The sequence below is a fragment of the Dasypus novemcinctus genome, chromosome 4 (genome assembly GCF_030445035.2).
Source record: "Dasypus novemcinctus isolate mDasNov1 chromosome 4, mDasNov1.1.hap2, whole genome shotgun sequence".
NCBI lineage: Eukaryota > Metazoa > Chordata > Mammalia > Cingulata > Dasypodidae > Dasypus > Dasypus novemcinctus.
Window position 1 is genome coordinate 43,800,758 of NC_080676.1, and position 72,089 is coordinate 43,872,846.

At 38.6% G+C, this 72,089-nt stretch overlaps 1 protein-coding gene, 1 long non-coding RNA gene and 1 other non-coding gene across 4 annotated transcripts; all 3 read right to left on the reverse strand.

The window, feature by feature from the left end:
- Positions 1 to 15,367: 15,367 nt before the first annotated feature.
- Positions 15,368 to 45,883, reverse strand: LOC101443104 (solute carrier family 2, facilitated glucose transporter member 2-like). Of its 2 annotated transcripts, XM_058295276.2 has the most exons (11): positions 45,566 to 45,883; positions 39,200 to 39,292; positions 35,405 to 35,664; positions 30,534 to 30,658; positions 28,157 to 28,272; positions 27,095 to 27,257; positions 26,187 to 26,374; positions 23,240 to 23,344; positions 19,384 to 19,485; positions 17,899 to 18,096; positions 15,368 to 17,810 (listed from the first exon to the last, which is right to left on the reverse strand). In XM_058295276.2, the coding sequence occupies exons 1-11, from the start codon at positions 45,578 to 45,580 to the stop codon at positions 17,631 to 17,633; spliced, it is 1,545 nt and encodes a 514-aa protein (XP_058151259.1). In that variant the 5' UTR covers positions 45,581 to 45,883; the 3' UTR covers positions 15,368 to 17,630. The 2 variants fall into 2 exon arrangements, with proteins under 2 accessions (XP_058151259.1, XP_058151260.1); XM_058295277.2 differs by lacking the exons at positions 39,200 to 39,292; positions 45,566 to 45,883 and adding an exon at positions 39,095 to 39,192.
- Positions 20,587 to 23,218, reverse strand: LOC139438871 (uncharacterized). The gene is made up of 2 exons (XR_011648612.1): positions 22,392 to 23,218; positions 20,587 to 22,298 (listed from the first exon to the last, which is right to left on the reverse strand). It is a non-coding gene; the product is annotated as an uncharacterized lncRNA (long non-coding RNA).
- Positions 20,762 to 20,893, reverse strand: LOC111765607 (small nucleolar RNA SNORA38). Its single transcript, XR_002797900.1, has one exon. It is a non-coding gene; the product is annotated as a small nucleolar RNA SNORA38 (small nucleolar RNA).
- Positions 45,884 to 72,089: the final 26,206 nt, after the last annotated feature.

A 72,089-nucleotide genomic window follows, 5' to 3' on the forward strand; every position in this document is an offset into this window, starting at 1 on the left:
TGGTTGCCGGCGAAAGGTCAGTGGGCGGGGGAGGGGTGGTGGTTAGGGATTGGCTGTCGCTGTTGCTGGGGGAAGGGGCAGGGTTTCGGGATTGGTGGCTGCTGTTGCTGGGGTGGAGGGCAGACTTGAGTTTCCCGCCCACGCCTGGCTGTTGCTGCTGTCGGGGGAAGGGAAAAGGGCGGGCTGGATTTTTCCGCCCACACCTGGCTGTTGCTGCTGTCGGGGGAGGGGAAAAGGGCAGACTGGAATTTTCTGCCCTGCGCCTGCACAGGGAGAAGGAAGAAGAAGGGTGCCGCCCCACAAGGCATCGGGTGGCGCCATCTGGGAGGAGGGGCGGCCGCGGAAGCATGGCTGCCGAGAAGGGGAGACCCGAGGGCACTCTGCGCCCATGCCGAGCTTCCTTCAGGGGTGGCGGTGGGCCCGACCAACCACCCAATTATGGGGGCAGCGGAATTAGGCCTACCGCGGCCGCTCCCCTGCCAGGCCAGCAAACCACACTTCAGCCGGAGGGGTGACCGCACCCCGGCACTAATGCTTTCCTTTAAAGTGAACTTAGCCAACAACAAGAAATTAGAATAAGAAGAACAAAGTGACAAAGAGAAGATATAACACTTACGCAAAAACAACAGCTAATTAATCTCCAAGAGTAGACAAAGAAGCTAAGGAACTGATTAAATCAATCAAGATTAAATAATGACCAGAAAACAACAAAAATCTACAAACCAAACCAGTAATCAGGAAAACATGGCTGAATCCAATCAACAAACCAAAAATCAGGAAGGGGAACAGAACTTTGCATAAGCAATGAAAGATCTCAGAACATTTGTCACCGACAAATTTGATGAAGTAATGAAAGAGGTTAACAACATGAAGACATCACTTGGAAGGGAAATTGCAGACATACACAAAAAGTTAACAGATATGATGGGAATGAACACCACAGTTCAAGAAATCAAAAACACACTTGCAGCAAATATCAGCAGACTAGAAGAGGCAGAGCAGAGAATTAGTGATGTGGAAGACAGTACATCAGAAATCAAACAGATAGTAGAAGGGGTCGATAAAAAGACAGAAAAAATCCAGCTAGGATGACAATGCAAAACACTCAAACATACGTATTATAGGCAATCCAGAAGGAGAAGAGAAGGGAAAGGGGCCAGAAGGAGTGTTGCAGGAAATAATGGCTGAAAACTTCCCAAATCTACTGAAAGAGACAGATGTACATATCCAAGAAGCACAGCGCACTCCACTGGTCATAAACCCCAACAAGCCCACCCCAAGACATATACTTGTCAAATTATCCAATGCTCAAGACAAAGAGAAAATTCTAAAAGCAGCAAGAGAAAAGAAAACCATCACATACAAGGGAAGCTCCATTAGATTAAGTGCTGATTTCTCATCTGAAACCATGGAGGCAAGAAGGCAGTGGTATGATACAGTCAAGGTACTAAAGGAAAAAAATTTCCAACCAAGAATACTCTATCCAGCTAAAGTAGCATTCAAACATGATGGAGAGTTCAAAATATTCGCAGACAAACAGAAACTGAAAGATTATACCAACAAGAAACCTCCCCTTCAAGAAATTCTAAAGGGAGTTCTGCAGGAAGAAAGGAAAAAACAGGACAGGCAAAGTTGGAGGAGAGTATAACAGCAACAAGAACAACAACAACAAAAAGACAAAAAGAGAAGGGAAAAAAAATACAAACAAAATATGACAGACACAAATCCAATAAAAATATGGCTAACACAAATAATTCCTTGAAAGTAATAACACTGAATGTCAACGGATTAAACTCACCTATCAAAAAGATTCAGACTGGGACATTGGATAAGGAAATATGACCCATCTGTATGCTGTCTACAAGAGACACATCTTAGACCCAGAGACGCATGGAGATTGAAAGTGAATGGCTGGAAAACAATCATACAAGCAAACAATAACCAAAAAAAGGCAGGAGTAGCTATATTAATATCAAACAAAATAGACTTTTAATATGAAACAATTGTGAGAGACAAAGAAGGATACTACATTTTAGTGAAAGGGAAAATCTGTCAAGAAGATCGAACAATCATAAATATTTATGCTCCTAACAAGGGCGCCTCTAAATATGTGAGGCAAATGCTGGAAAAACTAAGTGAAACAAAAGATGCATCTACAATTATAGTGGGGGATTTTAATACACCACTATCAACTCTGGACAGAACATCTCAAAAGAGAATCGCTAAAGAAACAAAACATTTGAACAGTATATTAGGGGAGCTGGATCTAATAGACATATATAGATCACAGCAGGATATACATTTTTCTCAAGCGCACATGGATCATTCTCCAAGATAGACCATATGCTAGGCCACAAAGAAAGGCTGAATGAATTCAGAAAGATTGAAATCATACAAAACAATATCTGTGACCACAGTGGAGTCAAGCTGGAAATTTGCAAGGGACAGAAGCCCAGGTTTCACACCACGATTTGGAAATTAAACAGCACACTCTTAGAAAAACAGTGGGTCAAAGAGGAAATCTCAAAAGAAATCAATGACTACCTTGAAACAAATGATAATGAGAACACAAAATACCAAAATTTATGGGATGCAGGAAAAGCAGTACTGAGAGGGAAATTTATAGCCATAAACTCATATATCAAAAAAGAAGAAAGAGCAAAAATTGAAGAGCTAACTGCACATTTGAAGGAATTAGAAAAACAACAACAAAGTAACACAACAGGAAGAAGAAGGAAGGAAATAACAAAGATAAGAGCAGAACTAAATGAAATAGAAAATAAGAAAGCACTTGAAAAGATAAACAAGACCAAGAGCTTGTTTTTTGAGAAGATCAACAAAATTGACAAACCATTAGCAAGACTAACAAAGAAAAAAAGAGAGAAGATACAAATACACAAAATAAGAAATGAGAAAGGCAATATCACCACTGACCCCACAGAAATAAAGACTATCCTAAGAGGATACTTTGAAAAACTATATTCCAACAAAAATGACAATCTAGAGGAAATGGACAAATTCCTAGAGACACATAAGCAGCCCATATTGACAAAAGAAGAAATTGATGATCTTAACAAACCAATCACAAGCAGAGAGATAGAATCAGTTATTAAAAATCTCCCAACTAAGAAGAGCCCAGGGCCAGATGGCTTCACAGGTGAATTTTACAAAACATTCCGGAAAGAAATAACACCAATCCGGCTGAAACTATTCCAAAAAATGGAAACAGAAAGAACATTGCCGAACTCCTTCTATGATGCCAACATTACCCTAGTACCAAAGCCAAACAAAGACACCACAAGAAAGGAAAATTACAGACCAATTTCTCTAATGAACCTAGACGCAAAAATACTTAACAAAATACTTGCTAATCGTATTCAACAACACATTAAATGAATTATACACCACGACCAAGTGGGATTCATCCCAGGTATGCAAGGATGGTTCAACATAAGAAAATCAATCAATGTAATACACAATATAAACAGATTGAAGGAAAAAAATCACATGATTATATCTATAGATGCAGAAAAAGCATTTGACAAAATACAGCACCCTTTCTTGATAAAAACACTCCAAAAGATTGGAATACAAGGAAATTTTTTGAACATGATAAAGAGGATATACGAAAAACCTAAAGCCAATATTGTTTACAATGGGAAAATCCTAGAATCCTTCCCTCTAAACTCAGGAACAAGACAAGGATGCCCATTGTCTTCTCTCCTATTTAACACTGTCTTAGAAGTACTTGCTTGAGCACTGAGGCTAGAACCAGATATAAAAGGTATTCAAATTGGAAAGGAAGAAGTCAAAATTTCATTATTTGCAGATGACATGATCCTATACATAGAAAACCCTGAGAGATCTACAACAAAGCTTCTAGAACTCATAAATGAGTTTAGTAAAGTCACAGGTTATAAGATCAATGCGCAAAAATCAGTAGCATTTCTGTACACCAATAATGAGCAAGATCAGGAGGAAATCAAGAAATAAATACCATTTTCAATAGTAAATAAAAAAATCAAATACTTAGGAATAAATTTAACTAAAGAGGTAAAAAACGTATACACCGAGAACTATACAAGACTCTTCAAGGGAATCAAAGAAGACCTAAATAAATGGAAGAATATTCCGTGTTCATGGATAGGAAGACTGAATATTATTAAGATGTCTATCCTACCAAAACTGATCTACACATTCAATGCAATCCCAATAAAAATCAACACAGCCTTCTTTAAGGAACTAGTAAAACTAACTATGAAATTTATTTGGAAAGGAAAGAAACCCCGAATAGCCAAAGACATACTGAAAAAGAAAAACGAAATTGGAGGAATCACACTACCTGACTTCAAAACATACTACAAAGCTACGGTGGTGAAAACAGCATGGTATTGGCATAAGGAGAGACACACATACCAATGGAATCGAATTGAAAGCTCTGATATAGAACCTCACATATATAGCCACGTAATATTCGATAAAGCCACCAAACCCTCTCAACTGGGAGAGAGTGGCCTATTCAACAAATGGTGCCTGGAGAACTGGATAGCCATATGTAGAAGAATGAAAGAGGATTACCATCTCACACCTTATACAAAGATCAACTCAAGATGGACCTAAATATAAGAGCCAAGACCATAAAAACCTTAGAAAGCAGTGTAGGGAAACATCTACAGGACCTTGTAATAGGAAATGGATTTATGAATATCTCACCAAAAGCACGAGCAGCAAAAGAACAAATAGATAAATGGGACTTCCTCAAAATTAAAGCCTTCTGCACCTCAAAGGAGTTTGTCAAGAAAGTAAAAAGGGAGCCCACACAGTGGGAGAAAATATTTGGCAACCATATATCTCATAAGAAACTTATAACTTGCATATATAAAGAACTCCTATATCTTGAAAATAAAAAGATAAACAACCCATTTAAAAAATGGGAAAAAGACTTAAACAGACACTTTTCTGAAGGAGAAATACAAATGGCAAAAAAGCACATGAAAAAATGTTCCAAATCTCTAGCTATCAGGGAAATGCAAATCAAAACCACAATGAGATACCATCTTACACCCATAAGATTGGCAGGTATGAAAAAAACAGAAGATTACAAGTGCTGGAGAGGATGTGAAGAAAGGGGAACACTCATCCACTGCTGGTGGGAATGCAGAAGGATCCAACCATTCTGGAGGACAGTATGGCGGTTTCTCAAAAAACTAGCCATAGATTTGCCATATGACCCAGCAATACCACTGCTGGGTATATACCCAGCATAACTGAAAACAAGGACACAAACCGATATATGTACACCAATGTTCATAGCAACATTGTTCACTATTTATTGCCAAAAGTTGGAATCAACCCAAATGCCCATCAACAGATGAGTGGATCAGTAAAATGTGGTATATACACACAATGGAATACTACTGGGCTGTAAGAACATATACACTACAAATACACGTGATAACATGGATGAATCTTGAGAACCTTATGTTGAGTGAAGCAACCCAGGCATTGAAGGACAAATACTACATGACCTCAATGATATGAAATAAGCAAGCTGCCTCAGAGAGCAAGAGACTGAACGATAGGCTTACAGGAAATCGGGGGGTGGAGGAAGAATGTGAGCCGATGTCTGCAGGGGTGGAATTTATGATGAGCTGGTGGTAAGTATGAACACAAAGAAGAGATAAAATGGGGGCAAGGGGTTGCCTTTGGGAGGGGCTTTGCGGGTTTGAGCGTGGCTGGGGATGGGCGGATGGGTAATATTGCCCAAAAGTGGGGGGAGGAAGGGGTAGCACCCAAACATAGGAGAGTGTCAGGTGTTGGTGGAGAGTAAAATGCCGAGAAAATCATATCAAAATATAATTAAGAGGGTTACCTGTTTAGAATGCTCGGAGGGGATGGTCCGATGCGGGACGGGATCCTGAGGAATGTCTGAATGCTCATTTTGCCAGAGTGGGTGGCACCATTGGGTAGAGACCCAAGTAGTGAGAGTGGGGGTGGACCCACATCCTGGGGAGGACTAATGCCATCAAATAGAGGGAACTGTATCTCTCGAGAGAAAGGGTGGCTCCCAGGGCATTGGGGCAGTTGAGCAAGTCAGGCCCTGAACACTATTTCAACTATCTCTGGACGTGGCTCCTCGGGAAACGGAGGTTGGCTGTCACTGTGGGCACCAAGGTGGATGGGAAAATGGATGTTAAATGTGTGGAACCAAGGTAAATGGGGGGTAAGAGAGGAGTTTCGTGAGAGTACACAAGGATGGATATAAAACATGTAATATTACACCATAACATATAGGAGACGACAGACTGATAATGTAAACCATAACGTAAAACATAGGATAACTAAAAAATTAGAAAACTGTGTATCCTAAAGTAAGCACCACAATGTAAGCACAGATGTCACCTTGTTTGAAAGTTATTGTCTCAGACTCTGTACATCACTTTAAGTAAATATGATGTGAATAGGGTGTAAGAGTATCACTGTGGAAGGGAAAAGGTTTTGTGGTGGATGTGTGGGAGTGCTGTATATTATATATATGAATTGCTGTGGTCTAGGGCTCTTGTTAAGAGAAGTTCTATAATTAGGGGAAAAAAAGAAAAAGAAAAAGATAGGATGTAGATTTTTTTCCAAGTCAACACGTATTCTATATCTAACCTTTAAACCCATCGCTATATGCCATTTTGCTAGTAAGGGATCCTGACATTATATTGGGCTTCAATTTTCAGGAAATTCTGGATCACAGAGTGGTTCAACAATGGCAATGGAGGAATACTGGTATAGGATACTATTGACAGGTGATATATGGCTGACAGGGAGCTATACAGGACATATGTCCAGGGTGCATGGTAATGTTTGGATATACTCATAGTGGCAACAATTAAAAACTACAGCTGGGGGGGTACTGGGTTCCTGGCCGGTGGTGCTCTGTCGTGGTCCCTAGGGGAGCAGCGACAGTCTCCCAGGTGCAGCAGCAAGGACCGGGAAGGAATGAGGGTCCAACAGTGAGCCCCTGACGCTAATGACTATGCTTGTGAGCTGATATGCCTGAAATAAGAACAAGGCCTAGAGCAGCATTGTGCCTGGGAATTTCCTCCTGACAGCCTTCATGTTACTCAAATGTGGCCAGTCTCGAAGCCAAACTCAGCATGTAAATGCAATGCCTTCCCCCCAGCATGGGACATGACACTCGGGGATGAACCTCCCTGGCACCGAGGGATCACTATCAACTACCAACTGATGATGCAACTGGAGAATGACCTTGAATGGAAGGTTCAATGCAGATCAGCAGAATATCCCTGTCTACATAAAATAACATGACTTTAAAATGCTGTTTGACCTAATCTAAGGGGGAAATGGAAAGGAGAAATGAGTTTATATGGCTACGAGTCTCTAAAAAGAGTCTGGAGGCTGTCAGAAGGATTGCCCTTATGCACAATTGAGCAGAGTCTAAGAGACAGATAAAGTAGATACAACCCCCAGGTATTGGTTCCTTTGAGGGCTAAAGAGGCCCATGGATGCTATGGTCATGGCAGATGGGGTTAACTGCCATGTCAGATGGCCCTTCTTTGGAGCTGGTGTTTATGCGTGATGAATCTGGACTCAGATGGGATTTCTCTTCTTAAGACTTTCATGCTACTGTGCTGGAGTTGTAGTTGGTGTCGGGGTTTAAGATATATTTAGGGGATCTGAATCTCTGGACTGACAATGTGTAGTTGGTGTCGGGGTTTAAGATATATTTAGGGGATCTGAATCTCTGGACTGACAATGTGATAGCCAGGCCCTGAGCCTCAACAGACTCCAGCACCTACAATCTGATTTATTGGACTCACCTCACTCAGCTAAGATGGAGTTGAAGAAGGACAACCACCACACCATGGAGCCTAGAGTGCCTACAACTGAAAGCGAGAGGATTGCATCCAGTATCCATGAGGAGTCTGAGCCTCCTCTTGACATAGAGGTGCAATGGACACAACCAATCCAATGTCCGCAGAGAAAAGGTGGCATTGGAGTGGGAAAAGTGGACATGGTGGCTAATGGGTATGGGGAATGGCAGGAAGAGACGAGATGTGGAGGCGTCTTAGGGACTTGGAGCTGCCCTGGATGGTGCTTCAGGGGCAATCACCGGAATTGTAAATCCTCACAGGGCCCACTGGATGGAATGGGGGAGAGTATGGGCCATGATGTGGACCATTGACCATGAGGTGCAGAGGTGCCCAGAGACGTACTTACCGAATGCAATGGATGTGTCATGATGATGGGAATGAGTGATGCTGGGGTGGGAGTGGTGGGGTGGGGGTGGTGGGGTTGAAGGAGTCCTCATATATTTTTTTTAATGTAATATTTTTACAAAATCAATTAAAAAAATAATAATAGGGAAGTATGGAAAAGTATACCAAATTATGGTATACACCATAGTTAGTATTAATTGTCTGATATTATGTCATAATCTGTAACAAATGTTCTAAAACACTCTAATTTATTGGTATAAGGATGTTGTTGAGAATTTCACACATGTACATAATTGTTTTGTAAATTCACAACTTCTCCAATGAAAATATATATTTAAAAAAGACCTAAATAAAGCATTCCGTGCTCATGGATTGGAAGACTAAATATTGTTAACATGTCAATTCTACCCAAATTGATATACAGATTCAATGCAATCCCAATAAAAATTCCACTAACATTTTTTAAAGAAATGGAAAACACAATTTTCAGGGGCTCACTGTTGGACCCTCATTCCTTCCCGGTCCTTGCTGCTGCACCTGGGAGACTGTCGCTGCTCCCCTAGGGATCCCCAAGATACTCGATTGAACATAAACAGTTAGCAGCTGTTTCACCCTATCTATGTTCAGTAAATTTGCACAGTATTAGGCTGCTTACTTCAGTGTATGGCAAAGACAGGGCTACGATGAAATTGCAGGACAAGTTGCTGAATGCAGCTATTGCTAAAGCAGCAGGGCGTGGTCCTTGACTGAAAATCTCAGCCACCATGAACCAGGGGATGGGTCCTGGACAATTTCAAAGAAACTGACAAAGACGGAGATGGCTGTTATAGTCACATAGCAAACTTATCCAGAGGAAAAAAAAATGAAAGTTGGAACTGGGATATTTGGCTGGGTCTTCCTTTAGCTAACTAGCCTCCCACTGAGTTTTGAGATGACACGGCTCTCTTCCACATGTTTATGTTCAATCGAGTATAGTTATTCTAGTCAGAGTCATGCTTACATCTTTTGAGCACCATTAGGACAAATCCTCTGGATGGAGTCTTTATATGATGCTTGCCCATTTTCCTATGAAAAAGGTGAGGCAAGAGTCCACTGGCCTTTGCCCTTCTCTGTACCAGGTTTCAAGACTGGATGCATGACCATCCTGTGAAATAGTAGAGGAAGGCGCTGGGCTCAGGAGAGGTTCAGGTGCTTGCCCAAGGTAAAGCAGGCAGCCACGTGGCAGAGCTGGGATAAAAACACACTTGGGGCTGACCCCAGAGCTGGGCCCTAACCGTGCTGTACACTGCCTCTCTGGGCAACAAGCACAATTTACATGCTGATATCCAGTTTTCAAACCTAAGAAACTAATTGTCCCCCTTTTCTTTACATATCTCCTTTGTGTGGTATGCCAGTTCCCTGGCTCATTTCCTAAGTCAATTTCAAATGCTTTTGACATACAGAGTGCTTTAACCTTGAACACAGAGGTGCTAGCACATGGTCACCAAAAATCTCAGTGTGGATACCAAATTTACCACTAGCCCAAAAGATGTGATCACCTAAAGCTATGCAGAGAAAGCATTTGGCAAAATTCAGCATCTTTTCTTCATAAAAATACTTTGAAAGATAGGAATAGAAGGACAATTGCTCAATATGATAAAAGACATATATGAAATTCCTGCAGCCAACATCATACTCAAGGGGAAAGGTTCAAAGTTTTCTCTCTAAGATTGGAAACAAGATAAGGATGCCCACTTTCACCATTGGTATTTCTCATTCTACTAGAATTCTAGCCAAGTAATTATGTGTGAAAAGACTTAAAGGCATCCAAATAGGAAAAGAGGAAGTAAAACTCTCACTAATTTGCAGATAATATGATCTGATATTTAGAAAATTCTGAACATCTACAACAAATTTCCTTTAGCTATTAAATGAATTCAGCAATGTGAGAGAATACAAGCTTAACATGCAAAAATCAGTAATGTTTTGTAAACTAGTATTGAACAATTTGAGGAGAAGATTGGGAGGAAATTTCATTTACAGTAGCAACAAAAAGACTCAAATACCTGGAACTCAATTTAAACTAAGAACTGCAGGACCTATATGCAGAAAACTATAAAACAATGCTAAAATAAATCAGTCAAGACCTAAACAAATGGAAAGACAATTCATGTTCATGGATTGGAAGACTAAATATCATGAAGATGTTAACCAATGCAAAGTGATCTATAAATGCAATGCAATGCCAATCAAAATTCCAACAGCCTACTTTATAAAAATAGAAAAGGCAATTACCAAATTCTTTGGGAAGGAAAAGTGCAACTGAATAGCTAATAGCATTCTAAAACAGAAGAGCAACATGGGAGGAATTTCACTTCTTGACCTTGAAATATATTACAAAACTACAGTAGTCAAAACAGCATGGTACTGGCATAAAGATAGAAGCATCAATCAGTGGAATAGAATTGGGGGTCCAGAAATAAACCCTTATCTCTACAGCCATCTGATTTTAGACAAACCTACCAAGTCCATGTTAATGGAACAAAACAGTTTCTTCAACAAAGGGCCCTGGGAGAACTGGATATCCATAACCAAAAGAATGAAAGAAGACCCTTATCTCACTCCCTGTACAAGATTCAACTCAAAATGGAACAAAGACTTCAAAACAAAAGTTAGGACCATAAAACAACCAGAAGAAAATGTAGGAAACCATCTTCAAGACCATGTGGTAGGTGGTGGTTTCTTAGACTTTGTATCCACAGCATGTGGAACAAGAGGAAAAATAGATAAATGGGATCTCCTCAAAATTTTTCAACATTTTTCCACCTCAAAGTCTTTGTCAAAATGATGAAAAGGCAGCCCACTCAATGGCAGAGATATTTGGAAATCATGTCTATTAGGGGTTTAATATCCATCATATATAAAGAGATGTTACAACTCAACAGTAAAAGAACAAATGGCCTGATTAAATAATGGGTAAAGGCTTCAATAGACATTTGTATAGAGAAGAAATACAAATGGCAAAACAACACATGAAAAAAAGTTCAATATCCCTAATGATTAGGGAAATGGAAATCAAAGCTACATTGAGATATCATTTCATACTTATCAGAATGGCCACCATTAAAAAGACAAAGAGGTGGCAGACTTGGCCCAATGGTTAGGGCATCTGTCTACCCCATGGGAGGTCCGTGGTTCAAACCCCAGGCCTCCTTGACCCATGTGAAACTGGCCCATGTACAGTGCTGATGTGTGCAAGGAGAGCCCTGCCACGCAAGGGTGTCCCCCACATAGGGGAGCCCCACGTGCAAGGAGTGCACCCCACGTGCAGGGAGTGTGCCCCATAAGGAGAGCCACCTAGCACGAAAGAAAGTGCAGCCTACCCAGGAATGGAGCCGCACACACTGGAGAGCTGACACAACAAGATGACGCAGCAAAAAGAAACACAGATTCCTGTGCCGCTGACAACAACAGAAGTTGACAAAAGACGACGCAGCAAACAGACAGAACAGACAATCAGGGTTGGGGGGGAAGGGGAGAGAAATAAATAAATAAATCTTTTTTAAAAAAAAGACAAAGAATTACAAGTGTTGGAGAGGATGTGGAGAGGTAGGAACACTCATTCACTGCTGGTGTGGATGTAGAATGGTACAGCCACTGTAGAGAACTGTTTGGCAGTTCCTAAAGAAGTTGAATATCGATTTGCCATGTGTCCCTGCAATACCACTGTTGGGTATATACCTAGAAGATGTGAGAGCTGTGACACAAACAGACATCTGCACACTGATGTTCACACTGATGGCATTATTCATGATGGCCAAAAGTTGGAAACAACCCAGGGGCCATCAACCAAAGAATGGATAACCACCTGTGGTGTATTCAAAAGATGGAATATTATGGAGCTGTTTCAGAAATGAAGTTGTAAATCATATGACAACTTGAATGAACCTGGAGGACATTTTGATGAGCGAGGCAAGCCAGACACAGAACAACAAATACTGTATAATTGTACGAGTGTGTACTAAATATATTGTGTAAAATATTGTATGATTCTATTTATATAAAATGTAAATATAAATAAATTGAAAAGATGCAATTAGATTAGTAGCTATGTAGGGCTGGGAAAGCATGCTAAGAGTGTGGAGTTTTATTTTTAGAGTAATGAAATAGTTCTAAAATGCATAATATTGTGATTATACAAAATGCCATATATTATACACTTTGGATATATTGTATGGTATGTGAATACATCTCAATAAAGCTGTTTAATAAATAATAAATGATTGTGCAAGAAAATAGCAGCTATGTATAGCAGGGGAAACAGAGAGATTGAAGGGTGAAGAATTCTTTTTTTCTTTTATTATTATTGAAATAATGAAAACGCTGTAGTAATGATGGAAGTGATGAATGCACATATAACTGATTAACCAGATATCATTAATTGTACACTTTGGATGAATTGCTTGCTGTATTAATATGTACCAATAAAATTGATTTATTTTAAAAAAAAGAAGCTAAGAACTCGGCGATGCTAGAAAAAGAGTGATAACCACAAAGAGCCCTTCATGCAGCAGAAAGGGCTTTTTGAACCAGCTCCTCTGGAGCATATGGAGTTAGATTTATAGAGGAGCAGCAGTAAGGAATTATTGGGAGTGATAAAACTGTTCTTTATCTTGATAGTGGGAAGAGGTCTCTTGACTAACCATTGTCTAAACTCATAGAACTGTACAACAAAAAGTGAAATTGAATATGTAAATATTAAAAAGTAAATTCAAAAGCTTTTATGAATTCAGATGAAATAAAAGGCGATGAACTTCCTCTCGTTCAGATCAGTTGAGGAGAGATTTTTTCCCTCATGTTTTGTGTCTATGGTTGGTCATCAATTCCAAAATGATCTAATAGACATTATTAGAACAGTCTATCCCACAAAAAAAGAATCCATGTTCTTTCCAAGTGCACATGTCATATTCACCAAGATAAACCCTATTTTGGGTCATAAGACATACCTTAACAAATTTCAGAGAAATGGAATCGTATGAAATATGTTCTCTGAGCATAATGACATTAAGCTAGAAATCAATCACAATCTGACAATACCAAGTGCTGGTGAAGAATATGCAGAACAACTGGAACACTCAATTAATGCTAGTGGGAATGCAGAATGGTAGAGCCACTTTGGAATTTGTTCCGGTTTTATATATCGTTACTGTTTTGTTTTGTTTCTTAATCTACTTCTAATAAATTTCAAGTGAGGAATGTTTACGTCTTCAATTATGGTTATGGATGTATTTTTTCCCTTTCATTTGCCTTAGTTTTTCTTCGTGTGTTTTGAAATCCTGTTATTAAGTGCCCACATATTTAAGAATGTTATTTCTTCCTGATGAATCATCCCTTTTATCATTATATAATGACTCCTTATTTTTCATATTTCTTGTACTGAAGTCTAATTTTCTAATATTAATATAGCCACTCCAGCTTTATTTTCTTCTCTCTTTCACTCTTCTTTAGTGTTTGCATGGTATGTTTTTTTTTTCTTCCATTTTTTCCACAATTTTATTATATTTATTTATTTATTTAGAGATACTGGGGACAAGGGGTTGAACCCAGGACCTCGTATGTGAGAAGCCGGCATTCAACCACTGAGCCACATCAGCTACCCTAAGTTGTTTTTTCATTTGTTTTACTTGTTTGTTTTTGTCTTTTTAGTTGAAATCAGCAACCTGGGATCTCCTGTGTGGGAAGCAGGAGCTCAGACCACTCGAGCCACATCTGCTCCCACCACAGTTTTACCTTTAACTTATTTTTTTATCTTTGCTTTGTAGCAGTTTAATTATTATATGACCATGTAAGGTTTTCCATGAGTTTATTCTATTTTGAGTATTGGCAAATTTATTTTTTTACTAAATTTGGGACAATTTTAGTCCTTTTTACTTCAAATATTTCTCTCAACAATCTTTTCCTCCTTGCCTCCTGCTATTCCTGGGACATGACTCTTAACCATGTATTGGTTCATTGTTTTTCTGTCTTTTTTTCTTTCTGTTCTTTCTTTCTGTTCTTCTAATTTCTATTGCTCTACATTCAATTTCACTGACTCTTTACTCTGTCATGTCCATTTGTGATTGAGTCCATTAGTGTTTTTTTTTAAAATTTCAGATATTGTATTTTCCAGTTGTAAAAATTTCTTTATGAAATATATGAAAATTTTAGTTTCTGTATGTCTTCTGAGAACTTTCAATTTCCATTTCTTTTATGTGGGTTTACCTTTATTTTATGGAGCACTATTATAATAGCTGCTTTAAAATCATCTTATAAGTCCAACTTTTGAGTCCTTTTGCAGTTGACATCTGTTGATTGTCCTTTCTCTTGGGAATTGACCACATTTTCCTGCTTCCTTAAATGTAGAGTAATTTTAGATCTTAGACCGTATGTGTAGAATAGTATATTTTATCAATTCTGGGTTCTGTTAAAATCTTCTGCTGAATGCTGATTTTTGTGCTACTGTAGCAGGCAATTAACCCTTTTAGGTTCATACTGTAAGTTCTGTCTTACCTTATGTGGATAGTGGTTCTAGTATCACTATAGTTTTAAACCTTTGCCATGGTACTTTGTGTGTCTCCCACACATGCTCACTGAGGGATGAGCTTCTGGCCCGTATGGTTTTATACACAGAATTAAGGAATCCTCTTCTCTACCTCTATCCTTTCCATGATTTTCTCCTACAGGGCCCCTTTCCTCAGCCCTTGACTAGAAAGATACGGCAAAGTTGGGAGAGAAAGAGGAAGCAAACAATACACATGGACTTCTTTTTAAACTCTTCAGACCCCAAAGGTTCATTTCCCAGTTATCCTGGTCAGAGATGAGGTTTCTAATTGGAATTTTTGCCTCTCAGTTTGCTGCTTTGATCTTATATGACATGGGCCTGCTAAAATCAAATGCATGAGACCAGACAAGGAAAAAAAGGAATTCATTCCTGTAGGGGTCAGTTGTGCAAGTTTTGGTCTCCCCTCCTCAATCTACCTGATTTGTTTACATTTCAGAGACCTCAGGTGATTATTTTAAAAATGTATTCCGAGTCTTTAGTAGGTATATAGGTATATGTAGTTCATTTACCTCATCTTGATCTGAACTGGAAATCACTTCAAAACTTTAAAAAATGACTTTTAAAATGTACTATGCTTAACCAATTTATTTCACAAATTGTAAGAAATGCATAGATGCATAAAGAAGTATACAAACCATGATCTTATCACTCAGAGATAATCAATCATATTAACATTTAGGTGAATTTTCTTTCAGACATTTTGGTATAAAGAGAAATTTTATGTTTGTTTTGTTTTACAAGAATTTGGATCATACTGAACAAGGTGTTTGGCAAACTGCTTTTTCACTTAATACATCACGAGTACTTTCCAAAGTCAGCTAACATTCTCCCAAATTATGATTCTGCAGTATTTTAATATTTCATCATATTTTTTTCAGTCTTTTTTATATATACAGTGAGTTCCTTTTTATTGCTCCTATCAGCAGTGTATGAATACCCTGTTTCCTCAGCATCTTTCTCAACCATGCCTGTACTTGTAATAGCTTTAGTAATTTGACAGGAAAATAATATAGCATCTCATTTTTAGACATAAAGATAATTTTGCACTATATCATATATGTTGCAATTTTTCCCACTTTATTTACTTTTTAATTAAAAAATATAGAGAAGTTTATGATGTTTAGATAGTAAAACTATCAGATTTTTTCCTTTGCTGTGTTTTCCTTTGGTCTTATTTAGAAAGATATTTCACTCTCCAAGGTTAGAAAAATATTCATCTAAATTTTCTTTTGGCTCGTCACGTTTAGTTTATAGTTTTTTGTTTTTAATTTGGCCTTTCTCTCCATATGCAGATATTTTGTTGGCTAATGTGAGATAGGTATTCAACTTTATTTTTTCCAACTAGCAAATAGATGTTTAGTAGGATTTATTAAGCTATATGGTTTCCCCTTTTTTGAAATGCCTTCTTTATCAAGTTTTGATTACTTTTCCATAGTTGTGAATAGACAATGTATAAACTGTTTAGGTCTTTAATTGTATTATATCAATTTATCAATATTGCATCATGCCACCCTTTTTAAATTATAGTTTTACTAAGTTTTCCATATTTAGCAAATGAAAACACAAAATGCCCAATTAAATTTGAATTTCATAATCTCATGAGATATTTGGAAGAGACTTTCACTAAAAGTTATTGGATGTTCATCTGAAATTCAAATTTAATTGAATACCTGTATTTTATCTATTCTACAATCTGGCCATAAAATTTGCCTTAAATCTTCTTTTTCATTTGAAAAGTTCTAACTGACTGCCACAGTAAATATTGCCTCAAATAGCAGGGCTCCTGAGGGATCTGGAAACATCCAGACACTATAGGCAAGGCTGACAGTTCAGGAGTTTGGTCCCCTGCAAGTGGGCCCTACTTTGGAAGTTATGCTTCCCAGTGTGACAGAGGTGGACTCAGCTGTGTTTTCCCTACACATGGCTATTCTACCTCTTCTATTTGAATCTATAGATAGTACTAGTGTTGATAGGTGTATGGCCAAGAGACTTAAATCTTTGGGCTGTCCATGTGCCAGCTGAGCCCTGAATCTCAACAGAATTGCAACACCTCTTCTCCAGGTCACTGGACTCACCCAGGACAAGTAAGAAGAGATGATGGTGGACAACGACCATCCCAAGAAACAGAGAGAGTGTGCAACTGCAAGCAAGATTGTTCCATCCATCTGTCTCATGGAATATAAGCCTCCTCTCAGTATGAGGCAGAGTGGGCAACACTGTCCCAGGATCATCAGGACTGGGGAATGAACAATGGACTAGAGTAGACTTACTGTTATTCTATTATAGACTTATTGTGATTCTAATAATGGAAGAACTTATATCATTGATGTGGAGGCAGTGACCACTGGAGGTTTTGAGGACAGAGAGAGGGAAAAATAGGTGTAATACAGGGGCATTTTGGGGACTTGGGAATTGTCCTGAATGGCATTGCAATGAGAGATATAGGCCATTATATATTTTGTCATAACTTAGAAAATTGTGTGGGAGAGAGTGTAAACTATAATGTAAACTATAATCCATGCTTAGTGGCAATACTCTAAAATGTGTTCATCAATTGTAACAAATGTACCACACTATGAAGAAGGTGGTTATTGAGGGAAAATGTGAGAGGGGCGGGGAATGGGCCATATGGGAATCTCCTATATTTTTCATGTGACATTTATGTAACCTAAGTATCTTTAAAAAATAAAAAGGAACAAAAAAGAAAGAATATGTTAAAAAATAAAAAGGTAAAATAATAATTGAAGATGTATATAGAAATAAAATTCTCAAGGAATCCTTATTTTGAAAACCTCTCAAAAAGCAGGTTGTCTTTACACATTCTATGTAGCTCCAAGGGATTCCGTTTCTCCTCCAGCTTTTGACCCTTGAGATGAGCCACCATTGTTTTGGAATTCTGCTGCAATTTCTTTGAAGGACATTCCTTGGGTTTCTGGAAATTCCATGAAATAATAAAGCATGTAAAGCAACGGGAACAAAAACACAACAAGTCCATTGAAGTCCTGCACAGAAAAGAAACACAGAGTTCAAATTAGCAGCTGTTTGACCCTATTTTTATACAATAAATTCGCACAGTATAAGGCTGCTTACCCCAATGTATGGGAAAATTAGGGCTATGATGAAATTGCAGGTCCAGTTGCTGAATGCAGCTATTGCTAAAGCAGCAGGGCGTGGTCCTTGAGTGAAAAACTCAGCCACCATGAACCAGGGGATGGGGCCTGGCCCAATTCCAAAGAAACCGACGAAGAAGAAGATGGCCACCATGCTCACATAACTCATCCAAGCACTCTGAAACCCAGGGAACATAAAAGAAAGTTGCTTAAAAAAAAAAAAGAAAGTTGGGACTTGGATATTTGGGTGGGTGGTCCTCTACCTAAGTAGCTTCCCACTGAGTTTAGAGGTGACACAGCTCTCTTACTGATGTGCTTATGTAAAATTGATTACCGTTATCCTAGACTGAGAATTAATCTTTTGAGCATCATTAGGGCAAATCTTCAGGATGGAGAATTTATATGATGCTTAACCATTTTCCTGTGAAAAAGATGAGGCAAGAGTCCACTGACCTTTGCTCTTGCCCATACAAGATTTCTGGACTGGATGTATGACCATCCTGTGAAATAGGAGAGGAAGGCGCTGGGCTCAGGTTAGTTTCAGGTACTTGCTTGAAGTGAAGCAGGCAGCCACATGGCAGAGCTGGGATTAGGACATGCTTGGAGCTAAACCCGGGGCTGTGCTCTAATCATGTTGTACACAGCCTTTCAGGTAACAAGCACATTTACATGCCGATGTCCAGTTGAAGCAGACCCGATAGGGAATCAATAGACAGATCTAGAACCTGGTGGACAAACTGCCACCATTGAACACACATCCTCCAATACCCCCACAATGGTTGCTGGAAGACATTCAGAACTCCCATTCAGAACGAGATATCTTCAGGAAGCCAGGAGAAGCCCCGGATGTCCTCCAGGGGCCTTATCATTGGCCCTCCTGGGGGACTGATGAGTGGGGTAATCAATCAAAAAAGCAAACAGCTGGGATTCCTCCCATGCCATTAGCAAAGGGGTGGAAATAATTAATGGTTTAAAAAGTAAGCACAAAAGCTGAACAGGCCCTCTCTTGTCTTTTACCCCTATTCTGGCCTTCTTCACCCCGGCATAGATCAAAATGCAAGTAAAACCTGGGCATTTATACTCTATAATGGGCAATTGTAGTCTGTAAATCGGCCCTTTTCATCACTCTTTAGCCCCTTCTTCTTTACCTGGGACCCATGATCTGTTATGTTCACCCATTTCGCTTCCCACCCTACCTTAGGAAATTGCTGGCCTAATCTACATGGCGTGCTTTTGGAATTCATTTTTTGCAGTTTAGCCAAGGACCTAGAAAAAATCCAGCTACACAGTCTATAAGAACCTAATTGTCCCCTTTTCTTTATATAGCTCCTTAGTGTGATATGCCAGCCCTCTGTCATTTCACAAGTCAATTTCAAATGCTTCTGACATACAAAGTACTTTAACGTTGAACAAAGAATTGCTATCATATGGTTGCCAAAAAGCTAAGTGTGGATACGAAACTTACTTTTTGACAAAATCCCACTGATATCAAGACGGCAAACCAAAACATCCCACGCATTCCAATAAAAAACAGAGAGTGTCTCCCTCTCTTCTCCACAAGGAATACCTAGGGAAGTTAAAAATATATTTTTTAGTTTTATAGGTCACCAAATACTGACTTTAGATGTAAATAGTTCTTTTCTTCCAAAAGTACCTGGAAGGTAGCAGTTCTATTATTCCATTTTACAGGTAGTGATCTAGGAGGGTCAGCTCTGCCCAGAGCTGGTCTCAGTAAACAGAGGTAATCAACAAACACCTGCTTAACTGGCCTTTCTAGAGGTAGAATCATAGCTGTACTGCTACTCTAGGATTATCACTTTGACTACAAAGTTCAGATGGTATACATTCTGGATCACTCCCAATAGATTTCTTGCATATTTAAATGTGAAGGTTCAGCATAAAAATGTCATAAATTTCTCTTCTAATAATTGTCCTGTTATAGTTAACTATAGAATCCTGAAACAAATTAGTTATTAATTATTTCCATCCAATATTCTGACTGCTAATAAAGTGAACTCATGATCATTCACCTGATATGATGCTCAATTTAATCATTTTACCATAATCCTCAGGTCTGTGCTTTTCTGGTGTGGCTAAATGTATCTGGTGCTAGATGCAAAGTAATTCATTTGAAAAGATTGCCTTTGGCAAAGGTTAAAGTCTTTCTTATTCTATTTCAGCAGCTTTGTCATTGATTTCTTTGGGTCTGTTGACCTTTACATTAATGGGTAAGATTTACGATGAGCTCAGATAGAATTTGCTGATAGACCTTTACCTACTCAAGGCTGGTGACTCACAAAAAGGACTACCTGTGACAATTTCTCACCTTGCTGAGTAAATTGACTAGGCACATCAGTCTTTTGGTGTGTCAATAGCAATGACACCCTTAGTATATTGAGCTTTGGCTCTGAAAATATCTGGGAAATATTTATTTTCACCTACAGAGAAAGCCCCGTTCATCTCAGAGGTACATTCATACTTCAGATAGAATGAGAAAGAAGTGGGAAAAAGAAACTATAGATTAAAATTTCTCTGAAAATTGTAACTTTAAGTGTTGAATTGATGACTCTGTTTCAAGCTACCAAGAAAAGAGAAGCATTTTCAGGATCAAGGGCTTTTACTATGTGTTTCTTCAGTTTCTGAAAAATTCTCTCCTTTATTGGGAAGATTTTTATTTTCCTAATAAACTCTAAAACTGCACACCTTGAAAATTGAGTTGGGCTGTCTCTTTGAAGCAGGCTAGATGAGCACTATAGAGTGGAGGTGAGATTTCTTGCTTGTCAGTGTTCTGTTAGAAGTGTTTGCCCAACTATAACCCTAATTTTTTTTTTTTTTTTTTTTTTCTGTGTGGGAAAGGATGATCTTGAGCCTGCAGGGAGCAAGCAGGCTCCAGACTTCTCCAAGTTCACATCTTTTTGCCTCCAATTCTTATGTGTCCAAGGACAGGAAACCACCGATACACCTTTGTAGGAGGGTTATAACCCTAATTTTGTTGTGTTTCACCAACATCCTGGGTGACAAGCTGGAGTTTGCTAGTAAGTGCTTCTCCTCTAGGTCCATGTTGCATTCAGTTTTCTCCATATTTCTTTCCATGTTTTCTCTCTGCTATTACAGGAACTCTTCTATAGACCCATTAAATGGAAGTTCATAAGGAATGGAGACCATAATTCAGAATGGAGTTAGGAAAGTCTCTCTATTTTCCTGCATACTCATTTAGTTTGTTCCTTCCAATTAGTGAAGTGAACATTATCAGCATTTATTTCCATTGGAATATATTCATTTGTAAGGATACACAGAATTACTTAACATTGGTTATGTCTGGAGAAGGGGACTGAATGACTGATGTACTGTTCTTGTAAGTTTTGAACATTAAAGCAACTTTTAAAAAACAAATAATTACCTGGATTGCCAGGTCACATGGTAATTCTATGTTTGACTTTCTGAGGAACCACCAAACTGTTTCCCACGTGGCTATACTATTTTACAGTGCCATGAATATGTATGAGGGTTTCTAATTGTCTGCATCCTCCACATTTTTTTTTCCATTTTTTAAAAAAAACATCCTAGTTGGTGTGAATTGCTATCTCACTGTAGTTTCAATTTGCATTTCTTTAATGGCTGATAATCTTGAGCCTAGTTTCATATATTTATTGGCCATTTGAACATCTTTGGAGAAATGTCTAGGCAAACCTCTGGCCCTGTTAAAATTAGGTTGTTTGTCTTTTTGTTGCTGAGTTGTTGTAGGCTTTCTTTATATATTCTGGATATTAAACCCTTATCAGATATATGGTTTCAAATATTTTCTCCCATTCTGTAGGTTGTTGTTTACTTTCTTGGTAATGTCCTTGATGCTGAAAAGTCTTTAATTTTGAAGAAGTCCATTTTATCTAAATATTTTTGTTCCTTATGCTTTTTGTATAAAATTGAAATGTCTGTTACCTACTATAAGACTTTTTCCCGATGTTTTCTTGTGCTGATTTTGTAGTATTTGCACTTATATTTAAGTTGTTGATCCATTTATAATTAGTTTTTGTACATGTTGAGTGGTATGGGTCCACATTCATTTATTTGTCTGTAGATTTCCAGTTGTTCTAACACTATTTATTGAACAGACTATTCTTTTGCCCATTGAATTGACTTGGCACCCTTGTTGACAGTCAAGTGGCCATAGATGTACGGATTTATCTCTGGAATCTCACTTGTATTCCATCAGTCTAAATGTCTATTTTATGACAGAACCATACTGTTTTACTTACTGTAGATTTTCATTAAGTTTTGAAAACAGGAAATCCTCCAACTTTGTTTTTCTTTTTTAAGATTCTTTTGTTATTCAGGGCACTTTGCAATTTCATGTGATTTTGCGGGCTAGCTTTTCCATTTCTGCAAAAAAAAAAGGCTGCTGGAATTTTAATAGGGATTGCACTGAATTTGTAGATCACTTTAGGTAGTATTGACATCTTAACAATAGTATACCTTCTAATCCGTGATCATGGGATGTCTTTCCATTTATTTAGATCTTCTTTCATTTCTTTCAACAATGTTTTATAGTTGTCAGTGTACAAGTCATTTACCTCTTTGGTTAAATTTATTCCTAGATATTTGATTATATTATATGCTATTGTAATTGAATTTTTAAAATTTCCTTTTTGGATTGTTCATTATTAGTGTTTAGAAATTTAACTGACTTTCGTGTGTCTTCCTTGTATCTTGCAAATGAGCTGAAATAATTTATTAGTTCTAGTAGCTTTCATATGGATTCTTCAGGATTTACAATATATACAATCATGTCATCTGTGAATAAGGATAATTTAATTTTTTAGAAAGGACCATGTTTATTTTCCTCTAGTTATTTAGTTAAAACCCGAATAAATTTGAAAAATATTTTCCCCAAGAACCATCATGATAAAAAATCATGGGAATCATGGAAGGAGAGGAACCTAGGTTGAAGAGCCAATACTGATAGAAATGACAAGACATGGGTTGATTCCCAGGGGCATAAGTACACTGAAGGAGAAGAAACCCAGGGCTTTATACAGGGAAAGGTCCTTTGTGCCCCCAAGTGAGTTCTTAATTCACAAGCCAGTGACTAAATTGCATCCCAAGAGACAGGCAAAAACAGTGTCCACCTTCTCAGTTATACCTAATCATAACAGGACTTACCATAGGTGTGGCAGGGTTATCACAATTAGGATTTCTTCCTATAACCTCTTGTTGTACACACCCAGGGCACATGGAGAAAAACCATTGAGCCCTCTTGCTATTACAAGTTTTCCCCCTTTTCTGGACAGGGGACAATTGAAGTATCTATGTAGACTACTTACAGAGACAGCAGTGAAAACTACATTGACAATACCAACTCCAATCATTGCGTAATCAGGATGGCTGATTCCAGTTATCTCAAAAATGTGGGTTGAGTAGGAAAGAATCTGAAAAGTAAAAAACAGTTTAGCCTTAATCAAGGAACCTACTACATATGGCCTTAAAGCAGGAAATATTTTAGGTACCTAGAACTTCAGAGAATTTGTCCACCCTCTCCTTCCCAGAAAGGAGAATCCACAGTCTTTCTTCAATGTTCAACACCTTCTGATAGCCTAAAAGTCTTTTCTTTTTTGGGAAACAGATGTGGCTCAACCAATTGGACTTCCTTCTACCATATAGGATGTCCAGGGGTCGATGCCCAGGGCCTCCTGGTGAGTGCAAGCTGGCCTATGCAGCGATCTGGCCCACATGGAGCGCCCGCCCATGTGGGAATGTGGCTCCACACAGGAGTGCCTCCCTGTGTGGGAATGCTGCCTCGCATGGGAAAGCTGCCCTGCACAGACATGCCAGCTGGAGCAGCAAGCTGGAGCAGCAAGATGATGCAACAAGAGACACAAAGGAGAAAAAGTAAGAAGATGAAGCAGAACAGGGGAGCTGAAGTGGCTCAAAGGAGTAATTGCCTCTCTCCCACTCCAGAAGGTCCCAGGATCAGTTCCCAGAGCCACCTAATGAGAATACAAGCAGACACAGAAGAACACACAGCAAACGGACACAGAGAGCAGATAATGGGGGGAAAAGGGGTGGGGTGGGGAGAAATAAATAAATCTTTTAAAAAAAAGTCTCTTATTTACCAGAAAACTCTGCTACTGCATTTTCTTTCTCTTATAATTTTCAATTGTTTAAACTTTTTGTTCAAGTCTAAAATACATGTAAAAAGTGCACATATGAGAAGTGTAAATCTCAATTTTCACAAACTGTACACACCCATGTAATCAGCACACAGATGAAGAAAAAAATTTACAACCCTCCAGAACCCATATATATCCTTCAACCCATTGTGTGTAGCACACTACAATCGCACTTTTAACACCATAGTTAAATTTTGCTTAGTCTTGTACTTTATACATGTTTTATTTTGTGTCTTCTCTTGAACATTACTTTTGTAAAAATCATCCAGATCATTGCATGGACTAGTAAACTTTTCATTATCATTGGTATATAGTCTTGTATGGTATTGACATACCACAATTTATTTACCAATTCTACTATTTATGCACATTTGGGTAGCTGCCAGTGTGAGAGATTAAGAATAAAGTTGTTATGGACATTTAGTACAGTTCTTTTGGTTAAGTAAAAACATATTTGTATCTAGGAATAGAATTACTGGGCCACAGCGTATGTATGCGTTCATCTTTGGTAGATACTGTCAAACAGTTTTCCCAAGAAGTGTCAATTTTATGTTCTCACCAACATGTGCAAGAGTTCTGGATGCTATCACATTTAATCCAATGTTTTCCATTAGAACCAGGAGAAAGAGAAACCTGGTTCACATCCTCCCTAATAGACTTTTATTATTTCATTATGTTTATAATAGTCATTTAAGTCATTTGGTCTACCTGTCTTTCCCACATAACATGTCCTGTTGCTGGCACCTTTTCCTACAGACAGGGCTGGTACAGGAGGACTGCATAGACTACGTGTTCAGTGAGTAGTGGCTGACGGCACGCAGTGAACTATCCCGCCATGTTTAGGCTTCCCATCAACCTCAGAGTCAGCATTTCCTGGATGCCTCTCTAAGTCAGGCACTGCGCTAGAACAGGAGGCAGAGAGGTTCATAGAAACTATTGTATATTGAGGCAGAGTCGAGACAAAAGGCACCATTTTGGTCTCTGAGTCCTAAAGTTATGTAGAGTTATTAGACAAAATTGAATATCACAGTCCCCTTAAAGGGGGAGAGATATTATACTAGAGTAGTATCTGGCTTGTACAGTGAGATTCACATCTCCTATTTCTTCAAATGATGGGAATTACTTCCTTTGACTCCCTCAAATCTTTGCCCATCTCTCATTCTCCCTCAAAATGTCCCTTATAGATCTCAGATTGGCCCAGTACACCATGGCAGAAGTTGAATCACATTTTAACATCACTGAAAGGGGATAAGTAATATTCTTTATCTAGTTACTTAACAAATGCTTACAATTTTTTCTTGTTTCTAATAGTTAGCAGAAACATTCTAGTCTATATGCCATGTCTATATGCTATATGCTATATGCTATAGTCTATATGCTATATGTATGCCAGCTCACTCTTGTATATTATATTGTGCCATCTCCCCAAATGGTACAAAATTTGTTGGATGGCTGGAGCTTTATACCTGCCTATTTGGTACAATGCCTTTAAGTAGTGCATTGTGAGGCATAGAATTCCTTTTTGCCCTCGTTATCAGAGATAGGCAATTCTATAAGCCCCTTATAATTCTGAGTTTTTAGATGTTGATTTTTCTTTTTTCTTTAGGTGCTTGGGCTGGGGACTGAACCTTGGACCTTGTATGTGGGAAGCCAGTGCTCAACCACTGAGCCACGTCAGCTCCCGAGTTTGTTTTTAACTTGTTTGATTGTTGTTTTTGTTGTTTGTTTGCTTTTTGGAGGTATCAGGGATGGATCCTGGGACCTCCATGTGGGAGGCAGGCACTCAATTGCTTGAGCCAATTCTGCTCCCTTCTATTTATATATATTTATTTATTTTATTATCTTTTGCCTTTTTCTCCCCTTCATCTTAATGCATATATAATACCACTGATTTTAGACATTTTTAAAAAATTGAAGTTAGTTTTAAACAGTAGTTGAGGCAGCACAAAGAAAATTAACACATGCTTAATACATATTTGTTCAGTAAGTCATGTGATGTCAACATTTTAAAATGTCTTTCAACTACTGAAACTTCTACCCTTTACCCTCTCTGCCTAATTTTACTTTGCTCTGAAGAGTTAGAGGGAGTTCTTAAACTTACCACATTGGTTCCAAAACATTGCTGAGTCACGTGAAGCGTCAGTGCTATTAGAATGGGCTTCTGGTAGCTGGAATTGGTGAAGAGTTTAATTATGGAGACTTCCTGCTCACAGGATGCGTCTTCCTTCTCCCTTCTCATGTCAGTGATGTCTTTGGTGACATCATCAGATCCTCTGAGTCTTTTCAAGCCTGTTTCCAAAAATGATCACATTGAATCAACTCAGTTTAAAAATAAATAACTAATTTTATTTTGTTAATAAAAGAGCTTGAGGTCTGTTGGCCTTTTTGAGTACTTAATAGCATGGGTGTTGAAAATTACTTTTTGTTCAATTAAATTCTGCTCTTTGGTTAATATCAACAAAAAGCAGATTTGGTTTCATTCCAAGACAAAGAAAACTATAATCCTTATTCTCTAAGAAGCACAAAATTGGAAGAGTCTTTTAGAAACGTCTGACAATGTCCAATATCTTCGGTGTAGGTTTCTGGTTTAGGCTGGAGTAAATGCTTATGAGTGCAAAATGGTATGGAGTTGTACTTTAACTTTATTTTGTCCTTTGTTGTTTAAAGAAACTAGTCTTCTCACTTTTCAAAAAGAGCATAATGTTCAAACCTGACAGCTTTTAACATTTTGCTTTTTCAAAGCCAAACTCTAAAAGGTATCTTTTCATTTCAAACTGTTGCAAAAGATTTGTTCTTTAACCTTGAAAAAAATATAGTAATAAAAATAGTCTAAAAAAATAACATGGAGCAATCACATTAAAGTGATTTTACACACTCTTCTTCATGTAACCACTGCCTTCATTTGAAAGACATTGCTACCAATTTCAAGAGGAACCATTCATGAACGTTTTTACATAAGCTGAAAATTCTAAAACAATAGGTAGGAAAAAAACCAACCCTCATACTTACTATCCCTCGCTTTGACTTCCTCATCCACCTTGATATAAAGGTATCTGGGGCTTTCTGGACAAAAGAAGAGGAATGGAGACTGTAGGACAACAGGCACCATGGATAGGCCAAGCAGGATGTGCCACAGATCCTGATTGCCAAGGATAAAGCGGAGGCCCAGAATCTGAAATGATAGATAAGAAGCATATCAACTGCAAAGCACTTTGGGGCTGCCTTTTACAACAACTTGTTGAAGAAGCACCTAGGCTGTTTAATAATATTTCCTAACAGCTTTGGTTCAGGTATGCACAAGATGGAAACTTTTACTAATGTACCTAACCTTAACTAAATTAGATTTATGTGTTTTACAAACAGTTCACCTACCAATGAAAATAGTTTTACCAATTCCACTGGGACATTTAAGATGGGAATCAAACAAACTTTTAAAAAATATTTCATATTGGAAGAAATGCACAATTGTGTTCTCTAGGCAATGAGATTGAATAATCGTATATTAAAATCATGAATAATTTTGAACCTTTGTTTATGAATTCTTTCTAAGAGCTTAGGTAGAATGGGATTCATGTAAAGGACAATGACTCTGCTGAGAACCAGCTTTGTGGTCCCTACTCCGGTGGCTCACAGACTGCCCCTGAGGAGCCCAGGGCTGAGTTCCATGGAGTCCCTATGAGATGAGGAGTAACAGGGCTGCAGGCCCCCAGGTGCTAAACAAGAACTGCTCTGGTCGTCATGTACATATTAGGTTTCCAGTTATGATTCTGAAAGTGAAGAATATCCTGGTGCCAAATATTGAAATTTCCCATTCCTTGAAATCTGAATAGAATATTTAAATTCTAGAATAATTAGCTCCAGAACTTCAAGACTAACCTGTGGCTCATCATGTCACGTTTAGGGCCCACTCCACAACTCCAAGGAGAAAAGTAGAGAGTGGTAAAAATTTAGCTTTGAACAAAAAGCCTGTGTCTCCACATCACCTTCACCACCACTGGTGGATTTGGTCTTTCTCTTTGTGCTGATCCAGAGAGGGAGAGGACGAATGAAGTAGGGGATGCGGGATTTTACCTGACCAGTAAGAATGCCTGTGATGATGGCCAGCTGGTGGCAGGTGCCAAGAGCACCTCTGAGAGAGGTGGGAGCAATTTCACTAATGTACATTGGAACCAGGACTGATATAATCCCTGCAAGAAACAAGAACATAAAAGTTAAAGTACAACCAGTACTATCTCAGTAATAATGCTTTTCTGTAAATCCAATCAATATCCTGACCGAAAATCCCCTGAATCCATTGGAGGGAAAAGCTCTTATATCCAGCCATGGAAGCATTTTCCAAAAATAAATATATTGTTGGTAAGACCCCAAATGAAGTTGTTGGAAATATGAGTAGAAAAAAATGGTTAGTCATGGATTTGGTAATCCTTCACAACATTGTCTTAATTAGCTAAAGTCTATTTAACTATAATTTACTTTGTATCATAATACATTAGGTTGTCTTCAGAAAAGAGACTGAAGAATGCTTTGATAACATTCTTAATCTAAACTCATGAGATTAAAGGGAATTAGAAAATATGTAGACTAACTTTTTCACCTGAGAGAGGTGGGAAATGACTTGTCCATTTTCACAGCTCAATAGAGCCTTGGCATGAGAACTACAGCTCTATTTGAGTTTGCACAATGTGGTGGTGCCTCAATACCACTGTTAGGGGGTGGTGGGGTGTAGATAGATGGGAAGAGGTCAAGGAACCAGGGACTCTGGAGATCCTTTCCCCCAGTCACTTCACCCAGAGCAACCCAACTCCTTCTTTATTCTTACCAAATATAGACTTCAGAATACATTTTATTTGAGGAAGGTCTTTTACTGATTAAAGGAATACCAAAAAAAAAAAAGAAAAAATTTTAACACACTAGTCACTTCTGCCTTCTGTAGCTTTCTTAAATGCAGATGTAATCAGTCATATTGGAAATGGAGTGCTTAGCCATTTGATGATTGCATAAAAAGGTCAGAGACTATCAATAAGTCAAGGGTGAATTCATTATTTGGCATTTTCTTAAGAAATTTAAAATAAGATTTTTTGGAGGATGCCTCTTACAGACTGCCTATCAAGGAAATGGATGGTCTCTGTGTTATGGGTTTTTATCTGAATCTTTCAGGAAAGAAACCAAGGTTCTGAGTTAATTTATCAAAGGTCCAGACAGAGACAGTGCCAGAATTGATTCACTATGAATCCAAAGCTCTCTCTAGGGTGTGTGCTGATTTTTCATCTTGTAAAGCTACCCTGACTTTCAGTTATTTGTATTAACACTGACAACATGAAAAAAGACATTCAATTATTAACTTAAGGATATTTTAGACTTGTGCTTCAACTGATCACTTATAACACTTCCATTCTACAGGTTAAAGTGTTATAATTATTTAATGTGAAATTTTGTCCTCCTGCAACAACAATACACATAAGCATGCACACTCACCAAACCAGAAGCTACACTATTTACAAATAAGACTGCATAAAATAGTGTTTGTGTGTGTTGAGTGTGTGTGTGCTAGTTGGGGGAGATTGGGCACTAAGCATGCCCCATGGATATTAGTACTTTGAAATTATGCTACAATTTAGGATGATGGGTTAAAACCTCATCCCAGAGCAGTCAGAATCAGGCTTCCTTGGCATTAGAGGTTAAAGATTCGGTGATTGTCTTTAGAGCTGAGCGACCCTCCTGCTCATGCCTCTGCTGATCCGTTGCTCTGGGAAGTATGAAAAGCTGTTTCTGAGAATGAATGATTCTTGCTATTTGAATGTGAAATTCACAGAGGAGCCATGTTCCTCCACCCTGAGCTCCTGGTCAGTAATTGTCTATTTCCTTCTGCCCGATTCTCTCTCCCTTCAGTCACCACGACTTTACCACTTCACCCAGCCACGTGTGAAATCAGACAGGGCCAGGGAAGATGGACTGACAGATGGGCCTGGGGTGCCAAGGTCTTGCCAGGAAAGAGGTACAGAAGCACAAGTATCCAGGTAGACCCGAAGGGCAGAGTTTGGGGTTCTGGATGTAGCGGTCTTCTCCTATTCCCTGCCAATCAGGAGTAATAACAGCTGGCATCTCTTGAACCCTCACTGCATGCCCGATTCTATCTTGAACACTTTACATGCATTTTCACAAGGACTCCATTAGGTATATGTTATTATCATCTCCACTTAAATGAGGAGGAAACTGAGAGCCAGAGTTAAGTAATTGGTCTGAGACTTTACATTTAGCAATGGGGTCATTGCCATGGACAAGTAACAATTTACTGGTCCCTCTCTCCCCTGACCCAGGACTTTGACTTTGTTCTATTACCTTTCTCTTTTGTGACACCACTTTAGGCTAAAAAATAATAATTCTTGCATGTTACCACATCTTATTTTAGAATATCTCAGATAAAGATGTGTGTGTGTGAGAGACTTACCACAATAGAGTCCTGATATGCCTCTTCCTGAAATGATAAGAATGTGAGAAGGTCCGAGTTTTGAAAGCCCCATCAAGAGAGCTCCAACTAATGCAAGACAGTTAGCTACACACAAAGTTTTGATTCTGAAATTTGAAAAAGCAAGGATTATAAATTCAGCACTAAAACTTGATAAATGTGTTTACTTTCAGAGCACGCAGAGATATTAACCTGAGCGAAGATTTTAATTTTACTGTACTTAAGGAACTTTAAACCAGAGTTCTACTTTGACTTAGCTATGAACTAAAGCTTATACAAAAAAGCATATTGATGATGGGGGAATCTTTGTTACACAAGCTTGCCCTTCACCTTTGCATAGAGATAATTCAGTACTAGTGATGACTAGTTTAACACTTCAGACATTCTTTCAAACAGTTACTGTGGCAGTTTGATATTATTTATGCATTCCAAAAAAGAAGGATTATGTTTGTAAACTGGTCTTTTCCTCTTGGCATGATACCCTTTGATTGTATTTGATTCAGCTGAGATGTCTTTGATTAAATTATGTTGAGATTAGGGCTTTGATTCCTCCAGTCAGTAGGGTGTAACACAGGTTAAGTCTCTAACCCATGATGGGCTGCCATTAACCAGATACACTCAAGAAGACAGACAGAAGAAGAGAGAGAGCTTTGTTAGTTTTGATCCTGGAGACAGAGGAAGAGAGAGAATCCATGGATACCACAGAAGAGAACTTTGTCAGCTTTGACCCTGTGACTCTGGGAAGAGAAACAGCCATTCAATTGATAGTTTACAGCTAATCTTGTGAAAAGACCAGAGCAGCTCTTAAGGCCCAAGAAACCAGGCAGAGATTACCCAACATCTTGCTTCAACATGTAGCAACAGAATTTGGTGAGAAAACAGCCTTGAGCTGGACTCTTTAGGGCATGTAAATGTATGCTTTTTCCCCAAATAAATACCCTAAAAAAGCCAACAGATTTCCGGTACTTTGCATCAGCACCCCTTTGGCTGACTAAGACAGTTACTAGTTAAGTTTGTTACAAGTTGATTGCTTTAGATAATACTTCTTTAGTGATAGCTAAATTAAATGCTATAGTTGTAATCTGAGATTCCTAGTTTCTTTGCTGTTTTTTTAATGGTACAGGTTTTTAATTGTAGATAATGCGAGGAACATTCAATATTAATTTTCCTTTTGTGAGAATTATGTGGAAGTAAATTAAAACATACTTTTACTTTAAGCCTTATTGTAGAGAATTATTTATGTTGTAAGCCAGCATATTTCCAGGATCTATGGATAATTTCAACCAACTATATAATAAAACAGGCCTTAGTAAAAAAAATATCATTTCAAAATTCAGCATATGAAAATTGAAAAGCATTTGCAAGTATGTCATGCTTTTATTTCTGATAGGAAAGGGAGATACACAAAAATCTTCTATAAGTTAAGTAGATGATGTTAAGTTTTATTAAGGCCAATAAAAGAATTCGAGTGGGTAGGTGTGGAAATGTTTGCTTCATGAAGAAAGGTAAACACCTCATTATTATGCTCTTGTTAGGATTAAATCATGTTCCAAAAAAAAGCATGTTCAGGTTCCAACCTCTGGTCTTGTGGATATGAACCCATTTGTAAATACGACCATTGAAGATGTTATTAGTTATTTCTTACAATAACACAAATTGGTATTTAGTTTGTGCCCAGACTGAACAAGAGTGGGCCTTAATCCAATATGGCTGAAGTCCTTATAAGCAAGAAAATTGGACACAGGGCAGGAGCCACGGGGAGCAGCCAGGAGCTGGAAGTTAAGAGAACCCAGAAAAGAATGGAGATGACACCACCATGAGCATTGCTGTGTGATGGAAAAGCCAAGGAGCCCCAAGATTGTCGGACAGCCAGAACATGCAGATTCAGGAGGATGCAAGCCTTCTGACATCTGAAACCATGGGCCAATAAATTCCTGTTGTTGATACAACCCATTGTATATTACTTGTTTTAGCACCTCAGAAACAAATAGGGTTCAATGTTTCAAACATTGCTGGGTGAACTTTTTCTAAGCAGCTATAGTTAGCACCAGAATTTTTTAAAAATAGAGAGGAAAACAGATGTAGCTCAAGTGGTTGAGTGCCTGCTTCCCACATCTGAAGTGCATATGAGGTCCTGGATTCTATTCCTGCACTGGTACCTCAAAAAAAAAAAAAGACTAAAATTATATAATCTCATACAGCAATGATTATACGAAAACCAGGTGGTAGGCTGAATAATGCACTTCTAACTCCCAGGCTCTGTGAATATAGCAAAAGGGATTTTACAAATCTGATTAAATTAAGGATATTTTGAGATTAACCTAGACTGTACAGGTAGACACAATGATATAACCGCAAGTAAACTTTTAAGAGGGAGGCAGAGGGAAATACTACTGCAGAAGAGAAGGTGACTTGATGAGAGAAGTAGAGATTGGAGTGGTGCACTTTGAAGATGGAAGAACAGACCACAAAATAAGGAATAGAGGTGCCCACAAGAAGCTGGAAAAAGGCAAGGAATGATGACAGACATTCTCCCCTCAGAGCCTCCAGAAGGGTCCAGCCCTACTGACACCTTGATGGTAGCCTGATTTCAACTTCTGACCTCCAGAACTGTAAGACAGTAACTTGTGATGTTTGAGCCATTGAATTTGTGGTTATTTGGAAAAGCAGCAATAAGAAACCAATACAAACCATTTGATGGAAATAAATGGTAAACAATTACCAACTACCTTAAGGCAGGAGAAATAGAGATATCATTTTTTCTCACATTGTAGATGGGGGAAAATGTTTTAGAGACTCTAAACTACTTGCTCATTTTCACACAGTACTTGTTCTGTGTGAAACCAATGTTTAATGCATCATTTTCATCAGTTCCATTAAATTTCTACCATTTTTTATAAAAAAGCATGCAACATGTATTCAACGGAAAGCTATGTATGCCTTCCTTGACTCATGTGTAAGTTACCCAGACCATGTTCTATGCATATGTGGTTTTTAAATTGTAAGCGCACAGCCCTTGGAAAAACTGAACTTGCAAACCTGAAACAATTAAATATTGGCTATAGACTTTATGTACTATTACGTAAGTGCAACAAAGACTTCCTCTAGCAGTAATGGAAGGAATACATTTTTACTTATTTATTTTTAACTGGTAGAGAAATGAACCTGGTAATAAGGAAAAATCATGTCATCTTCTACTGATTCTCCCCAGGGGAAAAAAAAAATCATGTTTTATGGGATAGTTTGAACTCTTTCTTTCTTAATTTTAAAGTTGAAATTTTGAATTTTAGGGCTGTTTTTCAAGGAGGATCATTTTTCTGCTGGGAACTGGCAGAAGCCTCATGTTTAGTTTAACCGTAGACCACTAGATAAAAGGCCATTTGACATTGTTTTGGTGTCTGATTATTAAGATGCTAAACCCTAAGGCTTAAGAGAAACTGCATCCTGGTTCCAAGATTAGGACACTAATGAAATGTTCTAAGATAAATTACCACACCTGTCAAAATTTCACTTCTAAATGAGGGTAAACAATGGTTTCAGGGATGGGAAGAAGTATAAAATATCAGTGACTTCTAAAAGAATTGGTTTGTCTATATTTTAAAAATTAATTTAATTTTGCTTAATTTAATTTTCTTTAGTCATACTCTAGAAAAGTCCCCAGTCACTGCTTATGATGAATTGGTACAAATGGAAATTGATGTTTAAGAACTCTGTATTTACTGATTCTGATTTAAAGTTTGACTAAACACCATTAAGTTGGTAAATATGTGAGAAAATGATCATTTTCTTTTATGGTAGAGGAAAGTCCCTTTCATAAAAGAATAAGAATAAAATTTGGGTTACCATGATACCCTTTATTTAAGAAAACTTCTGATAGTCTTATGTAAAAGCTCTGATACAAGAGGAAGAAGTTATCAAAATTTTAAGAACTAGAGAGATAAAAATTATAATTTGTACTGGATTGGTGAATGAACTGTAATCCCGAATTATGAAGCTAGTTGCCTAGATAGTTATTTATACCTTTAAAGGCTTTTGTGTTTTTCTAAATTTTCTGTATCTGGTCTATATTGTTTTTACATTCAGAAAAAATGTAATTAGTACAGAAAAACTGAGCTCAATGAGTAGGAAATGAATCTAAAGAAAGCAATAATTATTTGATTTTCTGATTTTATTTCTTCTCTATATAGGGATGAAATCCCTATGTCTTTTAGTGTGTCATGATTAAGTGATACTTCAGGTTAAAAGAGTTCCACTGAGCTTTTCATCCAAAACACCTAATAGAAACCAGAGTTGAGAAATGACGCCACTGCTTCATCTCTGGTTGGGGCTTTGGGATAGCAGTAGTAGCAGCTAGAACCTCCATACTAAGTTCACTGGGCCACTGTGAGTTTGGGATATTGAAAGGACCCAAGGCCTTGACTGATCCAAATGCTAAATTGTCATTTGAAAATGAAAAACTGGATGATTGAGAAATGGAGTGGTTTGTTAAAGCAAACAGCGGACTCCCAAGTTAAAAAGTCCAACTTGGCTCTTCTCTTGAGTTCCTGACTTAACCATTTGTGCAGTGGTTTCCTAACATGGTTTATAACTTACAAAGCAGAGAATCAAAGCACTTATCTAGAAATATACAACAAACCTACTTTTGCTGTAAATACCTCCACATTTAACTAGATTGTTGAAACAACTTTCTCCATTGCCCTGATCTAACATGGACCTGCATTATAGGTTGTGAATTCGACAAACAACTCTAAACTATCCCACAAAAGGAAAGAGCTTATCTTTCTAAACAAAGTCTAACAAAACCCATATATTAAAGTTTCTGTGTTTAGTGCTTATTTACGAAGTTTTCCTACCTTCCAAGCTTGTCCCCAAGCAACCCACCAAATAATGACGCAATCATTCCACCAATTGCAAAGCTGTATACAGACAGGGACCAAAGCATGGTGATCAGGGGAGCAAACTCCGTACTCTCTTCCTCGGCCTTAGGGGTTGGGCTGGGGTCCATTGGGTGTGGGACTGTGGGCACGTCCTCTGTGCTGTTGACAGTATATTCGTTGGTGGCCTTTTGATCATCCAGCATGGTCAGCACACGTCTATAATGGGATTCTATTACCTGAGGAAATAAAGAAAATAACTCCAATATTTTAAACATGCCAGATATATTGTTTTTGTTTGTTTTTCCTTTAAACATTTTTTAGGTATTCAAATAGGGTCATCCCAATTATGTGTTATACCCATATAAACATGGATAATTTTATTTATAGATGACCATATCTATAAAACAGTTGTCACAGATTTAGTGGCAATGGGAACCAGGCATGTGACCGTTTGAGATTATTTTATGAATCCGAAAAAGAGAAAATTTATGTTCCTAAACTAGATTGGACTGTCAGAGGACTTGACTCAGGTTGAATGTCTGTCCCTTGCTGGGTCTGATATAAAATGGACACTCCCTCAAGAAGACATAGGGGAACAGAGAGAGCTCTGTCATTTTTGATCGTGAGGCTCTGCAGAGAAATGAGTCTTTTGCCTGATAGTGTGCAGCTGACCTTGAGAAGAGAACAGAAAAGTTGAAACTGATATAGAAGACCTAGAAAGAAATGAGCCTTATGGCAGCCTACAGCTTAGCATGAGGATACTCAGAAGGGAAAACTGAACCCTCTCATAGGTCGCTTGTCATCTTGCTTCAGCAGGTGGCAGCTGAGTTTGGTGAGAAAGTAGCTATTATATTACCTTTTTTTTTTTTTTTTAAGATTTATATTTTATTTATTTCTCTCCTCTCTCCTCACCCCCAGGTGTCTGCTCTCTGGGTCCAGTTGCTGTGTGTTCTTCTGTGACCACTTCTATCCTTATCGGCGGCACCAGGAATCTGTGTTTCTTTTTGAGCTGGAACGTTCACAGTCTTAGGGCTATAAGCATTTTACCCAAATAAACATTCTTTATAAAAAACAACAGATTTCTGGTACTTTGCATTGGCACCATTTGGCAGACTGATATGAGGCAGGAACAAATAAGTGAAGGAGGCAAGAAGTACCTTGATGACTGGAGGGAAAATTAGAGATTAATAGGGAGTATTAAGGATTGTGAAGCAGGAGAGCATTTGTCCCATCTCATGGGTGAAAATGTGAGACTAGTGTTGCATGAACTTTAATTTTTAACAAAAGGCAGAAATATGAATGGTTATGTAAAATTCTCCAATGTTTACATGCAGGCAACTATTCACAATGAAAATATTCTGCAGGCTAAAAATAGACACATTTTCACACTAGCTTGACTTCTGCACCGAAGGTTTTAAATTGGTTACATAAATATTTTTAACAAAAGTATAAAAATGCATACAAGAAAAAGATTGGGCAATTTAAGATGAGGCCAGGAATGAAGTTGGTATACAAAATTCATATGCTGGCTCCCAAATCCTTGCTCAAAGTAAGACACACATTTAGCAATGAATTTTCTAACAGCCCGTGCAAAGCAAGGAAAACAATCAGGTACATGGTTGATGAATTCCAAAGATTAAAAACCGTGCAATGGCCCTTCAGAAGATACTGAGCCCTGAAGAAACTTTATCCTATGGGTCCTCACAGAGTCCAGTGTGTAAAAGAAAGAACAGTGTTCGAAACTAAGTTTCAGGGAGCCATATTTCACAATGTGCTCAAAGAGGCTAACATCATATCAAAGCATAACTGAGAAACAGCATGTCCTTTGAGCCATCTTCCTCCTGTGTCATTCCTCTCAGTGATGATTTGGTCACTATTCAGTGGCAGTGACCTGAGCTGGTACTATCCCACAAGTACCTGGAATAGACCTCTTGTAAGCTGTGCAAAGTCCTTTGTACTAAAGTCAACCTAGTGAGGGGGAGACTTGACATCCTCTTATGATGAAAGAAGCCTGACAAAGATATTCGCCTCATTAGAAGGATGCCCTATATGAAAAATATGAATAAACAAGGGCTAAAAGGAATTCTCCAAGGTGTTCTCAGCAGTTTTCTCTTCAGGGTATAATCATGGTTTTCTTTTTCTTATAATTTATGCAATAGGCATGTTTATTTTATAATGATAAAAAAGTGTTACTTTAAATGTACCTTAATATAATTCCAAATGTCATTCAGCTAATAAAAAAATAAAAGGCCTGAATGACCATTCTTACATAAACATATTTAAGAAGCTCTTCAAATACAGGAAGAGAATGAGCCATAGGAAAGCAATGATCTGGATATCAGTGGGAGGATCCCTTTTTTCCACTCTGGCTCTGGGCTTTGGATGGAAGGAGTGGGGAGCCCTTAGCCTAGTTTTCTCTCTGGGACTGGAGAGGATACTTTAGCCAAGGATGTGAAAAGGACTTCCAAGAAAAGAGAAAAGACTCTATCAAGTCTAGGTTATGGTGAAGTTGAACCAAACTTCAGGCAGCCTAAAACATTGTCAAATATCCATCATCACCCACAGAAGAAAGACGCCATCCAGGTCTCCTGAGCCTCCAGCACTATTCCCCTGCCTCTCAGCCATGGCAAGTCCAGTTGCTCTCATGGTGATAACTGAGGAGCATCTTTTGGCTCAAAGAAAAACCCTTTTCAGGTGATGGACTATGACCAGCACACATTTCGAACATTCACATGCTGCAGGATGTTACACATTTCCTTGGAGTCTAGTGTGGTAAGAGAAGCAGGTGGGGCAATGACAGATTCATAAGAGGCACCCAACAAATGCTTATACCCTCATCATTCACTAACCACTTTATTAAGTTCCTTCTATATGACAGTAATTGTGTTTGGCACAGGTGATAGGAAGAGGAACAAGGTAGCAGACTTGCCCTCAAGGATCCGATAGAATTAGAGCAGAGGGGAATGAACTCCAGGTCCCCCTGGCTTGTAGATGTGGAAGCTGGGAAAAATCACATCCCTCTCCTGTCTATCCATTAGACACCACAGTCATGGTGCACAAAATACATGAGAAAATTTTTAGAAATTATTTGAAATACTTTTAAATAATAACCATCCAAATAGTCATCATGAAGGAAGTCCAAACTTTGTTGGACTTTTTTAATATTACTCTGAAGTTTTATATTATCTTGCTTTGAATTTCCTAAGGGAGACAGGAATGGGGATGAAGAATTCTAACCTTTCTAGTGTTAGGTCTCCTAAAGGTTTTCATCTGGACTGGGAACAGGAAAAGTAATTTTGTTGGAAGGATAGAAGTGGAGGGAGTGTATATTGAAGCACCTGGTGCATAGTAGGTAGGTGTCTAATGTTTGTGCACTTAAGAAAATATATCCTTCTCTCATTTCCCCTTATTCCCTGGAGTTTTTCATCCATAATGATTGGAACCTCTGAATGAATGCTGCATTGAACTCTCTCCTTTTCTTTAAACCTCCCTGGGCACGTGGTTTTCTGACTGGAGTGTTCTGTGAACTCAGCAGATAGTGGAATCAGCTCAAGAATTACTTATTAAACCCCTTCTTCTCCTGTGAGGAATGTTGACTAAGGAGTCAAGGCAAAGTTACCAGCTTTGGAGACATGCACCTCTTACCTGACAGAAGGCCAAAATTACCTGGTGTCCCCCTTGTGGGCACACTTAATTCCTTGTCCAAAGAACAGGTGATATCTTTCTGTCACTGACTGCAGTTGCTCCAAAGAACTTAAGTGTTTTACTTGCCATTCGAGGTGCGTTGATCACATAAAGGTCATATCCACACTTGAAGGAACTCAGCACCGCAGTGAAGACAGCAAAAGCCAAGGTCCCAGTGATCTGTGAGGATTGAAACACAGGGCAGGGAAACATCCAGACTATTTCAGTTGCCCATCCTGCTTTCGGTCTGCAGCTTGCACTTTTACAGGCTCCACAGGCTGATTCTGTGTTGTCACTACTCCTTTACAGTATGACCTGTGCTTCCAGCAGGTGAGAGCCATCACACGAATACTTGAGAGCCATCCATCATATCCCCTACATTACTAATGTTGAAAACGTCAGGGACAGCTTGTTCCAGGCAAAAAAACAAATATCCTTTATATATATATATGGAAAAACATCCCTTTCCATATAGATATGGAAATATATATATATATATATATATTTAAAACATTCAAAATCAGGCCTGAGAAGTAGAATTGATGCTGACCAAAGTAAAGTTCCAATGTAAAAACAGTCATGTCAAATGAGAAATCAGTTATCAAAGAGCAGGAAGCTCCCCTGGGCCTTGCTACTGTAGAAGAATGCTTCAGTACTTGTACAATATGCACTGATCAGCATTTATACATCTACATCAACACCCAGGGAAGGATATATTTCAAGAGCTGCACCTACAATTTTAGAAGATTGAACCTGTATTTCTGGGTTAAGGGAAATTATACCCACTCCCACCCCCATTCCATGTAGCTAGAGTAAAACAATGTTGAAAAGGTAAGAGCCCTCATCCCCTTCAACTCTGCAAAGACCCTTCTAACCATCCTAGAGAAATCCTATCATGGGTACAGAGAGGCACTTAAAAGGATATTCAGTGCAGCAAGGTTTTTTGGTAATACCAAAAATATGAGAATAACCTAAATGTCAATCAATAGAAAAGTGTTTAAAAAGATTTTATACCCACCATGGTATAGAACACTACGTAGCAGTTAAAATTGATAAAGTGATTGTTATGCACTGACTTGTTAAGTTGCAAACAGGATGGTATAATCTCAATTTAAAAAAAAAAAAAAAAGCTTTAAACACGAGTATTTTTTGATATGTGCATATATGTATATAAGTAATAGAAAATTTTCTTGAAGAACCACTAGCAAGATAATGATATTAGGAGAGGAATATGAGATTGGAAAAGAAGGGTGAAATGGTATTTTCCTCTTTCTATTATTGACATTTCATAAGGAAAATATTTCAGTTATAATTATATAATTTAAAAATTAAAATAAAGATATGGTATAAGGTCAGAACTTTGTTGAATGAATGAATGAACAAATAGCTCCCATCAGTCTAGATTCCTTTAGTGTGACCCAACCCACTTCATCTGTAGGAGCTCTAGTTTTTCTTGGAGTTGAGGGATGGTTATAATTCCCCCAACTCCATCATATACAATGGCTTCTTATCCAGAACCCCTCATTTCCCAATCAAGACAGAAATCAGATATTTCAAAGCATCATCATCAACAAAGTATTAGCACAGAACCACACTGACAGAGCCTTTGAAGGTGTGTAGCCAAATGGTTCTAAAACCAGAAACTGCTTGAAGAGCAGGGATTATGAATATGTAGGTTTACAAAGTCGCAATCTTTCTGCTACTTCATAATTAATTACTGATAGTACCTATGCAGACTATCCCTCCCAATAACTTCCTTCCCTGAAAGAAAGAACTCAAAGCTGAGTAAAAAATGTATGATATGATATGGTGATATGATATACATATATATACAAGCCCAAAGTGTATATACACATATCTTTATGTATAAATAATTTCTCTCTCTCTTATGTATGGTATACGTGATCACCAGAGATCTTTGAATTATCTTATAAATTATAAGGAGATATCTAAAACTCAGTGGCACAGACATCCAAAGCCAGGATGGGGTTCTATTCATTTGGATGGTGGTTTGTCTTCAAATCCTTCTTCTTCTCATGCTGTTTTCAAATAGAAAATTTCATCCTATTCAAAGGTAGTAACCCTTTTCAACAGCGATAGAAATAGTGGCTGCCTTGTCAGGGCTTAACCCACCTCTCTCATAATCTCCATCAGCTACCCGTCCCCAGTTCTTTGTTTTGGATAATCTGATGTTTGGTGCAATGCAAACAAAGCTTCAGGGTCTAATATTGACTATTTACATTTACTACAAGAGGTCAGGCATCCTGTTCAGTGATTTATGTGGATAATCTCATCTAGTCTTTGTATTCATGTTCTATTGCTAACATAACAAACCATCATAAACCTGATGGCTTAAACGAAGCTAATTTATTATCTTACATGCTGAAGGTCTGAAGCCTGTTACAGGTCTCAGTGGACTAAAATCAAGATGTCAGCAGGTTTGGCTCCTTTCTGCAGCCTCTAGAGGAGAATTTGTGTTGAGAGTAGAACTCAGTTCCTTGTGGATGTAGGACCAAAGTCCCCATTTATTAATACCCTTGGCTGTAAACCGAGGGCCATTCTCAGCTCTAGAGGCCACTGCATTCCTTGACTAATGGCATTTTTCTTCCATTTTCATAGCCAGCGATGGGCAGGTCAAGTCCTTCTCCCCTCTCATCTCTGATCCTGACTACAGCAGGGAAAGAGCCTCTGCTTTTAAGGACTTGTGTGAGTAGATCGGGCCTCCCAGTAACTCAAGATAACCTCCCCATGTCAGGACCTCTAATGTTAATCACATGTGCAAAGTCTCCTTTGCCATGTAAGGTGACTTATTCCTGGGTTTTGAGGACCAGGATGTGGAAATCCTTGGAGGGTCATTATTCGGCTCCTACACTCTTATGACAGCTCCAGTAGTATCTCCATTCTATGAATGACTAGTTTAGGTTTAGGTTTCACTGCTAGTAAACTGTTGAGTAATGATTTGAATCCAGAGTCTATACTTTCAACTACTAGGTTCTTCTGCAACCTTGATTGGTCAAAAACAGACGTTCAAAATTCTAGAACATTTAAAAACCTAGGAACATAATCTTTCCAAATTATGGAAAAAATCTTACTGCATATATCTATTGAATTTTGTCCATTGTGGTGCTGAAGCCAAACAACTGAAAACCACAAATCCCAAGTTCTTTTTCCCACCACCCACTTCACAAATCTTTTTCCCCTTCTGCCACCCAAAGAAATCTTTTGCATATCTCAGAGAGAAAAACTGAAAGTGTAAAACCTACTCAACTGTTCATCTGTGGTTGAGCTACAGAAGGACCTTAAGGTCCTCCCACCACCAAGCCCAGGGCCTTGATACTCCTGCCCAGTCTCTTCCCTCTATCTCCTCTTCTTCCTAGTGGCAGAGTCTCATATTTTGTCACTTAGTGCCTGCTACTTCTTACTCCATCCCTGGTTGTCTTTTTGTATGTGTGAGTTCTGGCTCTCTGCCACTTCCCTTATCAGATAATAACATAGTTCTTTTCATCCCATTTTTAGAATCCCACCAGTGACCACAACAATGGTAGGCTATGGAAATGGGAATTGGAGGTGAAGATGGTACCTGCAGTAGATTTGCTTCCCCATAATCTCCATCAGCCTCCTGCATTACGCATGAAATGCACAATCTAAGTCACAACAGTATTAGCTGTTCTTACATTATTTTGATGAAAATAAAAGTTAATTTTCAAAGACAGATGTACTCTGGAGATCCCACCTCATTCTCTTCCAACCAGATGGTTCCTTCTAAGTCCTTCCTATAGAAATCCTGGGACTTCCTCCATGATCAACTCTTCCGTGAAAGCAGGGGCTCTTAACTTTTTTGTTCCAGCAACCCCTTTACTGGTCAGGTGAAAACCAGGGACCTCTTACTAACTCCACACTATACTGTGCATTATTTAATAAATATATCACACCCACACCAACATGTCCCCACAAGAATAAGGCGGTTTTTCTGAATTTCAGTTCAACCTCAAGGACCCTTTGTTAAGAACCCCTGTGTTATTGGGATAACAAAAATAACTGTGAAGAACTAGGAAAGTTTTGAAATGTGTAGAGACCCAGGAGTGTGTTAGAGTCACTCTTCTGACTTCTTTTCAGAGTTAACACTGGTGCTGTCCACCAGAGCCTGCAGTCCCCCATTTTAATTCCCCAAGAAAGATATTTCCTCTAGCTGGCCTGGTAAATAGCAATAGATGTTCTCTACAACTTTAAGCAGGTCTCTTGACTTTCTCAGAAATGTCAAGTAATGTGATTATCCCAAATATCCGAGTCTTGGGACTATATGATTGCATTTACTTTTTGCTTTTTTTTCCCTTTACTTCTTCTTTTAAAGTTTAATTTTCCTCTCTGAACTCCAAGTAAACTGTCTCCTTGCTCCCCACTTTTCTTTCTCCAACATTGTGAAATGAAAAACACTGATCAAACCTCCTGTGTTGCTTTGGCATTAGATTGGTCAGAGTAAGGTTTTGTTTATGAGAGGGGAAGTTTCTGAAAATGACTAAGTGTGAGTAAACTCTGTTGACCCACTGCCATTCAATCTAATTAATATCCAAGTGGTTGACACAAGGATAGTGCATAACAGCTAATAATAACAGTGAGGATTTAGGATCATATTCTCTCCAGGGTTAGGTTCTAAGTGGTTTGCTTGTATTAACTCACTTCTCTCCACAGCCTGTAGGTAAGGATTATAACCATCATTTCACTTGTGGGGAAACTGATATGGAAAGGTTAAGTGACTTGTCCAAAGGCCACACAGCTAGTAAATGGCAGATCTTCAAATTTTTTCTCTTAATCCTTTCAGACTATGATGTCTATGCTTTTAAAAGACCAGTGTGATTTAGAGCTTAATAATTTTAAGTTGGAGAAACTAGATTCCATATCCAATTACAAAATATGCTGATGGGCAAATATGGGAGGATAGATTAGGCAAGTGGCTCAACCTTAAAATAAAATGTAATGTTTAATTTATGTTTTAGAAGCCAAATGGGTTTCATGAGATAAACAGAAGTTGACTCAAGAGGCAGAAAGCATAGCTGAGTCCCAGGCAGGCCCCTATCTTCTCTGAGCTGCAGTTTCTTTGCCTGTAAATTAGATATATTAATAGGTAACACATGGGGATATTGTAAAGACCAAATAAAATTTAAAATGTGACCTGCCAATAAACAGTGAAAGGGCTATAAAACAATTGCATCTTTAGTCACATCATCATCTCATTAGTTGCAGCTTCTAAATAATGGTTACTACAGCTATTGATGTCTACCACATCAGCCTTTCACACATCACCAGTGATTTTCACAAGAACACTATGAAGTACATCAAATTAGCTCCATTTTACAAGCCTCAGAAAGGGTTAAGTGGCATTCCCAACACCACACAGCTAGTAAATGTCAAATATTCTAGTACTGGAACCTGAAGTGGATGTTCTTAAACCCCCACTAGTAAATTTTCAGCAGTACTGGTTTACCAGGTAGGACGAGAAGCTTATACCCTTCTTCTCTAAATCATGTGCTCGGAAAAGCTAAACCAAAGATGAATTTGCACCCAACTGTGGAAAAGACCAGGGGTGCACTGAATCATAGAGTTTTTAAACATAAAGTGACATAAACATAAAAGCAGATCTTAGTACAATCCCTTCATTTTTCAGTTAAAGCAACAGGTCCCCACAGGCAAGCTGCCTGTCTCCAGCACACAGCACATCACTTAGCATATTCAGAAGGAGAACCCAGGTCCTCAGTCCCTCAGCCCAGTGCTTAGCCCATTTTTTTCAAGTTCTGGGTAGATTCACAAGGCTAAAAAATACTGCACTTCCCATCAGTTCTCATTCTTCATGAGTTCCACTATTAGACAATTATTTCCAGAAAAGTCCTACCACACAACCAAACAATTTCTAAAGCAGCATAAGGGAATTTCACTATAGTTTTATGAATGTAGCATTGTTACAATAATGTGATCTAATATCCATCCAATTTTCAAAATTTTCCAACTGTTCCTTCTAGCTTCTTTCTTCCTCCTTCCATGTTCCAATCCAAGATCATTGCACTTAATTGTCAGGTTTTCTTAGTCTCCTTTAATTTAGAACAGTACTTCCACCTCTTTTGTCTTTAATACACTGAAATATTTGAGGAGACCAGAATAGTTGTCACGATTAGATTCCCAATTATCAGATTTTTTCTTTGTCTGTTCGCACACCTTCAGTAATATGGTTACACAGATTCACTTGAGAAAAATTTATGGAGACTAGTTAGAAAACGAAGCAAACATCTTTCAAACTCAGCTTTTAGCAGCCAAATGAACTATCAATTGGCTAGACAAATAGCTTTTTAACTATGATCACTACACCCAACATCCTAAGAATACTCTGTATATTCATTGACATGAACAATTTCCTTATTCATTTTCACAGTCAGTTTCAAAATGAACAGAGTGCTGCTTTACCTTACTGTCTGTCATTTTATGGGGTGGGAGTCCTCCTCTTACTTCCAGGTCCTGTAGAGCGTGGTGCTACAAGCCTCGGGGTAGCCACATTGACTTTCTTGCACTTTCTGCTCTCCTCTCACTTTCGGCAGGGGCAGCGCTCGCCCAACAGTCACAGCAGTCTATATTCAAGGGACGATTCCTTATAATCATTTCACAAAGGCATGGCATTCTGTGGGAAAGGGTCTTTATCCCGCCGTCATAAACGTTACGGTTTCTCTCTGCCTAGCTTTTGAACCTTCCCTCTGAGCAGTGTTATTGGCCTTAAGAGAGGCGTGGGGCGGGTGAGTCTTTAACTTCGCGAGCTTGATGCCATCCCGTGCACAACGCCGCCAGGAGCTGTTCTTCTCTCCCATTGGGAGAGCCAGCTGCCACTCACTAACGGGGGTGGGACCTTGAGCCGCGGGGAACAGCTTCTCGGGTTTAGCGACTCTTTCTCTGGTGCTGCTTTTGCTGAAAAGTGAGTGATCAGAGCATTATTTAGGGATGGGCTGCAACTTTACCTCCCGTGCGGGGAGGAGAGATTCAGTCACATTGAATTGGTTGAGTTAGGCCTCAGAGAACCGATGTCGGATTTCAGCGTCGCGGGAGAGTTTGCCTTAGCGCCCACCCGAGGAGTGCGGGGCTGGGTTGCAATTGGGTGTCTTGGCGTTTCCTGGCAGTGGGACTCTGCCAGGCTTTCCGCGCTTTGCTGCTGGGGTGGGGGAACTCGGGGAGGTGCGCCAGTGCCCAGATCGCCCAGAGACCAACGCTGGACATGATGGAACCCCCTCTGTGCTTGTTCTTTTGGTTTCATACATTAAACTCCTCATGTCACATTCTGTTTATCTTTGATTAATCTTATTAGTTAGTGGATGCCAACAGCTCAAGTGCTGACAGCTTCTCAGGGCAGACAAGATTCCCTCTCCTGTTTTAAAAATTCATTTCCTTCCCAAAAATGGTGAGGAAAAACCCAGCTATCTCAGCAGAATGCATTCCTCTCTGATTGGGTCAGTTGTGGGTAAAGTGCAAAAGAATCTCTGGAGAACCAAATCAAATGACTTCAAACCGGCCTCAACCAAAAGTGCAAGAGAACATCAGAAGATTCCAGTCCCATAAAGAAGGCAATTATATTTTTTTCCAGTATTTTCCCTTTAAAAAATTTATTCAAGTGTATCACTATCACTCGTACGTAAATGTATATAAATAATAAGTGTATAGTAAAAGTTGTGAATTAACAAAATAAACATGCATAACATCATAAAGGACTCTTATACCCTACCACTGATACCTGGCACTGTCGTGAAACTTTTTTAACTATATGTAAAAACATCCTAAAATTTGTACACTAACCAAAGTATCTTACATTTGGTGTATTTTCCCCCCAACTCACCCTATTATTATTATTTTTTCTATCATTCGTACATGAACATAAATAAACAATAAGTGTAAAGTAACAGTGTGAATTTAAAAAGCAAAAACGCATAACATCATACCATGGTCCCACGTAAAACCACCACCAAAACCTTGTACTGTTGTGAGACACTTGTTACAAATTATGAAAGAATATCATCAAAATCTTACTACTAACTATAGTCCATATCTAACATTTGGTGTATTTTCCTCCAACCTGCCCTATTATTATTTTAAATATATTTTTATTAAAGAAATTGTGAACTTATAAAACATGTACATGTACAGAATTCCTATACAGCATCTTTTCATCAACACACCACATGGTGGTGGAATATTTGTTACAGATTATGAGATAATGTCATCAGACTATTACCACTAACCATGATCCAGGGCATATATTTGGCACACTTTTTCCATACTCCCCCATTATTCAAGGGACGAATAATGCATCTTTGGCATAGATGCATGAATATTACATAATTGCTCTTAACTATAGTCTATAGGTCACTCCAGTTGTATTTTTCCCATGTTTCTCCACATTCCCACACTCTGCAATAGTGATGTATATCTGCTCTAGCTCACAAAGGTCACTCTTGCCTCTGTAACATCAACCACAATTCTCATCCACCACTGGGTTTACTGTTTTATTCAGTTGCTAGATTATTCTCTCGCTTCTTTCAATTGAAATGTACATCTCTTGACTACACTTTCCAGCCACATTCCCTTTTATAAACTAGTTGTTACTCACTAAAATGTGTTACCATCATTTTTGAAAGACAATCTTGTCATATATAAGATTCTTGGCTGGAAGTTGTTCTCTTGCTGTATCCTAAATATGTAATACCACTGTCTTCTTGCCTCCATGGTTTCTGATGAAAACTCGGCACTTAATCATATTCAGTATCCCTTTTATGTTTTGCATTGCTTTTCTCTTGCTGCTTTCAGAATTACCTTTGACTTTGGCATTTGACATTCTGATTAGTATGTGTCTCAGAGTTGGTCTATTCAAATAGATTAGGATGGTAGTTCATTGTGCTTCTTGGACATGGATATCTATGACCTCAGTAAGGTTGGGGAATTTTCTATCATTATTTATTTACACATTTACCTCGTGTGCCTTTTCCCTTCTCTTCTCATTCTGGGACACCCGTAACACATATGTCTGTATGTCTCTTGCTGTTGTTGAGTTCCCTGAGACCTTGTTATAATCTCTTGGTACCAGGGAGTCCCATTCCTGGGAGTCATGTCCCATGCTGGGGGGAAGGCATTTAATATGCTGAGTTTGGCTTAGAGAGAGACCACATTTGAGCAACAAGGAGGCTCTCATGATGTAACTCTTAGGCACCCTATAATACTAGGCTGAGTTTCAAATTTTAGAAGTAAAGTTTTGTAAGTACAGTCATCAACATCAAGGGCACATCAATGGACCATCCTCCTTCACTAGTCACTGCCCCTGTACTCACAGGGTTCTTGCTATTCCATTAGAGAATGTGGCAGAGTTCCCCAGGATGGGAATTCAACATTCTTTCAGTTATTGTGTGAATCTCTACCCACCATGACAGTGTCCCATGAACACTTGAGCACATTATACGCCTTATATATATGTCCCAGGTGCGCCTCCTCATGCATCCCCCATCACTGACCCTGCACCAATAATGCTCCCCAGCTATAGTTGTAACCCTTCTGTGATCCAAAACTTCTTCAAAAATGAAGCCAACAAAATAACAAAATACAGTTAAACAATGAAATAGTAATGGTAGTTTTAAAAATAAGATACAAAAAATTTTAGAAATTTAAAATTTAAAAATTTGGGATAAAAATAATGAAAAAATATTGACAAAAATTTTTTACTTTGTCTTTCATTGCTATAAGATCTGTTGTCTCATATGTACAGTGACATTTTCTTCTGTTTATTTCCCAAATGTCTTATTATTTTCATTTTGTCTTCAAAGAAGTTTTAGGTTACCCAACATCCTCCCCCCTTTTCCCTTCCCCTATTAATAGTATTTTACACATGGATAGTACATTTGTTACAATTGATATGTAATATTAAAACATTGTTACTAACCATGGTCAATTATTCTCATTATGGTTTACACTTTGGACCATGCACTTTTATAAATTTTGATAAATTTAACTTGGCCTGTATCCATCATTGCAAGATCATGGAGGCCAATTCCATTGTTCCCTAAATGTCCCATGTTCCATCTATTCTATTCCTCCATCCCCCTCTCCATAGGACCCACAGCAAACACAAAGCTTCACTACTTGAAGAACAAGATTCATAGTTACTTGCAAGACTGAGGGCTTGAATTGAGGCCTGTCCTCCCGTGTTTGGTACTGCCTATGCTCTCAAGAGATTCCTGCACATCTAAAATAACAGGACTCCCCAGGATGGGAGTTCCACCTTTGTGCACATTATGCAGTTCTCCACCAACTGATATAACCCATTATGACAAGATTAACAGTCACACACTCCCTAGAGTCCTGCCCCAGGTGCAACCTGTCCAAAATGCTCCCCACATCCACACTGTAAGCCAGTAACCCTCCCATGCCACATTTGCCAAAAGAAAATTCCCAACATTGCAGTTGAAACTGCATACTTGTAAATCCCCAGAGTTCACTTGCTCCATCCTACAGACCTCCCCCCAATTCCATGGACAGCCAAATACACTCTCCCAACCCTATCCTCCTCCCAAACCAGTAACACCTGGGCCAATAGTATCACTATACTCTTGTCTTAATCTATTCATTGAACAACTACTCACTTCCACCTTATCATAGATTTTCCCCATATGGGTGTTGGCTCACAACCCCCTTCTTCCTTTCTATCTTCCAGACTCTAGCTCTAGCTCAGTGAGTCTGCTCAATTTGCTTAATTCATATCAGTGAGGTCATGTAATTTTTGCTGTGTAATATTCCATTGTATGTATATACCACATTTTATTTGTCCATTCATCTGTTGATGGGCATTTGGGTTGTTTCCAACTTTGGCAATAGTAAGTAATGATGCTGAACGTTGGTGTGCATATATCTGTTCATGTCCCTGCTTTCAATTCTTCTGGGCATATACCTAGCAGTGGGATTGCTCAATCATATGGCAGTTCTATAGTTAGCTTCTTGAGGTACTGCCAAACTGTCCTCCATAATGTCTGTACCATTCAACATTCCCAGCAGCAGTGGATCAGGTTTCCCATTCCTCCACATCCTCTCCAACACTTGTCCTCTATTTTTTAATAGCCACCTATCAAATTGATAGCTCATTGTGGGTTTTTGTTTGCATTTCCCTAATACCTAGTGATACTCAGCATCTTTTCATGTATTTTTTAGCCATTTGTATTTCTTCTTTGAAGAAGTGTCTATTAAAATCACTTGCCCATTTTTTTATTTTTTGAAATATATCACTCCTACATAAAGATACATAAACAATAAATGTATAATAGTTATGAACTTACAAAACAAACATATATAACATCAAATAAACATATATAACATCTCACCCTACCACCAATAACTTGCATTGTTTTTAACCTTCTTAACTAATGATTAAAGAACATTGTCAAAATATTACTACTAAACAAGGTATTTTTCCCTAACCAATCCGATTATGATCTTTATATCATTTATATATAAACATACATAAGCAATTAAGTGTATAGTAAAAGTTGTGAACTTACAAAGCAAACATGCATAACATTATTCAAGGGCCCATACATCAACGCTCCACCAACACCTTGCATTGTCATGAGACATTTGTTACAAACCATGAAAGAACATAGTCAAAATCTCACTACTAATCACAGTTCTTTCCTTACATTTGGTGTGTTTTTCCCCAACCAACCCTATTATTATTTTTTAAATATATTTTTTTATGACAGAAGTTGTAAACTTATAAAACAATCATGCACATGTGCAGAATTCCCAAACAACACCTCTCCATCAACACACCACATTGTGGTGTGTCATTTGCTACAGATAAAATATCATCTGATTATTGCCATGTCCGTAGTGTACATTTGGCTCATTTTACATACTGCCTCAGTATCAACATAGTACATCTTTTGCATAGATGCAAGAATATTATATTATCACTACTAACCATAGCCCATAGGTCACTCCAGCTGTATTTTTCCCATGCTTCTCCACATTCCCAACACCCTGCAGTAGTGATATATATTTGTTCTAGCTAACAAAGGACACTCTTGCATCTTTACCATCAATCACAGTTCTCACCCACCTCTTGGTTTACTGTACTATCCAATTCATAGATTATTCTCAAGCATTCTGTCAACTGGCATTTTTATTATTAGACTACCATTTTCAGTCACAACCCCATTTATAAATTATCTGTTACTCACTTTGTACTACCATTCACTCTATACATTTCCACAATTTTACAGTAAAGCTAATTAAAATTTCTGCATATATTAAACATCAGTAGTCCACTCAGTCCTTCTCTTATTTCCTTTAAGAATACACCACCTACCACCAGGTTTTGAAGATATTTTCCAATAATTTCTTCTAGAAGTTTTATGGTTCTTGCTTTTATTTTTAGTTTTTTGGTACATTTTGAGGTAGTTTTTGGATAAGGTGTGAAATAGAGGTCCTCTTTCCTTCTTTCAGCTATGGATGTCCATTTATTTCAGCACCATTTGTTGAATGGATTGTTCTGCCTGAGCTGTGTGCGTTTGACAGGCTAGTCAAAATCACTTGACCATACCTGTGAGGGTCTGTTTCTGAACCATAAATTTGCCTCCATATCTTTGTGTCTGTCTTTAGGCCAGTACCATGTTGTTTTTACTGCTATAGGCAGCTATTATGATTTAAAGTCTGGAGATGAGGGTTCACTTTTCCTTTTTATGATGTTTCTTACTATTCAGGACTCAAAACCCTTCCAAATAAATTTAATGATCATGTTTTCAATTTTTTCTTTAATGCTGGTGGAATTTTTATCAGAATTGCATTAAATCTGTGTATCAACTTGAGTAGAATTGACATCTTAATGAGATTTAGTCTTCCAATCCATGAGCATGGAATGTTCTTCCAGTTATTTAGGGCTTTTTAAATTTGTTTTAACATTGAGTTGCAGTTTTCTGAATACAAGTGCTTTTCATCATTGGTTAATTTATTCCTGATTATTTGAGTTTTATCTGTCATGTTTTATTTCCACCACTCTTTTGACACTTTTAGTTACTTTTACGATATAATCTTCATTTCTAAACTCTCTTCCAGGCCCCTCTCTCCTGTCTTTTCTTTTCAGGCTCTTGAACACCCTTTAATATTTCCTGAAAATCTGGTCTCTTGCTTACAAATTCTTTCAGTTTCTGTTTATCTGTGAATATTCTAATTTCGCCCTTATTTTCGAAAGTCAGTCTTGCTGGATATAAGATTCTTGGCTGGAAGTGTTTCTCTTGCAATATCTTACATATAAAAGACCACAGTCTTCTTGCTTACATGCTTTCTGGTGAGAAATCAGCACTTAATCTTATTGCCTATCCCTTATATGTTATGCATTGCATTTCTCTTGCTGCTCTCAGAGTTCTCTCTTTGCCTTTGGCCTTTGACATTCTGATGAGTATTTTTCTTGGCATTGGTCTATTTGGATTTTTTTGGATTAATGTATGTTTTGCTTCTTGGACAGTGATATCTATGTCCTTCAAAAGGGTTGGCAAATTTTCTACCATTATTTCTCTTAATACTCCTTCTGCCCCTTTTCTCTTCTCCTTCTGGGACACCCATGACATACATATTTGCATACCTTTTTGCTGTCATTTAGTTCCCTGAGACCTTGTTCAATTTTTTCCATTCTTTTCTTCATCTCTTGCTTTGTGTGTTCACTTTCAGAGGTCATTTCTTCAGGCTCACCAATTCTTTCTTCTACCCCCTCAAATCTGCTATTGTATGATTCTAATGTTTTTTTAATTTCATTGATTGCACCTTACATTCCCATAATATCTGCTATTTTTCTGTGTAGGCTTTCAAATTCTTCTTTGTGCTCATCCAGTGTCTTCTTAATATCCTTATTCTCCTTAGCCATCTCACTGAATTTATTAAGGGGATTTGTTTGAACATCTATAATTAGTTTTCTCAACTCGTTGATGTCATCTGGAGGCTTATCTTTTTCCTTTAACTGGGCCATAGCTTCTTGTTTCTTGGTATGGATTGTAGTTTTTTGTTGGTGTCTTCACATCTGGCTTGCTAGAGTATTTTTTCTGGGTGTAGTTTTTTCTTTATTTTAGGACTTCCTATCATTTCTCCCTTGTTGATTGTGCAGTAGGAGCCAAGCATGTAGTTGGTGCTATAAGCTGTGGAGACTCAAGCTGCCCTCATTACACCAGGGACCAATGAAGCTTCTTCCAACTTTCTCCTTTGCGAGGGGTAGGGACAGAGTCACAGCTATGTGGAATAATTCATGTGCAGGCCTAGACTGTAGTTGCCCAGAGAGACTGATGGAGCTTCCCATTCTGTTCTCCCCTACCTGGGACAGGGATGGAGATGCAGGTGTGGGCAGCAGTCTATGCAGTGCTAGTCCTAAGATGACTGCAGTTGCCCTGGTAGACTTCTGATTTTCCATCTATGCCAGCCATACTTCCCTGCAGTTATCTGAATAGGCTGGGGCAGGGCTCCTCAGCCTCCTCTCTGTCAGAGGGGGGCTGAAGCCTAGGTGGGCTGCAGGCTGATCTGTGTAAAAGAAACTGTCAGCGTGGCTTCCCCTCAGGCTGGAGGCAGAGTCAGAATGGTGGCTACTGGCCTCTTTCTGACTTGGGCTGTTTCTCACCCCAGGTGTTCCCATGGTTATCTCTTGGCCAGCCAAATCTCCCAATCAGTTGCTGAAATCGGCAGTCAACTGTCTCCTCCTCCCTGTTTCTGGGAAATGGAGCTCCCAATTCCCATCACAGAGCAGCCTCTGGGGTGGCTTGTGCCACCAGAGTAGGACAATCACCAGCCTCTGCAGCTTGACTGGTAATTTCCCGGAGAGGCTGGTGTAGATCCCTGAAGCTTCCTCCCCTGCTGGAGGTGTCACTGGGGCCTAGGCTAGACCTGCAATATGATCTGGATGGGAAGAAGGCGTTCCCCACCACCACTGGGATTTTCAGTCCACCCCATTTCCTCTCGTGCCAGGTGCGGAGTTAAGATGGGGGCTCCCAGCTCTTTCTAACCTGGACAGGTTCAAACCTTAGCTGTTCTCAGGATCATACTGTAGCCCACTGAATTTCCTCAACATAGCTGAAATGGGTACCCAACCATCTCTTCCTCCCCCGTTTTGGGGAAGTGGAACTTTCAATTACAGCCGCAGAACAGCTCCTGAGGTGGCTTGTGCCTCCAGTGGAGGATAGGCACCGGCCTCCATGGCATGGAGCACCCTAATTACCAGTCTTCTCGGCAGATGGGCAGTCTCCCCCTTCCACTCCTCGAAGGACATTGCAGGATGCTCTTCCGGCCTCCTGAAGCCGCCAAACAGGTGCTTCAGCTAGCTCCAGAGAGCTCTGGGTTTTTGCTAACTGCCCTGTAGGAGGAGCTGACTCTAGGAGCAGCTTAACTCCACCACCAATTTGCTGATTTCTACACTTGTCCATTTTTAAAATGGGTTGTTTGTCTTTTTATTTGTGAGGTAGAGGCTTTCTTTATATATGCTGAGTAATAGACCCCCTATCAGATATATAGTGATCAAATATTTTCTCCTCTTGTGTAGGTTGCCTTTTCATTTTCTTTACAAAATTCTTTGAGGTGCAGAAGTTTTTCATATTGAGGAGGTCCCATTTGTCTATTCTTTCTTTTGTTGCTTATGCTTTGAGTATAAAGTTCATGAAACCATTTCCTAATACAAGATCCTGTAGATGCTTCCCTATATTATCTTCCAAGATCTCTTTGGTCTTGCCTCTTTTATTTAGATCTTTGATCCATCTTGAGTTAATTTTTGTATAAGGTGTGAGATGGTGTTCCTTTCTCATTCTTTTGAATATGGATGTCCAGTTCTCCAAGCACCATTTGTTGAAGAGGCCATTCTCTCCCCATTGAATAGGTTTGATGGCCTTTTCAAAGATCATTTGACTGCATATGTGAGGATCTATATCACAACTCTCAGTCTGGCTCCTTGGCACTATGTTTATCCTCATAACTATACCATGTAGTTTTGACCATTGTAATTTTGTAGTATGTTTTAAAGTCAGGTCGAGTGATTCCTCCAATTTCATTTTTCTTTTGCAATATGCCTTTGGTTATTTTGGGGTCTCTTGCCCTTCCAAATAAATTTCAGAGTTAGCTTTTATAATTCAGTAAAACATGCTGTGATAATTATTATTGGGATTTCTTTAAATCTGTAATTCAGTTTGGGTAGGGTAGACATCTTAATGTCTTTAGTGTTCCTATCCATGAACAGGGAATATTCTTCCATTAATTTAGGTTTTCTTCTAATCCTTTAACAGTGTAGTGTAGTTTTCTGCATACAAGTAGTTTCCATCTTAAATAAATTTATTCCTAGGTATTTGATTCTATTAGTTACTATTGTAAGTGGGATTTTTTCTTGATTTTCTCCTCATATTGTTCATTATTAGTATACAGAAATGCTAATAATTATTGCACATTGAACTTATAACCTGCCGCTTTACTGAACTCATTTATAAGCTCTAGAAGCTTTGTTCTAGATTTCTCAGGGCTTTCAAGGTATAGAATCATGTCATCTGCAAATTGTGACATGTTTACTTCTCCCTTTTCCATTTGGATATCTTTTATATATTCTTCTTGCTTAAGTGCTCAACAAGGACTTATGACACAATGTTATATACGAGCATTGACAGTGGCCATCCTTATCTTCTTCCAAATCTTAGAGGGAAAGCTTTTAGGATTTCATCATTGAATATGATGTTAGTTGTGGGTTTTGCATATATACCCTTAATCATGTTGAGGAAGTTTCCTTCTATTCCAATCTTTTGAAGTATTTTTATCAGGAACGGGTGCTATATTTTGTTGAATGCTTTTTCTGCATCTACAGTTAAGATTATGTGATTTTTTTCTTTTGACCTGTTTATGTGGTGTATTACATTGGTTGATTTTCATATGTTGAACTGTACATACATACCACAGATGATACCCATTTGGTCATGGTGTATAATTCATTTGATGGGTTTTTGAATACAGTTAGCAAATATTTTGTTGAGGATCTTAGCATCTAGTTTCATTAGAGGGATTGGCCTATAGTTTTCATTTCTTGTGGTGTCTTTGTTTGGCTTTGTTATTAGGGTGATGTTTGCATCATAGAATGAGTTAGGCAATGTTCCTTCCACTTCTATGTCGTGGAAGACTTTGAGCAGGATTGGTGTTATTTCTTTCTGGAATGTTAGGTGGAATTCACCTGTGAAGCTAATCCTGGACTTTTCATAGTTGTTTTTTTAAATATGTGTACATATATTTTTAAAAAATACTTAGATTACATAAATGTTAAACAAATAACAAGGATATTCCCATGTGCCCCATTCCCCATCCCTCCCACATGCTTTCACATAAACAATATCCTTAATTAGTGTGGCAATTTCATTGCAATTGCATTGTAATTGATAAACACATCCTGGGGCATTGCCACTGAGCATGGATCATGGTTCAAATAGTTTACAGTGTTGTTTACACTCTCTCCCACATAATTCTGCATATTATGGGAAGATGTAAAGTGGCCTATATTTGTCATTGCAATGTCATTCAGGACAATTCCCAAGTCTTGAAAAGGCCCTGTGTTATAACTGTTTTTCCCTCTCCCTGCCCCCAGAACCTTCAGTGGCCACCTCCTCCATATCAATGTTGAAATTTCTTCCATTGCTAGAGACACAATAAGTCTACAGTAGAATACCAGTAAATCCATTCCCCAATCTGAGGATTCTGGGATGGTGATGTCCACTCCATCTCTAATTGAGAGGGGGCTACAAACCCACACAGCTGATGAATGGGCCTCTCTTGCTTGCAGTTGTAGGGTTTCTCATTTCCTTGCTTTGGTGGTTGTCAATCCTCACTTCCTCATTAGTGGTCCTGGGTAAGTCCAATGAACTGAGTGGGTGTTGCTACTCTGCTGAGACTCAGGGTCCAGCAGGCACATGGACAGCCCAAAGATTCCAGTCTCTTGGACATAAACCTACCAACTCCAGGACCAACTAGAGTTTCGAATGGAAGGGACAGATGAGTCATGTGAAGGGAAGCCATAACTGAGTCCAACTCTGTCACTCTCAGGATTGCAAACACCAAAGTAGGGACCACTAGCAAAGTATCAAACTCCAGAGCTATCCGCCCTGACCATAGGACCTGAGTGTCTCCAGAGCCCTCGGGAGCGTCACTATTAGGGGTAGTATCCACTTTGGCAGTCTTTGATATCCTGCTGAGATGTGCATAATCGTTACCTCTGGGATGACCTCCTGACTCACTTTGAAGTCTCTTACCCATATAAACTCATTTGTCTTTACCTTACCCCTCTTTTATTTAAGGTATTTTTCCAGATGCTTGCTGGTTTTTGTTTGGTAGCAATCTCTTGGTGTCAGGGAAAATCATGCTGGGATTCATGTTCGTTGAGACCAGCTCAACATAAGGGATGCTCAAATACAGTGCACTGCAGAACTTAAGAGACACAAGAAGTAGGAAAAGATGGGAACAGAGAACTCAGAGACTCAAGGATTAAGAGCCTCTACGCAACCTTCCACATCGTATTTGTTGAATATCTCAGGGACAGGAGAATAGTTACTTTTGTATTCATTTGGTAGCATTTTGCCAGAGTAATCATGTCCACATCATTACCATGCAGACAGTGTTCTGTTCTGAAAGGACCTGAAGTTCTAAGGTCCGTACCCTCATTTGAGTTATGGAAACATTTTAACCTCCAGCCATTTCTCCACATTTCCCCCTTTGTGTTTTTGCAAAGTAATACATACAGCTAGGGCGGTTTCTTGTTGTATTAATCCCTGGAGGGTTTGTAGTGTGCATCTGAGGACTAAACACATACAAAACAGACAGGAACGGATAATTAATATACCTCCTAGAAGACCCCCTCCCCAACTGTTAATCCATACCATAGGGTTCAGGGATTTTAATCCATCCACAGTTCCTGTCATAGTTTGTGAGGCAGGAAGCAATTGCAAATGGGCATGTTGAATGCTTGTTACTTGACTTGTAATTGAAAAATATCTAAGCTTAAACTGTCTCTATGGCCACACAAATGATGTTTCACTGATTCCTAAGGAATGTCACTGTTATTGAATACATAGGGGGTCACACAAAAGTAGATATATTCCTGTCACATTGTAGGCATAAACGCATCTTTACAGTTTGTAATTCTTCTTCCAAGTTTAGAACAGCATTTTATACATAATCCATAACTGCAGTAGATTATACAACAACAAACAATAAGACTTCCAACCAGCAGACATTGAATGACTAGACTTTCATTTCTCATGCACTTAGGATTCCCAACCAGCAAGGCTACATAGGCCAGTGCTTGATCAAAAATGACCTCATTTTCCCCAGTTTGTATAGTCTGAGGCATAGGCAGTGACAACTTATTGTTACTTCCCCATTTTGGGCTGTGGGCAGCTGAAAGTTTTATCTCATACTTTCAATGCTTTTGTTGTTCCTGTTGTAGAAGTCGAGAGACGTTCAATTATTTGCATATGGAAAGGCCAGGACTCAGGAATAATCTTTTTTTTTTTTTTTCTTTATTTTTATTTTTTTATTTTTTATTGACTTTGTAATAATATTACATTAAAAATATATATGTGAGGTCCCATTCAACCCCCCCCCCCCCCCCAACAACACTCGTTCCCATCATCATGACACATCCATTGGATTTGGTAAGTACATCTTTGGGCACCTCTGCACCTCATATACATTGGTTCACATCATGGCCCATACTCTCCTCTATTCCATCAAGTGGGCCCTGTGAGGATTTACAATGTCCGGTGATTACCTCTGAAGCACCATCCAGGGCAGCTCCATGTCCCGAAGACGCCTCCACCTCTCATCTCTTCCTGCCTTTCCCCATACCCTTTGTCCATTATGTCCACTTTTCCCAATCCAATGCCACCTCTTCTATGTGGACATTGGATTGGTTGTGTCCATTGCACCTCTATGTCAAGAGGAGGCTCAGATTCCACCTGGATGCTGGATGCAATCCTCCCATTTTCAGTTGTAATCACTCTAGGCTCCATGGTGTGGTGGTTGTCCTTCTTCAACTCCATCTTAGCTGAGTGTGGTAAGTCCAATAAATCAGATTGTAGGTGCTGGAGTCTCTTGAGGCTCAGGATCTGGCTATCACATTGTCAGTCCAGAGATTCAAATCCCTTAAATATATCTTAAACCCCAACATTAACTGCACCTCCAGCACATTAGCATGAAAGTCTTATGAAGGGAGATCCCATCTGAGTCCAGATTCATCACACATAAACACCATTTCCAAAGAGGGGCCATCTGCCCTGGTAGTTAACCCCATCGGCCATGACCATAACTTCAGGAATAATCTTTGGGAAAGAAAAATGATTTATTTATGACCGCCAGGCTCAGAGCTTCTCATTACAAAATCTGTGCCCTGACCAAGAATTTTGAGTTCCTTTTATACAGAGAGGAAAGGCCAAATGGTTCTTTTCTTTCAGCGCTCAATAGGCTTGAATTAGCATATATCTTCCGTATCCTAGGTAAGCTTTTAGCATGGACTTTATACATTCTAGATAAGCTTTTAGCACATTTGGTTTGCATTTTCCCTGAATATTTAAAGTTTATAGAGTTTGCATTGATAAACTGTTTCCTGCGACTAGAGTCGTTGCCATGGTCACCAAGGGCAGACCTGCAGCCTCTTACTGTCCCACACCTACAAGTCAGGATGCAGACAGCTTAGGATATCTATGAAGACATGAAGAGTCTCCCACCCACAGCCCACAGTCCTGCTCTTAGCATCTTCACTAGACCTGGGGCCACAACTCAGTGTTGAATTTAAACTTAGTCCATTGTTGCAAGGATTCATTTTTTAGGCAGAAAATAATAGATGGCTTGATATAAGACTCCTGATGCAGTGTTTGTTGCAGTGAAAACATACCTTGCCCCTTCCAAGAGCAGGAGGGTACTGATGTCTCAGTTATTGAAGTGACCATACAGGACACTCATGGGTGATGTTCACAAGCTGTTAGTGAGCAACAGGCAGCTGGAACTGCTGAGCTACGTACCACAAGGCCTGGTATCCATTATGTCCGCTTTTCTGGTGGAGGCACTTTGCTTCTTCTCAGGTCTCAATGGTGTGGCTCTGGATCTTCACGAAGTCATCTGCCTCAACAGTCCTGAGAGGGATGTTAGAAAAATGGGCAGGGACTTGACAGACAGTTACCTGTCCCTGCTGGCAAGCGTCCCAGTTGTTCTTCCACAGATCTCTCCCCTATACAGGGTGATTCACTACAGTCCATCGTTTCTGTCTTGTTTTTAGTATTTGCAATCCACCCCTAGATAGGGATGGCAGTCTTCAGAGTAACTGGACATTATTGGGTTAAATCTTCCACTTTCAGCAGGGCTTCCTATGCTGCACACAATTGCTTTTTATATTGTACTTTTGGCCCCTTCCCAGGATTGTGACTAAAATCCAAGGGGTACTTGTTTAGAATGTTGCCTCTGCCACAAACCCCACGTAAAGCCAATATTGGTGCTGGCTACATCCAGTTCACAGGATAAGTCAATGTCTACCTTCTCCCTCCCCATTTTCTTTTAAAAGTACCCTGCTGGATGTCCTCCTACTCCCTTGAAGGACCTTCCCCAATTAACACATACAATGGTTTTAATATTTGAGCTATGTGAGGGGTGAAAGATATTTAGTATCCCAACAATATTACAAACTCCATTAACATGAGAAAACATTGTACTTTATCATTTACAGCAGAGGGAATAGTTTTGTGTTACCCCACCAAACAACATTTAAGAATTTTATAGAGTAGCAGGGACCTTGCAGCCTGTCCCAGTTGTATGCCTATTTCAGGCTCTTAAGATACTATTGTCTCTGATGTTTGTTTTCATTCTGAAGAAAGGTTAACATAATGTCATCAGTTTGGTTTCAACCACAGATTTCTTCTATGCAGCCAGATTCTTTGCCACTAGGCCAGGAAAGATGGTTGGACTATGCACACAGCCTTGGGGAAGTAATGCAAAAGTCCATTGTTGGGTTTTCCACAGGTAGGAACTTGTATTATGCAGCAGTGCTCCAAAATGTATTCACCAAATGCAATGAATGTGCCACAGGGATGAAAGAGGGTGTTGATAAGGGAGGAGTGGGGTGAGGAGGGAGTGGGGGGTATATGGGAACCTCTTATATTTTTTGAATGTAACAGTAAAAAAAATATATTGTACAACCAAAAAATAAATAAAATAAAATAAAATAAAAATAAAGGAACTTAACTATTTTATTACTTTAATTTTTTTAAGGTCTAAGAACAAATCTTTTGCAATAGTTTGAAATAAAAAGATACTTTTCAGGATCTGACTTTGAGAAAGCAGGTTTGAACATTATGTTCCTTTGAAAGTGATAAGACTTGTTTCTTTTTTTTAAAAAAAAACAAGGAACGATAAGGCTAAAGTACAAGAAGCTATTTTGATAAAACAGACTTTTCTTTGTATACTGATTATTCAGGAGAAAAACTGTTTGTAAACTTTTACTAAAACAGAAATAACAAAATTTAACTTTGTATTAGTATACATTTGATATTAAAGTTTTTAAATCTTAATAGATAGACCCATTAAATTTTACTCAACTTTAAACATAAAAATTCCTTTTCTGCACACTTTCTGTATTCAGGTTTTTTCTCAAATTTTACTCTTTTTTAATAACCAATCATTTTTTCTTAGGACAAAATTATTTTCTGTTTCCATAATAATAAAAATGCATTCTATACACCCTACAACATACAGTTACCATTAACACTAAACAAACTTGTTAAAATAATGATTCAGTTTGGTTACATACAAAAATAACTTTTCTTTATTTCAAATACCTAATAGCATGCAATACTGGAAATAGTCTTTAAAAACATGTTGGCAAAGAAGGCTGGCTACCAACAAGTTTTCCTGATATAAAATTAATTTTTGTTATTATTATCATTTCAGTTTTTGTTTAATAATGACTTCTTGGAATTAACTATTCAAACACTTTAATTCAAACAATGCTTCCACAAACTTCTTATAATTATTTATAACCACATAGACTATAATTATTCTATTTTAAGACAAATTTCACCTTCACAGAACACATTCCCTTACTTAATTTACAATACCTTCTACAGCTTGCTGTATGCATTCAAGCTTTGTCCTGCATATTTTCATTTTGATTTTATGAAAACTACCCTCTGATTTTAAGACAAAACACACTTTTTTGAACAAACTTATTAAAGTTCAATCAGCACTCCCACAAACTTTTCACCTTTTTAAATATTCATTTAAGTTTTGCTTCCATCATTTTATCTTGCGAAGAAAAATAAATTATTCATTTCAATTTAGGCAAGAACTATTTTTTATGAAGAGACAGTAATTTCATTAATTAAGACTTACAATTTTTATCATTGCAGAGATCTTATATTAACATTTAGATGTATGTATTACTATAAGTGCTTATTTAATTTTTGGCCATTTGAATAGAGCTCTTTCAGAAATTTTTATTTATCAATTTTTATTGCCATCCCGAAGTATCAAAATATATGCTGACATTGAACAGACAAACACAAAAACAATTGCAACACACCAACAGAAGCATAGAGCCTACTAATTTGACCCATAATTCTTACTCCTTTTGTATAGCTGTTTCCAAATCCTCCATCATTTCACATGTTTGATGTTACTGCTTTTAAGATTTCTTCTGGAATCTGTGTCGCCTGTAACACAAAAGCTTGTTGTTAGAAACACTTTTATTAGTAATCAGCAACCTGTTAGAATAACTTGAGCAGCATAAATACAGTTAAGCTCTTATTTAGCAGTTTACACAGACAGTTAACACACATTTTTTGCATTACTACTCTTTAAGACTACACTGAGACTTGAAGATCAGGAGTAAGCTATTGATTCAAAACTGAAAATTCCTTTTAACACCTTGATAAAAATTTCATATTAATTTTATTAATTTGGCCAAATAGGCCTAATCAGAAACAGCATGAAAACAAAACAGAACACCAGTGTTTTCATCTTTTCATCCTCTTCCAGCAGCTTAATTCTATCAACCCCCACTGGCCCACAGCCACATTATCATGTAGGCAGCAGGGGGTTGCACAGTTGCTGCCAGAATATTTTCCTTATCGTAGTCAACACTTTAACAGAGAGTTTTCTTACAAGCATGATTTCAGTAACAAGGGCCTTATTTAACACTTTTGACTGCAGGATGTTGTATTTGTGAGTTAACCTTTCCTTGCACAAATGGCTCAACATGATTTCCCTCCATTCTAGCCTGCAAGATTCCCTTCTGTAACAGGATAAATTAGGCTGGGTATTTCCAGGCACAGGTATAAGGGATGGAGGAAGAGAAGGTATATCAGCTTCCTCAAAATTAATTAATGGAGGGACCATAGGAAAAGATAGTTTAGAATAAAAACCTTTAGAAATTTTTATAGGGGAAGGATCATCATGGACCTTTTCTTCATCTTCTTCTTCATCCTCTGTTTATAAAGGTTCTAGGCCAGATAGTAACAGGGATGGAAGCCCATTGAACATGTAATTTTTAAAATTCCTTACCAACTCATTTCCAATCAGTTAGTTTTAAACTGCCCAAAGTTGGGAACCATGAACAGTGAGCCTCAACAACCTGTAACGTTCCATAATATGGGATCCACGAGCTTTAGTTGTTTCTGCTTTCAGGAGCTTTTTCAGGAGACAGACAGAAGGACAATACTTGGTTGTACTATCGCCATTTCCCATTGTAACCCTGTAAAAAATACCCAAGAGCATCCTTACCAATTGAAGGCTTCAGGGACGTTGCAACCACTCAGGGCTCTGAGACGATACACCAATTTTAGTTTCGCTCCGATGATCCTTCTTCTATTCGAGCCCCATGTTAGGCATCAAATGTTGAGACCACCTCAGCATAAGGAATGCTCAAATAATAGGTGTCGCAGAACTTAAGAAAGAGACACAAGAAGTAGGAAAAGATAGGAACAGGGGAGTCAGAGTCTAAAGACTAAGAGCCTCAACCCAAGCTTCCGCATCCTATTTATTGAATATCTCAGGGAGCGGAGAATAGTTACTTTTGTATTCTTTTGGTAACATTTTGTCAGAGTAATCAGGACCACATCTTTCCCATGTTGTGCATGGCAGGATTGTTTCTTTCTGCAAACAGTTACAGTTGTTTAGGAAACTGTTCCATCTTGAAAGGGCCTGATATTGTAAGGTCCATACCCTCATTTGTGTTATGGAAACATTTTAACCTCCAGCCATTTCTCCACACTTTTGAGAAGTTTTTGATGACTAATTCAATCTTGTTACTTGTGATTGGTCTGTTGAGTTCATCAATTTCTCCTTTTGTAAATGTAGGCTGCTTGTGTGTTTCTAGGAATTTGCCCATTTCCTTTAAATTATCCATCTTGTAGTCATACAATTTTTCAAAGTATCCTCTTATGATACCTATTTCTGTGGGGTCACTGATGATATCCCCTTCCTCATTTCTTATTTTATGTATTTGCATCTACTCTCTTTTTTCTTTGTTAGTCTAGTTAAGGGTTTGTCAATTTTATTAATTTTCTCAAAGAACCAGCTTTTAGTTGTTGTTTTTTTCTGGTGCTTTCTTATTTTCAATTTCATTTAGCACTGTTCTAATCTTTCTTATTTCCTTCTTTCTACTTGCTTTGGGGTCAGTTTGTTGTTCTTTTTTTAAAATTCCTCCAGGTGTCCAGTTTAGTTTTTGATTTTAGCTCTTTTTTCTTTTTTAATGTAAGCATTTCTGGCTATGGATTTCCTGCTTAGCACTACTTTTGCTGCCTCCCATAGGTTTTGACATGTTGTGTTGTCATTTTATCTTGTTTCAAGGTAGTTACTGATTTTCTTTGCAATTTCCTCATAGACCCACTGATAGTGTATGAGTGTGATGCTTAACTTCCATATCTTTGTGCCTAATCTGCTGCTCTGGCCCTTATCTATTCCAGCTTCATTCCATTGTGGTCAGAGAAATTATTTTGTAAAATTTCAATCTTTCTGAATTTATTGAGAGTTGTTTTGTGACCTAGCATGTGGTCTATCCTGGAGAATGATCCTTATGCACTTGAGAAGAATGTGTATCCCACTGTATTTGAGTGTTATGTTCTGTATATATGTATTAGTACCAGATCCTCTAATGTGTTATTCAAGGTCTCTATTTCTTTATTGATCCTCTGTTGAGATGTTCTGTCTAAAGGTGAATGGTGTATTAAATTCTCCTACTATAATAGTAGAGACATCTATTTCTCCACTTAGTTTTTCCAATGTTTGCCTCATATATTTTGAGGCACCTTGATTAGATTCATAAATGTTTATGATTGTTCTTTCTTCTTGACGGATTAACCCTCTTATCAATATATAGTGTTCTTCCTTGTCTCTTAGAATAGTTATTCATTTAAGGTCTATTTTGTTCAATATTAGTATTGCTACTCCTGCCCTTTTCTGTTTATTGTTTGCATGTAAATTGTTTCCCAGCCATTTACTTTCAGCTTCCTTGCACCCCTAGGTCTAAGGTGATATTCTGGTAGACAGCATATATATGGGTCATATTTCCTTATCCATTCTGCTAATCTGTGTCCCTTGATTGGAGAGTTTAATCCATTTACTTTCAATGTTATTACTGTCAAGAAATTACTTACATTCACCATATTTTGTTCCATTTTTGTATGCCATATGTGTTTTTATTTCTTTTTTATCTTTTAGTTATTCTTACACTCTCCTCCAACTCTCTTTCTCCTGTTTTTTCCTTTCAATCTGCAGACCTCCCTTTAGTTAGTATTATTGAAGGGCAGGTTTCTCATAAACAAACTCTCTTAATTTCTGTTTATCTGTGAATATTTTGACCTCTCCCTCCTTTTTGAATACCAGCTCTGGTGGATGGAGAATTCTTGGATGGAAGTTTTTTTCTTTAGCACTTTAACTATGTCCTGTCCCTGCCTTCTTGCCTCCATGGTTTCAGATGATCAATCAGCACTTAATCTTATTGAGCTTTCCTTGTATATGATGATTCTCTTTTCTCTTGCTGCTTTCAGTATTCTCTCTTTGTCATGTGAGACAATTTGACAAGTACATATCCTGGGGTAGGCCTGTTATGTTTTATTCTGTTTGGGGTGCATTGCGGTTCCTGGACATTTATGTCCATGTCCCTCAATAGAGTTGGGAAATTTTCAGCCATATTATTTCCTCCAACACTCCTTCTGTCCCCCTTCCCTTCTCTTCTTCCTCTGGGATGTCTATACTGCATATGTTTGTGTGTTTCATGCTGTCATTCAAATCCGTAAGTTTCTGCTGGATTTTTTTCTATCTTTTTCTCTGTTTGTTCTACATTCTTGATTTCTTGCATTGTGCCATTCATCACCATCAGGTTCATTATCTTTCACATATGTTTGCAATTTCTTCAGCCTGTCCCCCAGTGTCTTTTTAATATCCTTTATCTCTTTCTTAACTTCATTAAGTTGATTCATGATAATTATTTGGACATCTTTGATTAGTTGTTCCAGAGACTGCATCTCCATCTGATTTTTAGTTTGTTTGTTAGACTGAACCATATCTTCCTGTTTCTTAACATGGCTTGTAATTTTCTGTTGCTGTCTGGGCATCAGTTTATATTGATGGGGGCTTATTTGGTTGGTTAGCTTCTCTTTCTACTCTAGGGTTTTACTTTGTTGTTTCTTCATTCGTGGTAAGATTAATTTTTGATACTTGGTTCCTCTTATTCTATCTCCTTGCTGTTGTGTGTGTTCCCTTGAAAAAAATTAGTAGTTCCAAAGAAAAAGAAAGAGACAAGAAGAGTTGAAGAATATTAGTATTAGTGATACAAAAAAGATAGATGAGAAAACATGGAAGTGCTAGAATACTAAGTAATATGACTAAGAAATTATAAAAAGTACAAGGGAATAAGAATAAAAAGAGGTGGAATACAAAAAAAATAAAATGAGACAAAAGAGAGAAAAATAAAATAGAATGAGTTAAAAGGCTGCACCAAAAAATAAATGGCCAGACAGATTAGTAGAGTAAAATAAAACAAGAAATAAAATATAGAGAAAAAAAAGTAGAATGAATAAAAAGGCCAGATAGATCAGAAGAGAATAGAAGGATGGGGGGCAGGGGGGAAGAGATTAAAAGAAAAAATGAAGACCAAACATCAAGTGATGGAATGGAAGAAAAGCAACCAAAGTCAGAAGACAGAAAAATAAGGGAATGAAGAGAAATAAAATAGGTTGAAAAAATAAGCAAACGAAATAAAAGTAGCCAAAAAAAGGGTAAACAACAAGCAAGAAACAAAACAGCAAAAGGAGACAACACACGAAAAACAGCCTTCCCTCTTAGACCCTAGAGAACTCCTCAGGCTGCTGGTCCTCATCAATTAATCACCCTCAACCTGCCCTCCACAGGTGATGTATCCAGTTTTAGCAAATAAAATAAAGGAAAGAAAGGAGAGAAAAAGACATCCAGAAAACCCCATAACAAAACAGTAGGAACTCAATCTATAAGTTCTCTATCATAAGATGTTAGCTGTGTGCCTTAACGCTCCCTGGAGCCCTTCTTTTAGGAGGTATACGTGACTCAGCTGGCAACCTTCTACAAGCAAGGCAGTAATTTGCCCACTGCACTAGCAGCTCCATAGACTAAATAGGCTTTTGAAAGCTTTTTGGGCCCTTTCTGCCCCGTTACCCTTAGGTGAGTTGGACTTTTAACAGTGTTCTGCTGCTGGGCTACTTAGTTACCTGTCCCTGCAAGTTCCTCTCTCCCAGGTCAGCTGGGTGTGGCATCCTGGCTATGCAAATTCCCTTCTCTCTGCCTGGGGCCACCTGAGCGCTGGCTCTTATCCTCCCTGGGATTCAAAAGGGCTCAGGTGCCCAAACCCATGGAAAGGAAACCACTCTCCACCCTTTTCTGGATCTTCCTCCCATGGAATGCTCCTTGTCACTCAACTGGCTGGTGAGAGCCAGGGGTTCCACGGAGGCTATTTGCCTTGAGGTTGGGGTTTAGCTGCCAGGCTTGTTGTTTCTATCCACAGGGGCAAGCAACTCACAGTGTTCCCTTGGGTTCTTTATCTCATTGTCCACTTCCTTCCAGATCGATGCCCTGAAGCCTCCTGCTCTCTGAATGCCCAAAACAGCTCACTCAGGTAGGATTTTGCCCCTCCTCAGCTGTTTTCTGTGAGAGAGTTGGGCAGTGCCTATCTACAGAGATGCCATTTTCCTGGAACCTGCCAATGTCTTCTTAATATACTTAATCAGTGTAGCACCTCATTGAGTTGATTAAGAAGATTTCTTTTCAGTATCTGTGATTAGTTGTCTCAACTAATTTATGTCATCTGGAGGCTTATCTTATTCCTTTAACTGAGTCTTATCTTCCTGTTTCATGGTATAAATTATACTTTTTGTTGGTGTCTTGCCATCTGCTTTACTAGGTATATTTATTCTGGGTGCAGTTTCTCTCTTTAGTTTAGGACTTTCTTGCCCTTTCTCCCTGCTGATTGTGTACTGGGAGCCAAGGATGTAGTTGGTGCTATAAGCTGTGGAGGCTCAAGCTACCAGCATAGCCCCAGGCACCAATGAAGCTTCTCCCTCCTTTCTCTTTTGCCAGAGGTAAGGACAGAGCCACAGCTGTGTGGAATAATCCAGGTTGTGCAGGCCTAGACTGTGCTTGCCCAGAGAGACTGATGAAAACTTCATGCCCCTTACTCTCCTGCCTGGGACGGAGATGGAGCTGCATCAATCTATGCTGTGTGGATCCAGAATGACTACTGTTTCCCTGTAGACGTCTGACTAGTCAGTCTTTGCTAGCCAAATGTGCCTGCAATTACCTGGAGAGGCTGCTGCAGGTTCTGCTAGCTCCTCTTTTCTCTTGCAGTATTTTAAATCTATCATACCACTGCCTTCTTGCCTCCATGCTTTCTCATGAGAAATCTGCACTCAATCTTATTGGACATTGCTTGAATATGATGTATTGCTTTTCTGTAGCTGCTCTCAGGATTTGCTCTTAGTCTTTGGCATTTGACATTTTGATTGTTATGTGTTTTGGACTAGGTCTATTAAGATTTTTTTTTTTGATTGGAGTATGTTATGCTTCTTGGACATGGATATCAATGTCCTTTAATAATGCTGGGAAATTTTCTACCATTATTTCTTCAACTATTCCTCCTGAACCTTTTCCCTTCCCTTCTTTTTCTGACACACCCATGACACGTATGCTTGTATGTTTTTAGCCATTATTTAATTTATTGTTCAATTTTTCCATTATTTTCTTTATCCATTCCTTTGTATCTTTGCTTTTGGTGGCAGTATTAGTTTGCTGATGGGATGCTGATGCAGAGTAACAGAAATATGTTGGCTTTTAAAAAAGGTGCTTATTTTAGGTAAAAGCTTACAAATACAAGGCCCTAAAGAATCCAGTTAAGCATTGCTTTCTCACCAAAGTCAGTTGCCCCTTGTTGAAGCACGATGGTCACTGATCTATGCCTGGCCTCTCTTTCCTGGGTTTCCTCTTCCTTTTGAGGCTCTATGGGCCTAGATCCTTCCTGGTCTCAGCTGTCCCTTGGCATAGGGCTGGTTTCTTTCTGGACCTTCTCAGCTGTTCAGCTGCTCTGTTCTCTTCAGCTGCAAACTATCAGGGAAATGACTTGTGTCTCCCTGGGTCCACAGGATCAAAAATCACAAATTTCTCTTTTCTTCTGTGTGCCTTCTTGTATGAGTGTCCATTTTTATAGGCCCACCAAGGGGGCAGGGACTCATCCTGAGCCCCGCCTTACTGACATGGTCAAATCAAAGCCCTAATCTTATCAGGTAATTTAATCAAAGACATCTCAGCTTAATCTAATACAATCAAAGGGTATCACATCCAGAGGAACAGACCAGTTCACAAACATAATCTTTCTCTTTTTGTGATTCATAAATAATCTTAAACTGCCACAGACACTCTGTCTTCAAGCTTACTGTGATGGTTAGACCATTGTGTCAACTCAGCCAGGTAATTGTGCCCAACTGTTTGGTCAAGCAAGCACCGGGCTAACTGTAATACAAGGGCATTTATGGACTTTAGTCACCATTGACTTTACTGCAGTGATAAATCATAGATAACTCATTACAATTACATCAATCAAGGAGATTATCATCAGCAATGAGTGATGCTTAACCCAATCAGATGAATGCCTTAAAAGGGAAAGTGATTCTAGCATTGAGAGAGATTCTCCCAGCTCATCTTTGGCAGCCAACGTCTTCCAGAACATGTCAAGAATCTTCAATGGACTTTCATTGGAGCCCCTAGTCACAGCCTGCCTTTGGAACCTGGATTTGTACATCCCCAGAGCTGTGTGAGAGACTCATAAAATCACATACTATTGTCAGATATCTCTTGTTTATTCTGTTTCCCTAGAGAACCCTGACTAATAAACTCACTGATCCTTTCTTCTGCTTCCTCAAATCTGCTGTTCTATGCTCCAGTGTATTTTTTATTTCATTTACTGTGCATTTCATCCCCATGAAATCTTGTTTTTCTTTAATGTATGCTTTGAAATTCTTTGTGCTTACTCAGTGTCTCCTTAATATCCTTAATATTTTCTGTTCCCCCTGAGATAGCTCCCTCATCTGTCTGCTTGTTCTTTCAGCTTGCTCTTTGCACTTGTCTACTTGTTGTGTTTGCTGATTATGTTTTTGCTGTGTCTGCTCACTGTGTCTGCTGCATCTGCTCATCTTCTTTCAGAGGCATAGGGAACCAAACCCAGGACCTCCTATATGGTAGGTGGGTGCCCAACCTGCTTGAACCACCTCCACTCCCTGTCCATTGTGTTTGCTCGTTGTATCTTCTCATTGTGTCAGCTTGTTGTATCTGCTTGTTGCACCAGCTCACTGTGTCTGCTCATTTTCTTTAGAAGGCACAGGGAACCAAACCTGGGACCTCCCATGTGGGAGGTGGATGCCCAACTGCTTGAGCCAGATCTGCTCCCTCCTTAATATCTTTAGCCACTTCATTGAATTAATTAAAGAGAATTGTTTGAACATTTGTGAATAGTTGTCCCATCTTTATGACATCTGGAGGCTTATCTTGTTCTTTTGAGTGGGCCATGTTTTCCTGTTTCTCAGTATGAATTGTAATTTTTTGTTAGTGTCTTGACATCTGGTTTCTAGATGCATTTATTCTGGGTACAGTTTCTCTCTTTAGTCTAGTGCTTTCTATTTGATTGGTTTTGTGCTACAGCCCCATTTTGATGCTTGCTTCAACTTAATTTGGAAATTTATGGTGGCTTTTCTGCTCTTTTTCATCTGTTTCTTCCTCTTTCTCCCTTGATGGTTGTGGGTTAGGAACCAAGAATTTGTTTGGTAGTGTAAGCTGTGGAGGTTGAAGCTGCCTCCATTGCCCCACGAACCAATAAAACTTCTCTCACCTTTTTCCTCTGCCAGGTGTAGGGATGGAGCTGTAGCTGTGTTCAGTAACCCACGTCATGCAGGCCAAGACTATAGCTACCCAGAGATATTATGAAGCTTCATGCCCCTTTCTCCTTCTCCCAATCTGGGTCCTGGATGGAGCCACAGGTGTGGATGTTGCTGGGTTTTTTATAGGTTCACAAAATGAATATTGAATCCAAGCCAATTTAGTCATGTCAGTAATTTATTAAGGAACTGAGAAAAGAGAAATGGGAGAAAATAAGAGATTATGGGTCCCAGGTAGAGAGGAAAGGGGCTGGAAAGAGATAGAGGGCTGATATACAGACTATAATTCCCCACTACAAATTACAAATCCCCAGGTTTATTTGTGAGCTGGTACAGAAGGGGTCAAAAAAACACAGGTCCAATTTGGAATTCATGCTTGCTTTTTAAACCATTAATTATTATACCCTTTGCTAATGTTGGGGAAGGGTAGCAGTTGTTTGCTGTTTTGATTGATTACCCCACCCCTCAATCCCCTGGGAAGGCCC

What these genes read in the sequence shown, in the direction of transcription:
- LOC101443104 (XM_058295276.2), bottom strand. An exon ending in CATATCAGGACTCTATTGTG is followed by an intron (nt 28,273 to 30,533) that starts GTAAGTCTCTCA and finishes TGTTTCTTGCAG; the next exon opens with GGATTATATCAGTCCTGGTT. An exon ending in GGAAGTCAAAGCGAGGGATA is followed by an intron (nt 26,375 to 27,094) that starts GTAAGTATGAGG and finishes TTTTGGAAACAG; the next exon opens with GCTTGAAAAGACTCAGAGGA.